This window comes from Juglans microcarpa x Juglans regia, chromosome 6D (genome assembly GCF_004785595.1).
Source record: "Juglans microcarpa x Juglans regia isolate MS1-56 chromosome 6D, Jm3101_v1.0, whole genome shotgun sequence".
In the NCBI taxonomy this organism is placed as follows: domain Eukaryota; kingdom Viridiplantae; phylum Streptophyta; class Magnoliopsida; order Fagales; family Juglandaceae; genus Juglans; species Juglans microcarpa x Juglans regia.
In genome coordinates this window covers 33,049,499-33,115,343 of record NC_054604.1, presented here as the reverse complement: position 1 = coordinate 33,115,343, position 65,845 = coordinate 33,049,499, and the positions used below count along the sequence as shown (strand labels likewise).

The window sequence follows — 65,845 nt, the reverse complement described above, 5'->3', positions numbered from 1 at the left end:
TGCCGTTTCTTCTACTCCAACGAGGTCTGCCTTTCAGTTTTACTTCATCTTACTTGCTTTTCTTTTATTCTTATTTTTCCTAAATATCTGTAAATTTTCAGTGTTTCATAACCTCTATTTGGTTGCTGGGGGAAAACTGACGAAAGAAAATGAGAAAAGTCGGGTTTTTAACTTTCGTGATGTTTATTTCGAACAGAAAAGTAGTTTTCTAAATTGCGGGCGGTTATGTTTTCGTTTCTTTATTTTGCTGCCTTTCGTGATGGGGTCGCTGTAAATGTGAGCTTGAATTGAATTGATTTGAGCTCTTCACTAGCCATGCAATTGAGCTCTTCAGGTTTGATGTTATGCATTTGCACTGGAACTTCATTGCAATGGAGTTGCCAGACTAAATGAACTTTCATGGTAGCCCAGACTAAATGAACTTTCATAGTAGCCCAATTAAAGACATAGAGTTGGAAAGGAAAGTAACAAATATTAAGAAGTCCCCATCAGAGTGAGGAAAAAAAATGCAAATATGGATAATACACTTATCCAAAGAAAAATCTGGGTCTCATGCACTTATCCAAACAAATATTTAGAAGTCTCCTTCTGAGAGTTCATCTGGGTCTCAAAAGATTATATGCACTTATCTAAAGAAAAATCTAGATATGCAAATCTGGAATGACATTACAACCATTCATCCAAAGAAATAAGCCCATGGGAACTGAATGTAGATTTTTTCCAAAAGATTTTGGTCTTGCACCCTCAGAAGCGAGAAACTAGAGAAATGAGTTTCAATCTACTTTTCTTTCTATTTTTGTATTCGTTTTTTTTTTTAATATCAGCTGACACGGCATGACGCCACATCAACCGACTGCACGACGTCTACATGGGACGACTGTGTATAGAAGAACTGAACTACAAAATCATTGAGTTGCTTAGTTAGGATTGCCAATCTGATGGATTGGTCTCCTGTCAAATATGTTTATATCTTTTAGATAAAACATAGATTTATCCATAGAAAGAACAAATAAATAATCATCATAATTCAACATTACAAACAAATAGAATTAAGGACAAGAAATTCAACAACTTTTATAGATAGAAAAAAAAAAATTAGGAGATTGTTGCAACGAGTGTCATCCACAAATTTAATGTGGTGTACTAAGAGATACTAACTTCATTTTCTTGTCTACCAGCATGAAAAACTTCAATCGTCTTGAAATAAAATAACAATGATTTAATCTCTTTTATCAACGAGCTATAGTAAGAAAATTGCTCCTGATTAGAACGGATAACTTCCACGATAAGTCAAGAATCATCTTCAATAATTAGGTCTGAAACTCTCATATGTATGATCATCTGTAACCCTCGTAACGTAGCAAGAGCCTCAATATCTTCCATTTTAGAAATTCTTCTTCTTTTCTACATATAGTCATAATCATGTCACCCTTCTCATTCGGTAAAGAAAGGAATCTACATCCCTTCTAGGTTGAGACTGTCTTGGAAGCCCATTGAGAGGCAGGATAATCGGCCCGCTAATTGCACACGGAAGAAGAAGGCCCAGAGCCAGCATGAGAAACTGGACAATGTGGAAATGAAGGACATCACCTGCCTTAACATCACCCTGCAAATGCACATCGTGATAGAACCATGCCGCATTTAAGGATCAGGTACGAGACACAAACAGAAACAGTGAGAGCTCCTGTCCTTGACAGACTGCACGGAAGGTGGCCGGACCACTCACCTCCAACGAGGTATGGCTCGGGGAGGCCACGCTACATTAAAGATAATATTGTGGTGTATTGTACGACAGGCAAGGGTCTTGACATGTGATATAGAAGGTTACCTCAATGAGAGGTATAAAAGTCGATCATCAAGTTCGAATAAAGGACTTGCACATTTTCTTATTGGTTGAAATTCTATCTAACAAATAGGAATACTGGCTAAGGCATCTAAAGTTATCCTTCAACCCCAAGCCCCATCTTTCTCACATTGCAGGTTATGAAGCCTAGTATCGATGTGCGAAACATGTCGTCAACAACTCCCATACCAGATTTATACAAATAATGGAAAACAACTCCATCAAAATTAAGTTTCCATTATATATCTTTAATTTAAAGAGAAATCCAACTACTAGTCTCATAAAAATAAACTCACAAACTAATATGAATTTAAATGATATATTAGATGAGATTTACTATGTATCAACTACTATTCACTCACACGCCCCACACCTATGACTTTTCATAGGGTGTGAGGATGTTTTCCATATGTATGATGATGTTTTTTTATAGAGTGTGGGGTGTAGGGTGTAGGATGATGAATAGTGGTTGATGAGAAGAATTTTTCATATTAGATTTACTTTATAATAAAAGTGAGTTTACAATCTAACATAGTACATCAAGTCACGTTAGTTCATTGATTTACTTTTATACGATCTCTTTATGGCTAAAATATTTAACTAATTAAAATATTTGATCTAGCCTACTTAACAAATTTTATATTTTTAGGCATAAATTACTTTTAAAAGAAATATTTATAAGCATGAGTTGTACAAATTATACAATTATGTCATGAAAAAACGTACTTGATAATCACTGTCTATAACTAAATTAAGAAACATAAACCTAGAAACAAGTAAATATAATTTATTTTGAATTTATTATTTTTAATCATAAAAATTTTATGCAATATAAGTTTATTGATTAAATATATTAAAATATGTCAAAGAAGAATAATAAAAATTAAGTCTTGTTTAGATAGTCAAAATCATATCATCTCATTATTATAATTTTTTTAAATTCTTATATAAAATATAATAAATAATTTATTTTTTAATTTTTAAAATAATAATAATATTAAAAAAATAAATTATAATAATATTTTATTTAATTTTTAATTTTTAATTTTTATCCTAATTTACTATCTAAATGCACGTAAATAAATATTCATAATTTCATATTAATCAGTCAGTCCATTAATGAAGACGCTAATCGTTCCGTTATCAAACGCTGTAGTGAGTCTTTTGCACGAACGGAACCTTCCAGAACCCTTTACACCGGAACTCTCTCGTAGCTTCTTTCTTTTTGGTTTTATAAGCAAAGCTCGCCCTTGTTACAACAACTCTCCAGTTTCTTCTACAACCTCCGGTAATCTGTTCGCACCTCTATTCCGCTTAACCCCTACTCCCCCTCTTTGCGATTTTGTATTCTTTTCTGATTCCTAACCATGGCCGATGAAGCCAAAGCGAAGGGTAACGCCGCCTTCTCTGCCGGTGATTTCTCAGGCGCCGTGCATCACTTCTCGGAAGCCATCTCGCTTGCCCCAACCAATCATGTTCTCTACTCGAACCGATCTGCCGCCTATGCCTCTATGCACCAGTACTCCGATGCCTTGACCGACGCAAAGAAAACCGTGGAGCTCAAGCCCGACTGGTCCAAGGGCTACAGCCGGCTCGGCGCGGCTTACCTCGGCTTGGGTCACCACGACGATGCCGTCTCTGCTTACAAGAAGGGCCTCGATTACGACCCCAACAACGAGGCCCTCAAGTCCGGCTTAGCTGACGCCCAGTCCGCCGCTTCCAGGTCCCGGGCGCCGCCGCCGCCGCTGAGCAACCCCTTCGGAGACGCGTTCTCTGGCCCCGAGATGTGGGCCAAGCTCACGGCCGATCCAAGCACCAGGGCCTATCTTCAACAGCCCGATTTCGTGAAGATGATGCAGGATATTCAGAAAAACCCTAGTAATCTCAACCTCTATCTCAAGGACCAGAGGGTTATGGAAGCGCTTGGGGTTTTGCTTAACATAAAATTACGGACACCTACTTCGGATGACATGGAGATGCCGGAGTCTTCTCCATCGCCGCAGCCGCCTGAGAGAAAGAGACCCGCGGAGGCCGAGCCGGAGAAGGAGCCAAAGCCGGAAACGGAGCCGATGGATCTGACGGAGGAGGAAAAGGAGGCAAAGGAGAGGAAGGCGCGGGCGCAGAAGGAAAAGGAATTGGGTAATGCTGCCTACAAGAAGAAGGATTTTGATACGGCAATTGCGCATTATACGAAGGCGATGGAGTTGGACGACGAGGATATTTCCTATATTATGAACCGGGCTGCCACTTATCTGGAAATGGGACAGGTATATAAATTTTTTCTGATAAGTAGAAAGATTTTTATTGGTAAGCTCAAAGCGCAACGTTAGTATACAAGAGACACACCAATAAAATACTGTCTGCTGTGACGTACAAGAGAGAGACCTATAAATTTTACAATTTTGATTTATAAAAGAAAAGTTATTGCTTGGATTGCTTAGATTTTATTTCAACTGAAATTCTGATTGATTGTTATACCTCGACTGAGTGCTTGCATGGTTCGAGGATGTTTACTTTGAAACGAAGCCATTAGCAGATTAGGCTAAGATCGTCAACTCATCTCAAATCATCAATGAGATCACTATTCTTTGATCGTCCCATAAAAAGTTTAAACCCGTCTCAATCTAACCTATTTCATACATTCAAACACATCTCAATTTATTTATATTCAAATGCATTTTAATAGGACTTACAAAACACTACTATTTTACGTTTTAGGTTTCGTATGACATACCTTTTCTACTATGTTTCTTCTTTGCTTTCCGTTTTCTTTATGTTTGGATGGTTTTTTTTTTTAATTAACTACCACAGGTATCGTTAAGGAATATAGTCGTGATTAGTGCTAAGTACGTTTTATAAGAGCATGACTCAGTGGATAGCTGCGGGGTTCTTTTGCTTGTCATAAAGCGTTGTGACAAATTCTTTTCTTAACATGCCAAATCTGAAGCTTCTACGTCGATTAAGTGGATGGGTCCACCATGGTCACACACTCTCTCAACCAATATCATGTATTCTCGACTTGAGAGTTGGGTTTGTTATATGTGCTCTGTTTAGATTTTATTAATCCGTCTCAATGCAGCATCTGTGTTACTAAGGCTTGAGAATGAAGAAGGTTGAGGAGACAAAACTGGTAGAAATTATGGTATTTAATTGCTAACATATTGGGTTGTATGGTATAATGAGTTGCGGTTTATGTCATGTAGATGATGGGGGTCATTAATCATTATATGATTTCCAAGTAGCTTATGCTCTTTGATCTTAGGTGTTGATTAACTGAGGATTGTTGTACCGGATATTAATTCACTTTTGACTAAATAAATATGCTGATTCTGATCTAACTCGAGCCATCTTGAAACGTTAATCTTTAAATATTACGTATTTTTTATTTCTGCACTGTGTATCATCATCAATGGCCCTAGCTTTTGCAACCACTATTGTTGTTTATGTTTGATGAACAGGTTGAGTCTAAAACTTGTACCGACAACTCCCCTTCTTCTGTTATAGTTTGACGCATACGTGCAGCAAGCATATGAGCTATTATGCTGGGTTATATTAAGCTTTCTGCTATTTGTATTTATCTAATTTTATTTAGTCTAGCATTACCGATAAAAAAAAAATGATCTAGTCTAACATAGGTTGTGCTCTTGTATATGGCCCGTGTATTTGGATTTTGTCTCTTATTATTTTCAATAAGATTTTGTTTACCAATAAAAAAACTAATTACAGTCTAATCCTTGCTGTTAATGCTGCTTCAGTATGGCGAATGTATTAAAGATTGTGAGAAGGCAATTGAAAGGGGAAGAGAGCTTAGATCAGACTTTAAGATGATAGCAAAAGCTTTAACAAGGAAGGGAACTGCCCTGATGAAAATGGCTAAATGCTCAAAGGACTATGAACCCGCTATTGAGACTTTCCAGAAAGCTCTTACAGAGCATCGCAACCCAGACACATTGAAGAAACTAAATGATGCTGAAAAAGCAAAGAAGGAACTGGAGCAACAAGAGTACTTCGATCCCAAAGTTGCTGATGAGGAGCGTGAGAAAGGTATTCCTTTCTATTATACTTAACATGATGTTGTATTTGCTTGATGCTGTGGTTTCCTTCTCTTGAGGCTTCGTTTGGTTACACAGATGGGATTAGATAAAAGTTGAAAGTTAAATAAAATATTGTTGGAATATAATTTGTTAATATTAATTTTGTTTTGAGATTTGAAAAGGTTGAATTGTTTATTATATTTTATGTGGAAATTTGAGAAAATTATAATGATTATATGAGATGAGATGATATGAGATAGTTTGGTATGGGGAACCAAACCAGCCTTATTTTCATTCCCACAAATAGTTTTGTCATATAATGTAGACTTGTGAACCCATTTCAATTCTATTTACTTTATGCCTTTCTATATTCATTTGACTTTAGTTGCAACCATGGGCTTGCTTTGAACGGGCAGAGCATTCATAATTTTTGAAATTCTATTCGTACCTCTATTACATGGGGCCCATGTGATTTTTGCATTCAGCTGTTATTCGATTGAAGGTTTTGGGGCTGTCTTTCTGCGATCACTGGAATATGTTCAGTGCATCCTTCACAAATATCTTGTGGTTGACTGCTTATTGATGGTACCATTGACATTGTAGGCAATGAGTATTTCAAGCAGCAAAAGTATCCGGAGGCTGTGAAGCATTACACCGAATCCCTGAGAAGGAATCCCAAAGATCCAAAGGTAAGAGGCACTTAGACTAAGTTACTAGTGGTCCTTGGATTCCCTGCTATGCCATGGATGTCCATAGTTTATTTCAAATTTTTTTAGAGCTAATGCTGTGGATCCCTTGAAACACTTGCTGCCTTGCAGGCATATAGTAATAGAGCTGCATGCTACACAAAACTTGGGGCTTTGCCTGAGGGATTGAAAGATGCCGAGAAGTGTATTGAGCTTGATCCAACCTTTTCCAAGGGATATACTAGAAAAGGTGCCGTCCAGTTCTTCATGAAAGAATACGACAAAGCTTTAGAAACCTATCAGGAGGGGCTGAAACATGATCCTAGCAACCCTGAATTGCTTGATGGTGTGAGGAGGTATGGAATATGAGCACATCTTTGGTTCTTAATTGGACTGTCCCCGTTCACGCATGCATGAATTAAAAAAGCTTTGATTAATTGCCATTCGAAAATCTGGTGCAGATGCGTAGAACAAATTAATAAGGCCAGTCGTGGGGATTTGAGCACTGAGGAATTGGAGGAGAGACGGGTACGACATTTTCAAGCTCTTGTTAACATTGATTCGTGAAACTTGTTGAATGTGGTCCTAATAAAGTCTCCATCTTGTAGGCTAAGGCAATGCAGGACCCTGAAATTCAGAACATCCTCCAAGACCCCGTTATGAGACAGGTATGCGGACTTTTGTTTTTTTTGTCTTTTTTTATTTGCCTTAAGAATGAATTTGTATTCTTTGCTGATTTCTCTGCAATATTGATTGAATAATTTGGGTGATAAATGCAGGTGTTGATAGATTTCCAGGAAAATCCCAAGTCTGCTCAGGAACACACAAAGAACCCAATGGTGATGAGCAAGATACAGAAGCTGATTAGTGCTGGAATTGTTCAGATGAGATGAAACTGAGGAAATATTTCACAAGAAAAAGCTTTTGCGTCACTCAAAATGTACTTGTGTGAATTGAGTGAATTATTTCATTATAAAAAAAATTTAAAACTACTTGGAAAAACTTTTGAGATTTTTCTCACTTTCAAGTTGATCAATGAAGGTATTTCTTGTGTTTTTGGCCACCTCTCTCGCTCTCTCTCTCTCCAGATGCACATTCGAGCTATAGATAGGCATGTTGTATCAAGGCACATTCTTAACGGCCGGCAGTGCATGTGAATATATTCTTGGTTCAATAACACAACGAGGATGCCCGTTCACTACCCCCATGTTTTGAAATATCAGTGAGAGCAGTCCCTCGGTGGAAGTACGTAGCTTGAGGGAGAAAACCAACGAGAAATCTTGACATGCTTTCGGTCCCCCGTCAGTTTCGTAGTCGGAGCGTGTGAATGACAAAAAAGGAACCAAAAAAGAAGAAATAAAAAAAAAGAAAAGAAAAAGAAAGAAACAACGGTACCATTGACATGTTAACACTCCCTTGCGATATGTAACTGTCACGGGTTGGGAATTATAGAAGATGGACGAGATCATAGATCGAGAAGAGTATGGAGAAGAATTGAAGTCTGCATTGACTAGGGCTGAAGTCTTCCAATAAGCATAAAAGAAAGATCAAGATGTAGCGTTTTGTTTAAGTTTTGGTTATTTTTAACATAATTGTTTGTAATTGTGTGTTTAGTGACAAGAGAATAAATAGAACGGCGTCGTTTCTTGGTTGTTGTTTAAGTCATCAAATGTTATAAGTTGTGTAGTTTTCATAATTGTTTCATGTAATTGATTCATTCTTTTATAAATAATAGTCGTAAGTTGGGAAGGAGGCCAACTTTGATATTCAAGTGTTAATCAATTCTCTCTATCTCTTTCTCTCTCTAATTCTTGGAAATTTCTGGAGGGTGATGTCTTCGAACTACATCAGTTCTCTACAGTTGTAAAAAAGGTCCATTACAATTAGTATCAGTTGTCAGAAATGATAGAAGGAACGAGATCATATGCATAGATCTTTGATTTTGTGAATCAGTTGCGACAACAGCAAGAAGCAGCAAGGTTAGAAAGGGAGACTCAAGATAGGAAGTCTGTTGAATTATTGTAGCATATTTCGAAACCTTCTTACAATCCTCAGTTGGAAGGTAATGCTCAGAATGCAAGAAATGGACAAGGTTTTCATCAATCGAAAGACGGTGAAACAGATGATGGTACGGGGAAAGTTTATTGTAGAAACATGGGGGATAGATCTAATATGAGACAAATAAAGCTGGATTTTCTAAGATTTGGTGGAAAAGATCCTACGGCTTGGATTTATCAAGTCAATCAGTATTTTCTGTATCATCAAGTGCCTCCTGGTCAGAGGATTTTTTTGGCTTCATTCCACATGGACGATGATGCTTTGGTGTGGTTCCAGGATGCAAGTGAGTCTAGAATCTTTCATTCTTGGGAAAAATTCATTCAGGCAGTCCAGGTTCGATTTGGTTCATCTGCTTATGATGATCCTATAGAGACATTGACACGCTTAAAACAGGTCATTATGTTACTGCTTATAAGACTAAGTTTGAATTGCTTTCCAATCGTATTAAAGGCATCTCTGAAAGAAACAAATTAAGCTTTTTTTAAATGGCTTAAAAGATGATGTTAGATTGCTAATAAGAATGTTGAATCCCTCTTCCTTGAATGATGCATTTGGATTAGCAAAAATTCAATAGCAATATGTTTGGAGTACAAAGAGGACATGGAGAGGTAGCTCTAGTGATTCTCAATAGTCGAATGTGGGGGCTTCTGTTTTGAAAAACCCTAAGGTGCCTACTGTTAAGTTGCCTTATCAAAAAAATAAATGAGTCTCAGATGCAAGAGAGAAGAAAGAAAGGTTTATGTTATTTTTGTGATGAGAAATGGCAACCAGGCCATAAGTGCAGTAGGCCAAAAGTTTATGTGTTAGATGGAATGGAGATGGGTGAAAGTAGTGTTAATACAAATGAGAAAGAATTAATTGTGGAAGAGATACATGAGGAATCTGAATTTGCAGACATAGCTTCCATTTTCTTGCAAGCTATGGTTGGATCTCCAAGTACTAAAACTATGAGAGTAGTTGGGCATATTAATAAAAAGAAGGTAGTGATATTAATTGACTCTGGCAGCACCCACAATTTTGTGGATACTGTACTGATGAGCAGATGTGGGTTAGAGGTACAACAAGGGCAGGCTATGCAGGTTAAGGTGGCTAATGGTGAGATTTTGAATAGTAGTGGTAAAGCTACTAGGGTTGGCATTCAAATACATGGCACCAGATTTGTTGTTGATTTTTTTTCATTGACTCTCGGGGAGGGGGGGGGTGTGATGTAGTGTTGGGAGTTAGTTGGCTCTCATCACTTAGGCCAATACTTTGGGATTTCTCATATTTAAAAATGCAGTTTGATTATCATGGAAGGAAAATTTGTCTTAAAGGACTCACATCCTCTGCTGGTACCTTAGTAGATGATAAAGAAATTTCTATGATTTCTAAAGTGGGCTCCAAGGGAGTGTGGTTGCAGCTTATGATTGTGGAAGACATGAAGAATCAGAATGATTCTTGCCTAGAAATACAGTAGTTATTGCAGAAGTTTGAAAAGGTTTTTGATGAACCTACTACTTTACCTCCTCATAGAGCTCGAGATCACCAAATTAATCTTAAGAAGGATGCTGTACTGGTAAGTGTTAGGCCTTACAGGTATCCTTACTTTCAAAAAACAGAAATAGAGAAGATTGTGTCTGAGTTACTCAAGTCTGGTGTGGTTAGACCAAGTCAATCCCCAATTTCATCTCCTGTATTATTAGTGAGGAAATCTGATGGGTCTTAGAGAATGTGCATCGATTATAGAGTGCTAAATGAGATTATTGTTAAGGATAAATATCTAATACCAGTTGTTGATGAGTTATTGGATGAGCTCTTTGGCTCAACAGTTTTTTCTAAATTAGATTTGAGATATGGTTATCACCAGATTCGAATGAGGGTTGAGGATGTACCAAAAACTGCATTTATGACTCATGAGGGACATTATGAGTTCCTTGTCATGCCATCTGGCCTTACAAATGCTCCCTTAACATTTCAAGCATTGATGAATGAGGTTTTTAAGCCTTTTCTTAGGTAGTTTTTCATAGTATTTTTTTATGACATTCTTGTCTATAGTAAGGACATGGTATCCCATTTAATTCATTTGGCTACTGTTTTGAAGACATTGGAGGCTAATCAATTGTTTGCAAAAAGATCAAAATGTCACTTTGCTTGTTCAGAAATTGAGTACCTCGGCCATTTAATCTCTAAAGATGGTGTAAGAGCTGATCCAAGGAAGCTGGATTCATTGGTGTCATGGCCGATTCCAAAAACTCTTAAAGCGTTGAGGGGTTTCTTAGGATTAATAGGATATTACAGAAAGTTTATTCGTGGGTATGGTCAAATTGAGCACCTTTAACTCTTTTGTTAAAAAAAGATGCTTTTAAATAGTCTGAGGCAGCAACTCATGCCTTTGAAGAATTAAAGAAGGCAGTCACAAGCAATGTTTTGAATACCGTACCGGACAGCGTACCGGTCAAGGCACTGAAACGAAATATTTCGGTACCGGTACCGTTTCGGGATAGTCGATCTATAAATAAATTATATATATAAATATATATAAAAATTATATTCTAAAATAATAGTCTATATATAAATAAATTATATACAAATACATATATATATAAATTATAAATAGTCTAGTCTGAATTGAGGGTTAAAAAATAAGTTTGTAGTTTGAAAAAACGAAAAAATGAAAAAAAAAAAAAAAAAAACACAGGTCGAAATATCGTCCAGTACCGGCCGAAATATAGGCCGGTACAGGCCGAAATTGAGGCCGATATGACCGGTACCGGCCGGTATTTTGGCCGGTACGGAACAGGTATAGTACCTGTACCGGCCGGACGGCCGAAACGAAAAATTTCGGCCGTACCGGCCGGTACGGTACGAAATTTAAAACTTTGGTCACAAGTCCTTCTGTTTTATGTTTACCTGATTTTAATAAGCAGTTTGTGGTGGAATATGATCCATGTGGAGTGGGAGTAGGAGCTGTCTTGATGCAAGGTCAAAGGCCACTGGCTTTTATAAGTCAAGCTCTCAAGGGTAAGAATTTGATGCTTTCCACATATGAGAATGAGCTATTGGCACTTGTCATTGCTGTAAAAAAATGGAGGCCTTATTTGTTAGGGGTTGCTTTTGTTGTTAGAACTAATCATCACAGTTTAAAGTACTTCCTAGAACAGAAGGTGGGAACAGATGCTCAACAGAGGTGGATTTCTAAGCTCTTAGGCTATGAATTCACAATTGAGAATAGGAAGGGAGTTGAAAACAAAGTAGCAGATGCTTTTTCCAGGAAGGCAGCCTCAAATGACACAACATTAATGACTGCTATTTCATTCCTACTCCAATCTGGTTGGAGGAATTGAAGCAAGCTTATGCTTTATATCAGAAGGCACAAGACCACTTGGCAGCATTACAAGGAGGTTCTCCTCCTTCATCTTCTGCATTTTCTATCAAGCATGGGTTGTTATTTAGGAAAGACAGAATTTATATACCTGATAATCCTAAGTTGAAACTAAAAATTTTGCATTTTGTCTATGCTTGTCCATCTGCTGGACACTCTAGTCCATCTGCTAGACACTCTGGTTTCCATAGTCATTGCATTGAGCTAAGCAAGACTTTTATTGGCCTGGCCTTAAATGTGAAGTGAAACAGTATATAAGGGAGTGTGATTTGTGTCAGAGGAATAAGGTGGAACATGTCTACCCTTCTGGTCTTTTACAGCCTCTTCCTGTACCTGCAAATACATGGACAGATTTGTCCATGGATTTCATCGAGGGAGGGCTTGCCAATCTCTAGAGGGTTTTCTGTCATCATGGTTGTTGTTGACAGATTATCTAAATATGCACACTTTATGGCCTTGAAGCACCCATTTACAGCATCTAAAGTGGCAACATTATTTTTTGATAATGTGTTTAACTTGCATGGCATGCCTCAGAATATTGTTTTTGATAGAGGAGCAACTTTTACTAGTTTCTTTTGGAAGGAACTCTTTAAACTCCAAAGAGTGACACTTTCCTACTCATCTGCCTACCATCCTCAGAGTGATGGCCAAACTAAGGCAGTCAATAAATGCATTGAGCATTTTTTGAGGAGTTTTTCTGGGGATAGGCCTAGGTTGTGGTTTGATTGGTTGACGTTGGCTTAATGGTGGTATAATTCCACTCCTCACACTTCAACTAAGTTGACTCCCTTTGAGGTGGTGTATGGTAGACCTCCAACAAAGTTGCAAGCTTATATACTTGGTTTAACTGCTAACCAAACAGTTGATGAAGTTTTGAAGAATCGAGATCAGATTCTTTCTATTCTTAAGAGTAACTTGGCTACTGCTCAGGAGATAATGAAGTTTCAAGCTGACAAGAAGATAACTGAAAGAGAGTTTGCTGTTGGGGATTGGGTTTATTTGAGATTGCAGCCTTATAGGCAACAATCCTTGGTGGCTAGAAGAAATTTCAAGCTTCCTCCTCATTTTTTTGGACCTTTTCAGATTGTTCAAAGAGTGGGATAGGTTGCTTACAAACTGGAATTGCCACCAACTAGCTCTATTCACCCAGTTTTTCATATTTCTTGCCTTAAGAAAAAATTGGGTCAACATCACTATCCATTATCTTCTTTACCTCCAGTAGATTTGCAAGGTGAATTAACTCATGAGCCCGAGGCTATTTTGCAGTGTAGAATGAGGCAGGTTCATAACAGGGTAGTAGTAGATGTCTTGGTTCAATGGAAGGGGGCTAGTGTTGATGACGCAACGTGGGAGCCATATTGGTCATTGCGTGACAGGTTTCATCACCTTGTGGGCAAGGTGCTTTGATGAGGGAGAGTATGTCACGGGTTGAGAATTATGGAAGATGGACGGGATCATAGATCGAGGACAGTATGAAAAAGAACTGAAGTCTGCATCGATAAGGGCTGAAGTCTTCCAATAAGCATAAAAGAAAGATCGAGACGCAGCGTTTTGTTTAAGTTTTGGTTGTTTTGAACATAACTGTTTGTAATTGTGTCGTTTAGTGGTAAGAGATAATAAATAGAACGGTTTCGTTTTTTGGTTGTCGTTTAAGTCATCAAATGTTATAAGTTGTGTAGTTTTCATAATTGTTTCATGTAATTGATTCATTTTAGACCAACTTCGGTATTCAAGTGTTAATCAATTCTCTCTCTATCTCTTTCTCTCTCTAATTCTTGGAAACTTCTGGAGGGTGATGTACTCGAACTACATCAATTCTTTACAATTGTGAAAAGGTCCATTACAGTAACACGCCTGATAGTCGGTGTTTGGATAACTAGAAAATATAAAAGAAAATACAAGAAAATTGGTCAGATTCGAGGTTGGCCGCCTCCAAGAGAAAAGGGATAAAAATCAGAAATAGGAAAATATTGTATTAAGATTCTGGATAGTTCATTTCGGTCGCTACAATGAGCATATATGCTAGAGTCTTGCCAAACATCTGAAAAATGACTAGCCTGGATAAAACATGACCCAAGACTAATAACTAATGAATTGGATAAAAGAAAATAACAAGCTAATGGCTCAACTACTCTATGGCCCACTTCCTTACATATAAAGGAAAACGACCAATAAAGTAACAGGCCCAAACTGGCCCATGGCCCATGTATTCCATTCATGAACTATGACAAACCATCCCCCATAGAAGCACCTTGTCCACAAAGTACGGTATCCTTGCCTGCAATCGTCCAACCACCAGGATAAAAAATGAAGATTTTCTATAAAGCAAGCAAACCAACTTCAGTGTAAATTGCCTTTATACCAACTCCAGAAAATTCATCATTATTCATAACAAATTCCTCTAAGTTGACATCATCAACCGATGTCATTCTTGATGTGTGTATCTGAAAAATGCGCCTCCTTATCTTGATATCATGAAGAAGAAGCTCAATCTTTCTATCTATTAGGCCAGGCTAAAGCAAAGCTGGGTCAAGACTTTCAATCCGTGTTGTAGCGAGAATCGCTTTGACAACTCCTTTTGAAGCAAAACCATCCAACTGGTTCAACAATTCCCGCATAGTCCTTTGAATTTCACGTTCTCCAACTGAGTAGGCATCATACCTCTTTGTATTGATAGGTTTTAACACTATGTCAAGCATTTATCGAATACCTTGCCAGCAGTGTAATTTACCAGCAGTAATTACACTCCTGTCTTTAGGAAAATAAAATCCCATTGACTACAAAGGGTCTCTAGCCTTTTGGACCCGAGCAGTCAACCTTGTCATTGCACTCTTCAATTTACGAACCCTGTTCAAGTTATGACTACTAATCTTAAAGGTAAGATCATCAAGTGCAGGATAAGCATCACTCTCCAATTCCGTTGTACGTGCAGCAAGGAAATTACAAATAGCCTCCAAAGCTACCTCCAGGGCTTGAAATTCAAAAGGGGACTCATCTTCTTCACTGGCTTCCATGTCATCTTCTTCACTGCTCCACCGTCGCCATTCATCCCTTGAAAAATAGCCCTTTCCAAGCATTTCCGCAACCTCAGGATCATGTCACTGACTTAGTTCATTTTCATTTTCATGACCCTCTAAATCGAAGCTCGCAGTGGTCCTTGTATGAGTATCTTCCAGAACTATCTTGCAAGTCCAAGTTGCAGATGGAGTGCCCAGCGATGATGGAGGTTGAGAATGGATTGTGTTGAAGATGGACTGTGATATGCGACTGTGATATCGGTGTTGTCGTGATATCGGTGTTGGAATGTAGCGTATAACCAGGAAGGCCTGCAGGAGACGAAGCACGGTGGAAGGGCTAGCAAGGCGATTCAGGGTCCACGCCAGCGCACACATGCTCGAGCTCGACTCTGTGTCGCCGACTGCCTCAAAGACCCCGTCGTTCCAGGTCTAAAAATAAAAAAATATAAAAAAAACTTACTTCATAGTCATACTCTTGATCTCCAAAGAGTAATCCAAGGTTTATCTCGAAGAAGTCACTCGAACTCTCACTATCCATTGTTGACTTTAGGCGAAAAGGGAGGGAGGAGAGAGGATGTTTTGCTGAGTGAAAACGACATTGATAGAGATAGACATATGTAGGGTTTTCAGATTTAAAGCGATATTGAAAGAGATAGATGTTAACGAAGAAGAAACGTGAGAGTAGTAATCGGAGACCACCAGGATCAAATTTCCATCTAGTATCTAGATCCATCCTGATGGTTTTTCCTTCTCTGATAATTGTATGGGCATTGCTTGGAACGTCTGACGGAAGGGAATGAAAGATGAAATCATTTTTGGAAAGTGATGGAAGCGAAAATTGGAGAGGGAAATTTAAGTGTTAGGAAAGTTAATTTCGAATGTGCAAGAGAATATCTGGGAAAAGATATTTCGATGGGATGACCCTGGTTTGATGTTCATCTTCCTGCAACGCACGGAGCTCTTGTTTTAGATTGGTGAACTCTTCATTGAAGTTGTTTCTGAAGCCTACATCGTTGTTCTCGACATCTTTGAATGTATGCAAATAAATTTAAAATGTTGTTGCGACTGCTCGACTATCTCTTTAATTTTGAGTAATAATGAGATCATTTCTTCCATTTTCATGGATTGATGAAGTAGCTGCTAAGAAAAGTCTATCTCTAGATACCACTTATAACACCTGATAGTTGGTGTTTAGATGATTATAAAATATAAGAGAAAATATAAGGAAATTGGTCAGATTTGAGATTGACCTAGCCTCCAAGAGAAAAGGGATATAGATCAGAAATAGAAAAATATTGTATTAAGATTCTAGATAGTTCATTTCAATCGCTATAGTTTGCATTAAGGGTGTAATCGGTTCGGTTTGGTTAGGTTTTAGACAAAATTTGTGACCAAACCGGTATACACTGATTTTACATTTTCAAAAATCGATTCCGCACCGATTACTCTCCTAAACTGGTACTTTTAGTTTTACCGGTTCCGGTCCGGTTTGGTCTGATTTTTTAGTTCTAATATACTATATTGTGTAATATATATAATAGTATATTATAGTATATAATACCATAGTGATAATATATTGTAGTATATTATAATATATATTATAATTGTATTATAGACTATAGTGATATAAGATTTTAAAATTTAATATTATATTAATTAGTAATTTATCATATAATACAAACTATTTTATATATAATTATATATTATATATAAAAATTATGTACAATATAAAAAATTATAATATATATATATAAATCGATCCAGTTTGGTTTTAGAAAAAGAAAAATCAGAACCAGACCGATTTTGACTGATTTTATTTTTATAAAACCGATACCGGACCGAACCAAACTCGGTACCGGACCAACCCACCAGTTCGGTCCGATCCGGTCTGGTTTGTCGATTTTTTTTTTTACACCCCTAGTTTGCATATATGTTAGTCTTGCCAAACATTTAAAAAAGGACATAGCTTTGATAAAACATGACCCAAGACTAATAACTAACGGACTGAATAAAAGAAAATAACAAGCTAACGGCCCAACTACTTTGGCCCATTTCCTTACATAATATAAAGGAAAACAAGAAGTAAAGTAATAGGCCCAAACTAGCCCATGGCCCATGTATTCCGTTCATGGATTGTTACACGATGCTTATGGCTATGAATGCAACTAACAAATCGAACTAGCCGTGCAATCCTGTTGGCTTCATGTTACCAATTCATTATCCGACTGGAGTTGGAGCATCTTCAATAAACCGGACTGCTTTACTTCACAATCTCGAATCTTGTCATCGTGCTTGCATGTGCTAATGAACCGCAATTGTGTCGAACACATTTGCCACAATGCCTCTTTATAGCTACAAACCTAAGCATATCCATCCAATCACAGCATTACCAAAGATTGTTTTCATCACAATTTTTGTTTTCTGTTTCTTTTTTGGGCGAAGTTGAATGAGATTGATTTTTGAAATGGCACAGGACAGGTATATACAAAGGGTAAAAAGAAATGTAAAGGAGAATTGAACATTCTAAATACTAAAATGCCAAAAATATATGCCGCTCCCCTGTTCTTGAATAGGAGTACCAATTTATGCAGCAACCAGTTGCTCCTTGGCAGCGAGCTGATCCTGGATGTATTGAGGTACAACATCAAACTTGGCTAATTGCATGATGTAGGATGCACGACCTTTTGTCATCCCTCGGAGTGTGCTAACATACTGGAACATCTCTGCCAGAGGGACCAGCGCATCAACCACCTGCAATAACATTCCGAAACCACCAGCAAAAGGGATATCAAAACCTCAAAAGAATGGATCAGAAGAAAATAACGAAGCTTATGATCAAGTGCCGATCAGCTTTCTATTTCTTGTTTGAAGGCATTCATTTGTGAGGGGAAAAAGTCGAGACTATGGTAAGAAGGGCCCATGAAGAGTGATCGTTACAATTGGCAATTCCCTCATGTCAAATTTCTTTTTATTCGTTTTCTTTCTTCCATTTGCTTTTCCAGGGGTGGGGGTAGGGTAAGGGGATACTGGCTTCCAAAAATTTGGAAACTGGTATTGAAATCCCAAGATAAAAGTGTACAAGCACAGATTTACAATCATGAAATGAATAGATCATGATGATCATGCATTAAACTTGGTCTTTGTTGACATAAATGGTGGCATGAAATTACAAATGCAGCCAGATTGACTCAAAAATAAGTGATACCATGCAGTTGTAAGAGTTCTTTAAGATATAGGACCAAGAAGTTAAGCAAGATGTAAGAGGTCATTAGGCATACCTTCAGACCACCAGGCTTGTCACCGAAGCTGTTGATTTGACCTCTCCTTGAGTTTAGATCACCAATTACATCTCCTAAATGTTCTTCAGGCGTGACAACTTCAACTTTCATTATAGGTTCAAGCATCTTTGGGGCAGCCTTCCTCATCCCTTCACGAAAAGCTCCTCTGGCTGCCAGCTGGAATGCCAGGACACTTGAATCAACATCATGGTAAGAACCATCTACTAGCACTGCACGTACATCAACAACAGGATATCCTGCAAGCACACCATTACTCATGCATTCCTCCAATCCTTTCATCACCCCTGGAATGTATTCTTTGGGCACTGCACCTCCCTTGATTTCGCTCTTGAATTCATAACCGCTACCTGCTTCCATGGGTTCAAATCGTACGGTGATGTCAGCAAACTGACCTTGTCCACCGGACTGTTTCTTGTGAACGTATTTCACCTCTGAGACTCTAGAAATGCTTTCTCGGTAATTTACTTGAGGAGCACCGACATTAGCTTCCACCTATGTGCAACAAGCAACCAAGTTATGGCAATTCAAATTACCTTAAAAGCCAAGAGTAGTGTTCTTTTTATATTCTCCAACACTAATTAATATCTCTAATAGAAAAGCTTGATGAAATGTATTGATTCTATCAAGGAGCTTGGTAATATAGAGGTGGTTGACATGTTTGTTCACGCGCATGGTGGTTAAAGTAATATCCCAAAGAAACATCTTACGAGGTGTCCAAGACTACATTATGAGCCTGAGAAGCTAATATATGTACTGAAAACCAAATATATGGAGTTTTGCATATAAACCTTAAACTCCCTCTTGAGCCGATCAACAATAATCTCAAGGTGCAATTCCCCCATCCCTTCAATCACTGTCTGGTTGATCTCTTCATCTCGTGAGAAGTGGAAAGAAGGGTCTTCTTGAGCAAGTTTGACCAACCCGGCTGCCATCTTATCAATATCAGCTTTAGTCTTGGGTTCAATTGCAACCTTAATCACAGGTTCAGGGAAATCCATGCATTCGAGCACAACAGGATTCTCAGGATCACACAATGTTTCTCCTGTAATGGTATCTTTTAGACCACCAAGAGCAACGATGTCACCTGTTAAAGCAACCTTAACGTCCTCTCTACTGTTTGCATGCATTTCTAGAAGTCTACCGATCCTCTCTTTTTTTCCTTTGTTTGCATTCAGTACATAAGATCCTGCAGCTAGCTTCCCTGAATACACTCTCACAAATGTAAGGGATCCCACGAATGGATCACTCATGATCTTGAAAGCAAGTCCGGAAAATGGTTCGTCATCACTTGCAGCCCTTTCAATCGTCACTTCTGGGTTTTCGGGGTCAGTTCCCTTCATTGCTGGCAAGTCAATTGGAGAAGGCAAATAATCCACAACAGCATCAAGCAATGGTTGAACCCCCTTATTTTTAAAAGCCGAGCCACATAATACTGGGACAAAACTGCTTCCAATAGTTCCCTTTCTTATTAATTTCTTAATGGTTTCCTCATCAAATTCAACTCCTTCGAGGTAGCTCTCAATAGCCTGATCATCTAACTCAACTATGGTTTCTATCATCTGTGACCGATACTCTAGTGACAGCTCCTGAAGATCTGCTGGAATATCCTCATACACAAACTTAGCACCCAACTCTTCTCCTGACCAAAGTATAGCTTTCATCTTCACAAGATCAATGACTCCCTGAAAATTATCTTCTGAACCAACTGGTATTTGAATCACCAGTGGTTTAGCTCCCAAATTTGTCACTATCATGTCTCTTGTTCGGAAAAAGTTTGCTCCAAGACGATCCATCTTATTGACAAAGCAAATTCTGGGTACCCCATATTTATCAGCTTGCCTCCACACAGTTTCAGATTGTGGTTCCACACCAGCAACACTATCAAACAAGCATATAGCACCATCCAATACCCTAAGAGCTCGCTCCACTTCAAGAGTGAAGTCGACATGGCCAGGAGTATCAATGATGTTAATCCGATGTTTGTTCCAAAATGTAGTAGTAGCAGCAGATGTTATGGTAATCCCTCTTTCTTGTTCTTGCTCCATCCAGTCCATTGTAGCTGTACCTTCATGTACCTCACCTATTTTATAGTTTCTTCCTGTATAATAAAGAATCCTTTCAGTTGTAGTAGTTTTCCCCGCATCTATGTGAGCCATAATTCCAATATTGCGATAATCCTTCAATGGTACTTCACGCTTTGACTCTGCCAAAAAGACAAAAGAAATTCAACTCTACTATGTTAGCTCATAGCCTCATATACAGAAGCTTGCCCAAACTACAAACAGCTTTCTAAGTTACATAAATCCATTTACAGGTCAAATCAAAACTTTTTGTCTCCATTTTAAAGAATTGAGCTGAATTTTCTGATGATAAAATGAAAGTAAAATTGACTTTTGCCACAGTAATCTTATAGCCACTACCATATATAGAACATATTTCCAATACATGGCAAAAGGAACTGTTATTTTTTTCTTGAAACTTATAAAATGGGAATTTTTGGTGTGGAATATCAACACCAGAAATCGTAATAGCCAAGCTTCCTTGAACATTTTTCACTTAACCCTACCTCGATATGATGAACTTTCGAAAGATATAAGAGAAGGGTTACTATTATTTGTATTTAATGCCAATATGCACGGGAACACTAAATTGTATTTTTGTAGCATGATAATTGGTCAAAGAATATATATTACATTCCACAAGATACATTTTTTTTTTTTTTTTTTTTTCACAAAATGTGATATTTAATTGACAACGCTTTATACTGTGTTCGTATCTAGCTATTTGAAGGAGCCAAATGGTACTATTTCAGATGATGTAGAGGCTAACTTATTTTTATATCATTTGACATGCATTCCAAAAATTCTATTGTTTGTTGAGCAATACAATGGACGCAGAAATGGATACATTTCATCTCCACATAACATCCTAACGCCTTCCTTTAAGAAACCCAAAACAAGAAAATATAACCAATTACCAATTTCGCCCACTAAAATTGGAAATTGACAGTCAGCGTCCGTTGAACTCGAAAGAAACTACAAATTACATAAACAAATCAGAAAAGAACTTGTACACAAAAGAGGGGACGAGGTAGTCCAAAATGAAAACTTTCTTCTGAAATGAGAATTTGATTTGATTCATTTTAAGCGGGGAAGCAAAAGAAACCAAACATGAACTGAACTATACAAGTAATTCAACAATTCATTGACTATTAATTAAAAAAATTGCCTACATAAATTAACAACTTAAATAAAAGGGTAGACGAAAATCATTTCAAGAAAATTAAACTTCAAACTACACTAGTCAGAGAAACTAAGACTAAGAGATAGAGAGAGACCGTCAGCTGCCATGGCGAAGACAGAAAAGCTTCTGCTGCTCCGCCAAGTGGAGGGCGTCGAAGATAATGAGCTGAATAGCAAAACGTTAAAGAAATGGGAAGAAGAAGAAGAAGATAATGAAGCGAAAGACGAAGAGGGTGGTCGTCGAGGAGGACGAAGACCCAGAAACCGAGCCCGAGTGAGCGGAATTGTAGACCTTCTTTGTGACCCATTTACCCTGAAATTGCACACCGACGAAGCTGATACTCTCACTGACTCTGCCGCCATTTTTGCCTGCGCGCGTGACAGCGTGAGTGAGACTACGTTAGTTATTTTGGCTGGCTCTCTCTCTCTGTCACCTCTGGGACAAAGGAAAACTTGATGGTTTGGCTTCCCTTTCCTTTTTGGTCGTTCTGAACATGATGAGTTTTTTCCCCCCTCAGATTCTTAGCTAAATGACAAATGCCACATTCTACATAGTTCCAGAAAAATTATCAATATAGATGAGGGTATTCTTGGATTATGGATAATAAAATAGTATCATTCTATGTAATTAAGATTATATATATAAATATTAATTTTAATTGATGTAAATATTAACTAAGATTAATATATATTTAATATAAATATTAATCTTAATTAATACATAGTACGTTTTCATACTCTGACAATGTAAATTAGTGTATACCTTCTATGTCCAAAGATGAAAATTAAGTTGTTTGAATAAGATACAAAACTATGACCCCAAAAAATAAAAAATAAAACTAAACTTGAAGTCGAATTCTGAAGAGGGTGTAAAGCTCAGCCCAGAAATTGAACTTTATATTATGGGCCGGGTCCCATTCAAAATTCAGCCTCAGCTATTAAAAGGAGAAGCTGTCCTAGCCCACCACTTTCCTCCAATTTTGTTTGAAGTCTGGCCCATTAACGAGCTGCTTTTAATTATCCATTGAAGCACAAGCTCTGTTTCCATCCTTTTGGGGGCCCTGGAATTTTAATCTGTACTCTAATATTTGTTTTGCATTTCAATATAATCGAAAGATCCATAGAGAGAATTGAGAGATTCGAACAACAAAATATCATTAATTTGTGCCCCAAAGCTCCAGATATGCACAAAAGAAAGGGGTGTGTGTAATTTCAGCGAACGTTGGGGGTGTAATAAGAATAAATAATGGTTGTGGGCCTCAATTATTTGAAATGACTATACACATCCATATAAACCTTATCTAAAATCTTATGATTCTTATCTCTAAATAACTTATTGCCAAGTACAGTAGTATCCTCGTAGAGGCTAAAACAAGGGCAAGATAATATATATGTGTCACACACACACATACCTGAAGAAGTGTCAACTTGCATAGAAGCATCCCAAGAAGTTTAAAGGCTTTTTATCGTACTTCTTATGATCACGTTTTCCCGTTCACAAATTAAGCTCTGCATGTTGAATATAGGCGTTTCTGCCAAGCGGTTGTGGTGGCCGTGGCATGCAAACGATGAGAAAGGCGAACTTCCTGGAGCAACTCTTACTGCTTTACTCTCTGTATTTGCGGTGTTTTGGTTCCTGTGGGCAGCCAATAAATCAAGGAAGGTGATACCTCCATTGCCGCCAGGCCCCCGAGGTTTCCCACTGGTCGGGTACCTTCCTTTTCTGGGTACAAATCTTCATAGGAAATTTGAGGAACTCGCAGGGGTCTATGGCCCTATCTACAAGGTTTGGCTTGGAAATAAATTGTGGGTAGTTGTCAGCTCACCATTACTTGTGAAAGAAGTGGTTCGTGACCAGGACACAATATTTGCAAACCATGACAATTATATAGCTGCTCTAGCTGTAACGTATGGAGGAGCTGATGTTACACTTTTACCTTATGGTCCTGACTGGAGGAAGTTGCGCAAGATATTCACACGAGACCTGCTAAGTAATGCAAATCTGGATGGTTCTTTTACTCTTCGGAGAGAAGAGGTTAAGAAGTCCATAAGAAAGATGTATGACAAAATTGGCACTCCCGTAGATGTTGGGGAATTGGCGCTCGTGACGGTGATGAACACCATCGTGAGCATGGTGTGGGGTGGCACGCTGCAAGGAGATCAGGAAGGGACAGATATTGGGTCTGAGTTTAAGAGTATGTTGTGGGAGCTAATGGTGCTAGTTGGAAAACCAAATGTTTCTGACTTTTTCTCTGTGCTTGCAAGGTTTGATTTACAAGGGATTGAAAGGGAAGCAAAGAAGATTTTCCAATGGTGTGATCGCATTTTTGATTGTGCCATTGATAAACGGATGAACTTGGCCAAGGCCAAATTAGAAGAGGGGCCAGGAATGACTGAACAAAGGAAAGACTTTTTGCAAATTCTCTTGGAGCTAACGGAGCGTGAGGATGCTGCAACATCACTTAGCATGACCCAAGTGAAGGCCTTGCTTTTGGTATGTCCCATTTTTTTCTTTGTGCTTGATCTATTAAGATTAGTCCCATCTTGGGAGCAAAACCAGCGTTTGATTTTAGTTGAATTTCTAGTATAAATTTTATCAGACACATGCAAAATCTTAGCTTTGAGGTAATTTATTATTATTATTTGTCCGTTCTATGGAATATCTCACTAGAGTGTTAATTTATAGGATATAGTGATAGGTGCATCGGACACTACAACAACGACACTGGAATGGCTGGCAGCGGAGCTGATGCAGCATCAAGAGGTAATGAGAAAAGTCAATGAAGAATTGACACAAGTTGTTGGTTTGGACAACTTAGTGGAAGAGTCCCATTTGTCCAAATTGCATTATTTAGATGTTGTCATTAAAGAGACCTTACGTTTGCACCCAGCACTTCCTCTCATAGTACCTCGTTGTCCAAGCCAATCTAGCACTCTTGGTGGGTACTGGATACCCAAAGGTACTAGGGTTTTGTTAAATGTTTGGGCTATACAAAGGAATCCAGAGTTTTGGGACAATCCCTTGGAATTTCAACCGGAGAGGTTCCTAAATGATTCTATCAAGGTGGACTATTCTGGCCACAATTTTAACTATTTTCCATTTGGATCCGGAAGAAGAATATGCGCGGGGCTTCCACTTGCAGAGAGGATGCTAAAATATATAATAGCTTCGTTTTTGCATGCATACGAGTGGAAATTGCCAGAGGATACAAAGCAGGATTTTTCAGACAGATTTGGTTTGGTTACTAAGAAAGTGCAGCCGACGGTTTTAATTCCAACACCAAGGCTGTCTAAATCTAAGCTCTACACAGAATAAACTACTCTATATCCATAAATATCATGCATGTATATAGCGTAGTTAATTTCTCGTGTCACAGATTGTACGTACGTACTCATGTGTGGCTCCCCGAGCATTACTTGTCAGCCTGTAAATTATTATGAAGCATGCATTATATAATGTACTTCAATGTTATATCCTTTCTTTAATTACTTCTTCTTGGCTAAATAATAATGCTTGAGATCATGCTTTAATTTTACATAATTCTGATTTACATTTGACTAGAAAGGTTAATAATTAACATGTTGAACGCACTACTACTGATCATGTAGTAATTAGTATGCCACATCATGATCAACAACTAGCAATATTAAAAACTATTCATTTAATAAGTAATTAACAAAACTCATTTATAGGCTGCATACAACTTTGGGCTGGGGATCGATCCCAGTTATTTTGATGAGTAATGCTTACTCATCAATATCTCAACTTCCATCATTCTATGACGTGTCATTAGATGATTAAAGATTATTTATTATATTTCACTTATAAACCTATCATCTAATATCACATCATGAAATGATGAAAATTAGGATGATGAATAGATTTTTTCTATTTCGATACACCAGCACCAGTTCAATTGGGGGGTGAATACATGATGAATTAAGTTTATTTTTCCAACCTGATTTTCTTTGATAACCACTATACTAAGTTCAGTACTTGATAAGACTCCAGAAACTACAACGCGTATTTAACAATTTAGCATTTTCTTTGAGAATTCTTTACTATGACTCCTGTGTATCGGATAGGTTTAAAATTTGGATATATAGTGGGATGAGATTTTTTTTGTTTTAGATGAAAGTTAAAAATATTATTTTTTAATATTATTATTGTTTAGAGATTTGAAAAAATTGAATTATTTATTATATTTTATATGAAAATTTAAAAAATTTGAAGTGATGAGATGAGAATTTTGTATATCATTCCACTTTTCAAAATAGTACTGGTCAAGAGTCTGATCAAGGGGAACTATTTTGGCCACAATTTTAACTATTTTCCATTTGGATAAGAAAGAATAATATGCATGGGGCTTCCGCACTATAGGAAATGCTGTTTTTTCTCGGGAGGGATTGTGATAGCAAAAAGCCTCCAATTCATGGGAAAAACTTTTTTCTGACAAATTTGGAAAATAATAGTTTCCAAGAAAGTATTTTATCAAAAATATTTTTTTATGAAAAAATCTTATCGCGGGAAATAATCACTTTGGCAAAAAAAAAATATATATTAGCCACGAGTTGCATTCACGGCAAATACTAAGAGATTTCAGAAAAAAAAAATTGTAAAATAAAAAAATGAGACTGAGCAAAAAATAATCATAACAAATAGTCTAATATAGGCTAAAATAAATATATCTGAACCTTGGAGATCCAAATTCATGCTTATAATAATTTAAAAAAATATATGTAAAATTGTGCTAACATTCACAAGAAAAACTTCTAATGAGAACCCAAGAGAAAATTGCCCATACAATTTATACACATACACTGTACAACCACAAAATTTTATAAGTTACAATTTATGACTCCATAAAACCACAACCATACAATCCATTCAAACTTTATAAGACCAACATGCAATCCATTCAAATCACTCATTTGTTTTTACAAGTTTCATCCATATCTAATACATTTAATATATACAAATTTATCTATTAAACCAACATCATCATCATAATTTACAAACTCACTATAACTCCATCACTTAATCCCAACACTTAAAACAATTCATTTTCATCCCAACTCTATTTCATACTCAAACATCAATGCAAGTAAAGCACTCCATTTCATCTACTCTATTGCAATTCAAATAGATTATCGCCCAACCAACAAAAAAAAAAAAAAAAATCCACTTTAAAACTATAAAATAATGTATAGATATGATTGCTTCTAATCAGTATAGCCAAATTAAACCTTCGTAAAAATAAAAATATAAAAGAGAAGTGCAATACATAATCCATGTATTTCCATTGTTCATGTCTGCCATGCATTTATTTATCAGAGAATTGGACTTACATTATCCAAGCCCATAAGCCTGCCAGTTTTGGGGCCATTGAAATTCCCATGGTTGTCAAGGTCAATTTCATAAGGTTCTTCATCCACGGGGTGCATTACTTCCATTAAAGCCTTTATCCCTGCAAAGCCAGCATTTCAAGTTACATCAGTCAACACTTTCAACAACTATTTATCACTTTGAAACATTGAAAAGTGATTCCGTTAATTACTAAAGCATTAAAAAATTTAAGAAAATGGAGTTGTACGGTACCAAATTATTCTTAAAAAACATGTTTTCCAAATTGAGATTTCTCATGTAGAAACTTGATTGAAGTATGAGTAGGATAGAGCATGAGGAAGTTTTCTTGCAAGAAATAAAATAAAAACCTAGTCAAGCTATAAACTCTTACAAGTGCATGTAGTAGATACATATTCATAACTTCTACTACTCTTTCTTGCAACCAAATAAGAAGGTACCAAAATAAAACCTTATCAACCAACACTTGAAAAGAAATAGATCAAAAACCTTCAAGACTAATCCAATTAAGATGGCACAAATATATGCAATAGTAGTTAGTTAGTTAAAAAACCTTTAACAGATCAACTGAGATTTCAGCATAACTCCAAAAATTGGTAATTTCTCACCAGTGTAAATCAACTAAAAAGTAGCTCTTTCGTTTATTCTACAAAATAATTGAACCAAACAACTCTAAAAATCAATAAATCAAACATCGAAGACAATCGTGACTTGATAGAAACAAAGCTAGAGAGAGACAAAGAGATCAGCTTACCATACATGGATGGTTGGGTTTGGTGATGCACTGTGCACTGGGCCATAGATGGATGGTTGAGTTTGTTCTAATACTTAACAAGTTTAATGATAGTAGTTAGTAATTAATTAATGAGAATAAACATAAATGAAAATAGACATGGCATATAAAGAAAGGTCGCAAAAAACAAAGCCCTCGAGAGATTTGGTCTAGTTACTAAGAAAGTGAAGCCAACGGTTGTAGTTCCAACACCAAGGCTGTCTAAATCTGAGCTCTACACAGAATAGCTCTATATGAGATGAATAGTACATGTATTTATATTTTTACTTATAAATTTATTTATAAGATTTATTTTATTAATTTTATTTTAAAATTAAAATTTTATAATTTTTAACCTATCAATAAAAGATATACGAAGAAGTTCAAAATTTTTTTATAAATTTTTTTTTAAGTATATTTAATATTTTAGACATTGTTCATCTTTCTTATACGTGTGAGGTTTGAACCCGGAACGAGGTTTGTCAAGCTTGTATGACTTGGCAGTCAACAGCTAGCTCAAACCTCCCTCTTGACCATTTCTATTCAAAGTTTTTTGGGTTACGTTTTGTTTGGTTACTAAATTCAGTCTAATTTTAAGGTGAATCTAATATCTAAATATTTAATTATTAAATTATTAAATTTATTTTAATTTAAAATTTTTTTATACGTGAGATCCATAATATTTTTTAACTTAAAACATCTTTATAGGTGAGACTTATAATCTTTTTTATTTTTTTATAAAAAATATTAAACTCATCTTAATATCTAAATATATTTTAAATTTAATTTAAATGTGTTCTATATAATCTTCTTTATTACTCAATTTATTACTATTTATAAATTCTTAATTCAACATTTAACATTCAAACACAAACTCAATCATGATGTAAGAAACATTCATGCTCCTGATCAACTGAAATCTGTCCACATGAACATGAGAACTTGGTGGCTGGCATAGACGTATTGGAGGCACTTACGTAAGAGTTTTCCCACTGAGAGAAAAGTTTGGCTGATTACGACAAACATATATGGCTAAAAGTCCGCAGTAGAGTTGGTGGCGATTGTTGAATTCTACCAGTACTCTTTCGTTTTCCCGTGTTGACCACTCATCTGGTCATGTGTTGTCCTTGCTTAGTTTCTTGTACCCAAATTCGTTTGTCCTTGCTTTTACGCAGAAAGTGAAAATAATTTACCAAAAAAAAAAAAAAAAAAAAAGTCCAATATCATGTTCAAAAGCAATGAAGGGACCATAAAAAAAACATAGATTTGTTATAAGCTAACGAATGAATGAGCCAGAAGATTATTACAGTGCAACTGTTTCGACGTCTAGTTCGTTTGAAACTGCTTCAATGCATACACCATTTGAATGGATCTATTATGCATCAATTATTATTTATTTTCATATTTTATACCTATAATTTTATTATAAATTATATAAATATCTTTTATAAGATAAATAATATTATTTATAAGATATGAAATAATAAACAGAGATAAATATTTTTCATTTAAAATAGAAAACTTTGAAGCAGGCGTGCCGCATTAGCTAGCTTACCGCGTGCAGTGCGTGTTGAATGAGTAGTGCTTTTTAGGAAAGGCTGGGAAGGTGTTTGTCATGCATTCACATTTCACACCTTTTAGGTGATGGGTGGATCTGTCTAGACTTATCAATCCCAAAAGCAATATATATGGATCCTAATTAGCGTATGAAATCAACAGTACTGGCAACCAATGACCGGATCATAAGGCATTGCCCTCATGATCTTGACAATCATCAAATTATAGAGTTTATTTAATCTTTCACAATCTAATGATATCTATATATTCCAGACACTGCCACTTTGTTTTCGCATGCACCTTCTCGTTATCAAAAACACTTTTTTTTTAATCCTTGAAAAAATTAAAAAATCAGAAAGAAGTTTAATTCAGACCGTCATTAGGGACGATTGAGAATTATATGGACGACGACTCTACTACATTTAATTTTGCATCAATAAAAAAACACGGGAACAAACAAACAACATTGATCAAGAAAAATGATACTTTTAATTTTGCCGCGTAGCTAATTAATTTCATGCCTAGCCTTAAATTAACTCGTCCCCATATATCTTTTCATATAATATCTGTTTTATCACCGATAACCTCATTAATATAAATATCAGTTTGTTTATTTTGATGTACCTTTTTTTTAATTATATTTCAAAAGGATAATGCTAGGGATCTGTTCTTTTTTTTTTTTATTAATTTTTTTTTTCTTAGTGATTACGAAAGTATTGTTTAATAATATTGTGAATTTTCTTTTTTTTAAAAAAAATATTTAAAAGTGTTAAAATAATATGTGAAAAAAACTTAAATATTTTAAAAAAGAAGAAGAAAATTTACAATATTATTAAACATTAACACTTTCTTAATAAAAAAAACTAAAAAAAAAAAAAAAATTTGGAGCAAGAGTTCCAGCGATATCCCTGTCATTTTCCATTTCAAAAATATTTATTCATGAGTATAATACAATCCACTCATGAGGATCCGCTGCAGTGCTTGCATTATTAATGTAGAAATAAACCCTATAGTATTATTTATTACATTACTTTAATTATTCATAGAAATAGCACGATCTCCATTAGTTTAAAATATAGTAATGGGTCATGATTAGGGGCAATAATTTGAATTATAACCGATCGGGGTCTTAATTTCTTTACTTATAATTAATCTAATATATTTTTGGTCAATATGTTTACCATAGTCATCACATGCCTCGATCGAGGCCAATTGCTCTCGCATCCGCTTGCAGAAGATTTCCACATATTTATTTGAAAAAAAAAAAAGAATGACATGAGACAATTAGTCAAAGTTTTTAATCTTACATTACGACCATCCACCATCAAATTAGTGTTCCAAAGCATATTGAATAATCACAACGATTGATTAATTTGAATATTTTACGAAACTTGAAACTTCTAATGTGGTTGTTGGGTTATGAGAACCAAGTATATTTTTGTCATTTTCTCTTTTAAGTATCAAAATGTCGACTTAATTAAGGAATAATTACTCCCAGCGGCGTGCCCCTTTTTATTTTTTTCCTTTTTATTTTCCACATTTTTTAAAATATTTTTAAAAAATAAAAATATATTAATAATCCATTTTTAATTATTAAATAAAAATAATAAATAAATAAATAGTCAAAATAAAAAAATAAAATGATGAAAAATACTATCATTTTCCTTCATGTATAATATCCATTTCCCTTTAAATGGTTGAGACTCTTTCAGCTTAATTGAAAATAACTACCATTTATAAAATAATTTCGAATAAATCATTCTAGAACTGTATAAAATTCATTCAAATGAGAAATTACAAATAAGTTTATTCTCTTACGATTCTTTTGGGACGACTCGTCAAGATTTATTTATTTATTTTTGACTGCACCCCCTTTAAGACCAGAAACGGGAAAGCAAAAGCTGCACGATTCCCCTGTCGATATATAAGACCAGAAACAAGAGAAACACGGGTGCGAAACCGAGGAAGATACAGAGGACACGAAAAGAAAAGCAGGCAAGACCTATATACCCATTGATCAGGAACAGAAACCCACTCAACATCAGAAAGAGAAGAAAGAAAGAAAGAAAGGAAAAGAAGAAAATGGGTGGCGGGAAATTGTCCGTGTCGATGACCATGATGTTGGTTTTCATGGTGGGTATGACAACCTTGACAGAGGCACAGGACAGTGCCAACACATCTTGCGCTCAGAAACTGATCCCATGCTCTAGCTCCATCAATTCCAACAGTACCCCAGCAGCCAACTGCTGCAGCTCCATCCAAGACGCCGTGACCAACCAGCTTACCTGCCTCTGCAACCTTTACAACGCCCCCGGCGTGCTTCAGTCTTTTGGCATCACCGTTGCGGAGGCTCTTCGTATCTCCCGTGCCTGTAATGTCACCACCGACCTCAGTAAATGCAATGGTAATATTTTTGCTTCTTTTCCTCTACTCATTTTGGGTTCTTGAATTGGTTCAGGTTTCACAAGTTTTTGGTATTTGGTGCACCCGTTTCGTAGTTCTTGCAATGAAATCGAGAAAATAGATTGCATCAGCCCCTCACAATTTTTATGATGTGAAGGGAACTAAATTTCACTGAAATTTAGTATCAAATCAATGGAAGCTAAAGATAATAGAACGGCTGGATCTGAAATTTGTCTCTCAAAATTTCTCAATTTCTACGTTTCTTCTCATATTGTCTAGTTTAATTATGGTCATTTTCCCCTCTCTCAGCTCGATCATCACCCTATTGTCATCATAACTTCAATTGGAATATTCACATTTCCCCTTTTCACTTACAAATGTAACTCCTTTCGCATCTACATATTCTTATTCTCAAATTGCTTTTCAACTAATTTCACGTTTATTTGTTTTCAATATTTTTCCTTCCACAGGCACAGCTCAGTCGCCTACATCGCAGCCTCCCCCAGGTAACGATCTCTTTTCCTGCTTATGTTGCTTTAAAAGAAACTGAACAATAAACGTAGTTCTTCTCACCATTAAGCACAAGCGGATATCATGATCCTTGAGTATGGTCGTTGCACGTATTGATCAATCATGTCCGTAGAACTGATAAAGAGTGATGGAGAGTCTGGAAGTTAGGTTGCATCCATCCGCTACCTCTGTCCTACAATTCTTTTTGGGTGTTTTCAAGTTTGCTGATGGGCCTGCCCAATTGTTAAATAATGTGCCAAAAATAGTTTAAGCCTTAAATATGTATCAGTGGAATAGGTGGTGATGCCAGCTCAAAATTCTTTTTTCTTTTGTTTTTATAAAATTTAGAATGATATAAAATATTATCTATGGTCTGATTACAGCTAATTGAGGGAAACAGGGTCGGATTTTATTTTTCTGTGCTTTCTTGATGACGAGAGTCAGACATAATCGAGTTAAAACATCTCTCTCTCTCTCTCAGTTTAAGATGCGGTTTGGATATTAAGTTGAATTGAGTTGAGTTGAGATAAAAATTAAATAAAATATTGCTAGTATATTATTTTTTAATATTATTATTGTTTTGAGATTTGAAAAAGTTGAATTGTTTATTATATTTTATATGAGAATTTGAAAAAATTATAATAATAAGATGAAATGAGATGCTTATTGTATCCAATCCGGACCATTTTAGCAACTAAAGGGACCATTTTAGAACTCTAGTCTTCTCCATTTTGCAAGATAAATTATAGGTACCCAGTGATAGATTGACCCTCTGGATTTGCTTCAGAATAAAATGAGATAGGGGTGCTACCCGCCCCCTACCCGCATGGGCGGGGGTTGGGATTTTTCCCTTGGGCTCCACCCCCATCCATGCGAGGGTGGGGTACCCCGTCCGTTGACGGGGGTGCAGGGTGGACCTCCAACCGTTCGCCCCTTGCCCCTCTAATCTCCACAACAATTCAGTGATTCACAGCACATTGAGCACAATCAAGCAATTCACAAAACCACATGCCCAATCAAATCCTCTACAATTCACAATTCCATCCTCCTTTAATCTCATCCTCCAATCTTCATCCACAAATAATAAAAATAAAATAAAAAATATAGGGCGATTCACGAAGAGATTCGAGAGTGAGCCATTGAACCCTACTTATTTGCTTCGCATTGAGGCTGAGACGGCGATGGAAATTTACGATGGCAACGGCGACTCGAGATGATGATGGTGATTGGTGAGGCAAACAGCAAATTAGAGAGAACCGAGAATCGCACAAAGAGAGAGGAGAAGAGGAATCACAAAGAAGAAGAGAAAAATGGGCTAGGGGGCTCTTCGACTCGGAGTTAACTTATAATCAAAACGCCATCATTTTGATGGGCAGGGGTATTAAAAAAAATACCCAGGCACAAAATGTGACATGGGTATTCCTTTTTATATAATATGTATTATATATAATATATATATATATATAGTTAATATATATATATATATATATATATATTACAAATGGCGGAGCGGGGCGGGGTTCCACCCCATCCCGCCCCCACCTCCACTTGAAGCCCCAGATGCGGGCAGGGTCCCCCAACACCCTGCAGCGGTGGACAAGGTAATCTGCCCCGCCTTACTGGGGCGGGGGCGGTCGGGGGACGGGGCGCTACCCCGCTGCCCACCCCTAATATGAGATGGCCTTTTCCCTTTCTGGTGCTGCTTTTACCATCTAAGTAGTAAAAACTTGTTAGTGCTTAAGCACAAAGTGAATTAAAAACAGCAGAAAAGTTAAGGGATTTTGGTGCACTCTAGTCAGACCTGGTTATTTCTATTAGAATATGTGGCATATACATGAAAGGGAAGAGAAAGTATTGAGTACACATGCAAAATTATAAGCAAATTGCTCCTAGTCTATGTTGACACATTTGGCTTCTAATTTTACACATTGTTTTCTTTGCTGGGTTCTTAATTGTCATGTTCTTAATTGCTGGGTTCTTTCACTCTCTAAATTCAGAGAGGTGGGGGTGAACGCGCCGCTTACCTCTTCTTATTTAGTCACAACCAGTCCTTTGCTTCTCCTATAAGCCTTTGATAGCACTCACTCTTGCCACCCTGGGCACTGACTGATAGAATGCTGGCCTTCAAGTGTCTAGGTTTTTTGTCAGCAAGTACAGAAGCTCTCGAGGCGTTCCCTTGACTCATTCACAAAAGCAAAGCAGACTTTAGAGTCTTGTAGATCATACTGCTAATGTTTCTTAGATAGATCGTTTTTCAATGAAACACAAACACAAAAAAACATTCAATTCCCTTGTGGCTTGGTAGTATCCTGATCCTCATGGGCATCTAATCTTTGATTACACAAGATTGCGGTATCAAGTTCTATTGCATATGTTTGCATCTGAAGTCTCGAGTACAGGAAAAAATTACGTATTCCACATAGATATGTAGCAAATTATACACTCAATTTTGTCCTCCTAATAACTGTGACTAACATTGCAGGAGTACCTGGAAATGATGCAGCAGGCAGGATAGGGTGGACTGGCTTTTCTGCTCTATTCTTCTTCCTGGCTTCTATGATGTTTTATTAGGCTGCCTAGCTACATATAGGAACAGAGACACTTATCAGAGTGAAAATAATGCTGCGATCATATCGGTATCGATCGAGCACCAGCCTTCCGATATCTTGGTTACAATTCTTTTACGTGTTTAGCTTCTACTGTTATTTGATTGATTATTCCAGTGTTATTACCCTTAATGATCTACTGTGTTATTCTTAAAGATATCGACGTTTGGACGTGATTGCATTTTGTTTCGCATGTCATTTGAAACAAAGTTCATATTCCTTTCCAAAAACATCCACGTTGAATACGTTTGAAAAGGACAATAACTCAATTTTACTAATATCCTCGTTTTAAAATATTGGGAGTGCAAAATTGTAGCGCACAAGTAAAATCAAAGAAGTGGATTAATGTCTCTTCAAAGTTCGTTCTTTTCTACTCTTAAAATTAAGTCTTATAATATTTATTATTATCTGTATAAATATTTTTAATAATATTAAATGAATAATAAATATGGTATGACTTATGTGTATCCATAAACTCTTAAAGAGAATTTTTTCACTACTAAAAAAGATCTCTTCGGCCGCTTTTTGGTATTTATTTTTTAGCCAATTATCATTATATTTTTCGAGTTTCTAATGCATTATATTTTGCGAATAGTGTTACTTATCCTGAGGATCCCTAATAATAGATCACGATATAATTATTTTCAATGATTAAAAAATTATTTTTTAATGATGCTGTAAATATTTTTTAATATTTAAAAATTTATAAAAAAAAATTAAAAAGGCCAAATGACCTATATCGAACTACACCCACCATACGTGTAGCACGACTCATATTTTGCGAGTGATCTGTCCCTTATGAAGAGGAAATGATTGACAGAAAGACATAATCCATCCCAGAAATCACTCACCCCAATGTCACGTTTGATACTGTTGAGGTAATTTTTTATTATTTATATATTTATTTGTTCCCATCTCAACTGGTCCTAAAGCACCATCACTCCATCTAGAAGAGCATTAGTGCCGCATTAAAAGTGCCTCAAACATCCATGGTTAATTTCATTTTGATGTCTTTCTTCCGCAAAAATCTAAGACCTTCAATCCCCGTGTCCAAAATTAGCAGCAAAAAAAAAAAAAAAAAAAAAAAAAAAAAAAAAAAAAAAAAAGGGAAAAAGCCAAAGCCAGAATACTTGCACAAGTCCAGGACTGTTTCAAAGAATTTTACTATTTATCATCTTTACATATTGAATATATCACACTGACACACTTATTTTTATTTATTTTTAATTTTTTTATTATTTTTAAACTAATTGAATTTTTCTATTTATTATTCCTATATCATATATTTGATAAGAAAAAATAAATTATATATAACATATGATGTGAGGATGATGAATATAATTTTTTATGTTTCAAAATAAGTAAAAAATAAATGGTCCTCGTAGACATATATAATGCAACCCGCAAAATGGAAGCCAAGAAAATTTAAATGTTTTAACTCCAAATTTGAAGCACGCTCAAATTTTATATGAATTATAATATTTTTAAATTAATTAAACAAAATTTTAAATAATCTTAAATATTTTAATAAATACTATAATACTAAAATTCGGGTCAAACTATCCATCCGTGTTTGTCCAATAGAAGCTGCTAGAAGGGGCTTGGGCCAGTCGGGAAACTTGAGTCTTGGGTCTTGCTACTTTCCTTCTACATTAGAAAAAGGCAAAACGAAAAGGAAACCGAAAGAAAAAGCTCAGAAACACTCAAATCAAATACACAGAATCAAGAGCCTCTTAATCCAACCTAATTCAGCTGAGAGAATGGACGCTTCGAAGCTGAACCAATTCAAGCAATTCATCGAGCAGTGCAAGTCCAATCCCTACGTTCTCAGCGACCCTTCCCTCTCCTTCTTCCGCGACTATCTCGAGAGGTAATACATAATTTTTAACTCCAATTCTAATTTCGCATTTTCTTCGCATAAACAACAATCCAAAGCTTGCTATTTCAATCCATGTTTATCTGTTTGATGGTGTTAAAACGATTCGTTTCAGCCTCGGTGCCCAGCTCCCACCCTCCGCGTACAAGCATGACGACTCCAAATCCGTACTCTCTGATTGCTCTTTATAATTTATGGGGTTTATCACTTTATTTATTTATTTCTATGCAACCATATCTATGTAAATATATATACTTGGAAGTGCAGAAGAGCTTTGTCGTGGAGGAGAGCGACGAGGACATGGCGGACACGGATGGCGGGAAAGGGAATGCTTACGATGAAGGAGAAGAGGACGAGATAATCGAGTCCGACCTCGAGCTCGAGGGCGAGACGGTGGAACCTGATAATGATCCCCCGCAGAAGGTTTTTTTCTCTTCGAGTCTAACTTGCATTTTTAATTTCATCGTGCTTTTTTAGGGGTGTTTCTGTATCGTATTGACGGAGGATTCAATATACTTGCAGATGGGAGATTCCTCAATCGAGGTCTCTGAGGAGAGCCGCGATGCTGCGCAGACTGCTAAGGCCAAAGCCATGGAAGCCATTTCTGAAGGTATATAATAAGTATATGTTTGAACTTAGACATTTTACATTTATGTCTAACAAACAATTATGTTGCGCGGCAGTTTATGAATGTTGTGGTTTTGTGGAATGTAGGAAACTTGGAGGAAGCGATCGAGAATCTCACGGAGGCGATTTTACTCAATCCAACGTCAGCCATCATGTATGCGACCAGAGGTGCGATTTGGGTTGAGTATGCGGAGTGTTGCATGCCATTTTTTTCCCTGAGGTAATTTTTGGCTTTATAAAATGTTAATTTAATTTTTGTATGATCTTCTCTATAGCTAGTGTCTATGTCAAGATGAAGAAACCAAATGCGGCTATCCGTGACGCCAGTGCAGCTTTGGAGGTTGGTATTGCTTTCGTTGTACGCTATGAAAAATGTTTTTTTCTCTTCTCTCTATGGTTCACACACTATGTACTTGGTTGTATATATGCTGTTTGCCAAAGTTTTTAATTCAGAACCAGTGTTGTTTTTAATCTAAAATGTAGCATATTTGTAAGTATGCCCATATGTAATTCTTATTCTGTTGGATGAATAGACTTTTGTAAATAGTAGCAAAATTATGATAAGGCATTTGTATGTATCATGTTGTATCAATGACATTGAACTGTGTTTGCTCTTGGTACTAGTATTCTGATCAATGCATCTGGTGGCGTGCATTGTTTTTTTTCTGAGAAAAAAATAAAGAAAACCTATGCTAATTTTGCACAACGTGCATTGTTAGATGCTAATTATACACAATGTTATCTATTTGGATTTATGGTGATTTGTCTGGAAGTATGTTTAATTTAGTCATGCTTTTAAGCCCAGAGAAGCCATGCATTCAACTCTGTGTTCCAGTCTTTATAGCTCGTTGCAATGTGCGGTGCAATATTCTGAGAAGGTTAGTTTTAAATTGTACAGATTAATCCAGATTCTGCTAAAGGTTACAAGACTCGTGGCATGGCGCAAGCAATCCTCGGTCAGTGGGAAGAGGCTGCAAAGGATCTTCATCTGGCATCAAAGTTAGACTATGATGAGGAAATCAATTCCGTACTTAAGAAGGTTTCCTCTCTCTCTGATTCAAATTAGTATCATCTGAGTAGCTGACTTTAGTTTTAGAATGTGCATTTTACCATTATGTTGATATCAGTTTGTGTGGTGTTTACCGAGAGGGAAAAAAAAACTGAAAAAATCAGTTTGTGTGGTTCTTTTCCCGTGTAGTTGTATCATGTCGTGGTAATCACACTTCGATGTCCATTATAAATTAGAAGAATTAGGACTGCATGTGCTAAATAATTATTTATGTATATGCAAGATGTTAATATTTTCTTTTGATAAGAAGTTAGAATAAAGATTTAAATAGGACTATATTATCGCAAATGTTCTTGGATGCTCTTCAACAGACATATGCAATATTTTTCGTAAGATGTAATTTGCATACCCTCATCTATTGCTCACATATCTTATGTCCTCTTGGATCTATCTGTCAATGGACCCAACCTACTACCCTACACGAGTTTGATGAAAGTCTAGGCTTACTTTTTCTAATTTTTTGATGGAGTGGTTTCTTGCTTTGTAAACCTTAAAAGTTGTCATTCTTAGAGAAGGATTGAACTGTCTGCTTATCTGTAGCTGACTGGGTTTTGGGTTTGAGAAGCTATATGTTGCCTATTGAACGATGAACTAAGATTATGTACATCAAGAAGGTGCAAATTTCTTTGCATACGAAGCATATTGTATTTTATGTACTTTGAGATGCTGATCGCTATTTGTCAATGCATGTACATTGGCATATTAGACATGGCATATTGTTGTGTTAGTCTTTTGACTTATTTAGGCATCTCTCTCTCTCTCTCTCTCTCTGTGCCATCTTATGTCCAGGTTGAACCAAATGCACATAGGATCGAGGAACATCGTCGGAAGTATGAAAGGTTGCACAAGGAAAGAGAGGAGAGAAAGAATGAACGTGAAAGACAACGTCGCCGTGCTGAAGCTCAGGTAACCTATTTTACATTTGGCTCCTAACAAAATTATCCAGCCATCTTTTTGCTATAAGATCTAATAATTTATTTGTGCATTCTGTTCAAGGCTGCATATGAGAAGGCCAAGAAGCAAGAAGAGTCATCCTCCAGTCAGAAACCTGGAGGCATGCCAGGGTTTTCAGGGGGGATGCCTGGAGGGTTTCCAGGAGGTATGCCTGGAGGGTTTGCAGGAGGTATGCCTGGAGGTTTCCCTGGTAGCATGCCAGGAGGGATGCCTGGAAATGTTGATTTTAGTAAAATAATGAATGTAAGTTGATGGGATTTTGTAGGATTCTTTTAAAAAATATTTTTTCATGACTATTGGTGATATACTCTAGCTAACCCCTATATGTGGAACATTTGACAAGGTATTACTAAGTTTTGCTATTTTGTTTTCGGCTTAAATACAGAAAAATATATAATGCAATGAAATTTCCTGCATATATTGTCTCTTCTTCCATAGGATTATATCGCACAGTTCAGCATTTAAAAAAGGATGCGTTTTATAGAATGGTTTGATGTGTGTTTGCTAACTATTTTTTAGGACCCTGAACTGATGGCGGCATTTAGTGATCCAGAAGTCATGGCTGCTCTTCAAGATGGTACTTTTCCTATTCTCATGTTCTTTGATTTCTGCTATGATTATTTCATTTTTTCTTAGTTATTTATTTATTTATCTCATCTGCTAGATTTTTTCATCTTGAATCAAATAGATTTTAGTATTAAGAAGAAGATTGGATTAAATAGATTTAAATTCTCGTCTATCTAAGTTTCAATGGGACTGCATCATCTCTATTCCATTGCTTGATATTAGGCCTTTTACTGTAAAGGGTTAGTGCTTGCTAGCTTTTCAGGAGCCTTTTTTTTTTTTTTTTTTTTTTTTTTTTTATTTTATTTTATTTTTTTATGGAACAAGATGAGGTTAGGTTTACCATTGCAATTTGTAAGGTAGATGCTAGCTGATGGTAGGTGCGCATGATAACACTACCTTGTTGGTAGGATGGTAGTTGGTAGGATGGTAGTTTTCTATCGTCAATGGCATTTCGTGGAGATTGAGAAAATTGGACTTCTCTTGCTTTGGGCTTATGCCATCATTCGTTGTTGTATATTTATTTATTTTCTTTCTTTCTTTCTTTTTAGTTTTTTTTTTAATTTTTGGGGGTGGGGGTTGTTTAATTGCCACACCGTTAGTATGTATATATCTATCTATCTTTTCTTTAGGGCAGTAAAATTTAAGAATTAGGTATTAATTTATTACATGGGATAAAAGAAGTAGATAAGAGAAGATTGGCTTTGGTGGGTTGGATGTTGCCATAAAGATGTCATTAAGTTGGAGCATTTGTGGGAAGTTTCTCCTCCCAAAAGCAATAAGGAGAGAAGATGGAAGAAATGTGAAGGCGAGAGGATGCCCTGATCCGTGTTGTTGAATGATCTGATCAAATTAATGGCCAATGCAAGTGTGGAATTTCAGTCAAAATAGGATTCCTTGAGATAACAATGCAGTATTTTTGTTTGTTTGACATTACTATACATGTTTGCAATCCTTTCCTATTGTAATTGCTGTGTCATTGCTGTCCTGAATATTGAGTGGGTAAACATGTTATGACCTTAACTTAGAACTCGGAAACGTGTGATTATTTTCATTTTGTACTTTGTGTGAATGTAATGTAAGGTTAGCATACGCCCATCGAAGGCAAATTGTTTTTTTCTGCGTGCTTGAAAACTTTGAGTAGAAGAGAGGGGAGTACATGGTGTGGGAAAAAAAGGTTTTGTTGTTTCGGTCAGAGTAGTATTTAGAACCCCCTCCATTCTTTCAGAACGTAATTGCATGTGCGAATGGGTACAACGCTTTATAGCTTGTTTGACCGTCATTTCCTGTGTTCTTGGCTGATGTTTTTGCAGTAATGAAAAACCCTGCGAATCTTGCGAAGCATCAATCAAATCCCAAGGTGGCTCCTGTAATTGCAAAGATGATGGGCAAATTTGGAGGACCCAAGTAAACTGTTTTATTATTGAAATCGTTATTGTGGAAGATCAACTTTCAGCAAGTTCAGGCAGGCAAGATCTTTTTATGATACATTTGAGGTTGTATTATCATTCCAACATCCAAAACGTTGGTGGCTGCTTGCCTATTTCTGATTTTAGAATTTGTTCGAGAGAGTGTTGGTTTTGATGATCTATCTTGCCGATGTGTTAATTTAGGCAGTTTGCGTGCGTTTGTTGGACATACTTGTAGCTTTCCATTGGACCCCTTTTATGGTCACCGTTTTCTGTTTTAGATGGAAATGAGATACTTCACAAGGGATGAGGCAATGTCGACCTGAGAGGTGAAGAGAAAACTCAATCTATTTTGCTTAATTATTCAGTTAAATTAATTATTCGTTATTGTAATAATATATAGCAACAATAATATCAGCCGACATGCGAATGCAATGATTTATAGATTGGTTTGTACAGGCCCTGTCCAGTGCTTTGGGCTTTAGGTCGCAGAATAAGAATATTTAATAGGCCCAAACCTGGTCATGCTGGTGTGTGTCACTGGCGCCAATAGGCTGCCTGGCCCATGGCCCCCCCTAACTAACGTTGATGAACCTGCCACGGAAATATTGTGTCTAGACTCTACATGTATATTATATTTTACAAACATATATACTGAGGGAGAGAGAGAGAGAGAAGATTCGGGTATTCGACATGAATATTAATTCTGTGATCAAATTCTATGACTAATTTAATTGTAGACCTGTCATTGTATACCATTCTTCCGCGAATGTGCTGTCGTTCTTCTACGTCTGGTTTGCCTGTTTAATTAAATCCATGCGGTCTCCCGGCACGGTGTCTGCCTATATCCATCATCTTGTTGCCGATGGCTACGGCAGTGGGGACTTTACAAACTTGTATTTTCTGTCTCATTTAGGCAGCTACTGTTTTCTACATCTTCATCTTCAAAGTTTCTATTGTCATGCGCTGTCCGTGAATGTTAATTCTGTTGTGTATGCAATCGAGCGTCATTTCCTTCTAATTAAAGTGGTACGTACAGTCTTTGCCCATAAGTCCCACTTGATGAAAGTCTTGACACCATTTTAAGCTAAGCAATGAAGCTTAATGATGATTAGCCTTGAGAGAAGGGGAAATTAATCCTAACCTGTTTTAATTGTCAAGAAAGTGCTTCCGGATGGATGTCATATGTCGGCAACGAAAATTTTACCTTGCGCACAACTCTACAGTCGACCCACTTTTTTGAAAATTTTCTTTTCATCTAGAGAAAAAAAGTAATTAACGAACTTAATTAACCCCCCCTTTGTTTTGTTTGTCAGCCCATAATTCATTCGGTAGAAAGAAATTAATATGCCTACTGATCTCTCCTTCGTTCGTCAATTGCATCTAGTCATCATGTAAAGCTGTAAAAAGAGCTTCCCCTTACTAGTGTCTGGTAGCCAACTCGTTTTCAGACGGCCTCAAGTTTAAGCTTGAGTACTATGATAGTTGGTAATATTCTCTGCTTTTACCCATCATGGAATTGGATCAGTTGCCCACAGAATATATGTTATCTTTGAATCGGAACTGAGAACCGCTAATTTTACGCAAACTAGTGCTTTGTTGATGAATGATTTGTGTTTGCGATGATCAGCCCCCATAGGTGAGCTATCTTACTCAAGACAGCTAACTATGGGTTTTGCGCTCACTCTTTTGGGAGAAAATTAAGAGTACGTACTGAAACTCGTAAATTAATGATTATCAAGATAAAATATAAATAAACGTGAGATCAAATTTTGCTTTCGTGGGGTTATTATGTTTCTGACCAATTAATTAGCCTGTCAACAGATGAAGACATATGGATCGAAGTATAGACAATTGGATGATCTAGTACTACTACTGCTGATCAGGATTTAAAGTTCATTCAAAGATCAGTTCTTCTTCACGAGTCCATATCAATATGCCTCTGCTATATATGGCTGCTTGTCCTGTTGATCGTATTTGATTGGCCGGCATATATATATGGATGGCATTATCAGGTGATCATCGATCTACAATTCAACAAATACACAACAAACTTACTTTTCCGCTTTCCTCCTACCAACCTTTATCTGCAAATATTAGACATTTATGCGACCTGATCTGATGTGTCTTGTAGGGTTAAAAGCAATAGATCAATCTGGGTTTTATTCAATATTAGATCAAGATCATATTCCACCCTTCCGATCGATATTGTCTTACTCTTAGACCACTAATTACGATATTGATTTTTATCCGACCTAATTTCAATTTCTGAAAAATGGTCTCTCTTCTATAATTGAATGAATGTTTCAACTTTTCAGTGGATTGATTAATTCGGATAATTAAACTTCTCTACAATTAATTATACGTCCCAAATAATATATATAATCCCTAGCTACAAAACAGCATGTATATCTCTTTCTTAATTACAGAAAATGTTTGGGGGCAAACATATAATTATATATATAAATATATTTATTATCCCATGTCTGAAAACTGAAGTTTTGGCATAGACAGACCCTCCATGCCTGCCTTGTCAGCCCGGCCTCCGCAAACATCCATCTACTTTGTTTGGTGCTTTTATGTTGTTAATTAAATTGCATGCCTTAATGACGACTGCATTACTCTATAGCTACGCAACTAGCTAGGCAGATGCTTTTCATGAGGAATTTATTATTATTATTATAATCTACTATGCATTAATACTATATTGATAACATTTTATCTCAACGTTTCGCAAATTTCAATTTGGTAGATAGGAAGTCACTTTTGGATGTGCTTTGATGTTGCGTGATGCATGAATACGATATGATTCAGGCTTTAATTAATTGGTTTCTCATCGATATTGGTCATCAACAAAAAGTGGGATAGATCATCCGTTCAAGTATTACTGTGTAATTAAACTAATTGGTTTAAAATACCAAAAAAAAATAATAATAATAATAATAATTATTATTTTTCATGTGTCACAATCTAGCTAGCTAGGCGCGATCCATTGATAAAATTTTAGAAACGGATCTACATACCAACCCAATTAATCATGTAGACAGAGTGAAGCTAGCTAGCTAGCTAGCTTGGCTTATAAAAAATAACTGATCATGTCATTATTGTACGTGTGGCCTGAAATATTTTTTGCCTTAAACATGTAGTATATTCATGCTTTTATTAATGTGCATCTGAAATAATTATTTGTATACATATACATATTATATATATATATATATATATATATATATATATATAATCATGCATCGATCACAGACGTCCTTGTAAATTAATTTGTACGCAAATGATATATAACATGAGCTTTTCTATGGACGAGAGAGAAGAGGACAATTGGCAGGATCAATCGAGCGGAATCCCCGTTCATATGGTTGACTATAATTTTCCCGTACAAAGAAAATCAGGAGGTGTACGTACATGCAGGCCGGGTGGTGGGAAAATAAATTAATGGCACCTAACACCCCGGCCAGCCGCCTACATCAATTTTGTAATTTCCAGTACCTTCTTTTTTATTTTTTATTTTTTATTTTTGGGGGTAAACTATTTTTACTCTATTTTGCGTTTTGCATCCCACACTATTAAATGAACACATGGCATCCTTTAGCTACAAAAAACGAATTGCAATATTCATCCTGATCTAGTTATATATTAAGGGCTAATTAACTATCAATATTGTATGATATATGTCACCTATATTTTTTTCATTCTTCTAGATCTTGATGGTCAGGATTGACAAGATCAGTGTTATTTATCAGTTATTTATTTATTTATTTATTTTTTACAATTATGTCACCTATATTTTTTTCATTCTTCTAGATCTTGATGGTCAGGATTGACAAGATCAGTGTTATTTATCAGTTATTTATTTTTTTATTATTTATTTATTACAATTAGATAGTGCAATGTGCTAATTTTGATAGTTTAAGTACTAGGTCATGTAAAGTGTAAAACTTACATTTGTTAATTGGAGATAAGTGGAAAGTGTATTATTTCCCCTTTGTAATGGCAGCTGTACTTAAACCAATCAGTTCGACCCTTACAAGCAATACATGCCACACTTTGTTTCCTTGCGACAAGACTTACAACATTTTGATATAAAACCTATTATAAATAACTCCAGTTTCTCACATTTAAAAAAAAAACCTTTAGATCTAATAATATATAAATGCCTACTATATATCAAAAAAGAAGAATTTAAAAAAAAAAAAAATCTTCAAATTAGGTCATGATGATGATCTGTCAACGTGAGATGTTGGGATCTTAGAGTTTCTACGATCAACGTGGATGTGTTTGCATTAATAGAATTGTTGGGAGATCATGAGAACCCAGCAAGTGTGACTTTTATTGGTGAACATGCATGTAAAATATTGAAGATCGAGCATGATACGTAAAATATTATTGAAAAACATGAATGGTATTCCTCTTCCTTATGCATGGGGAAACTACGTGTTTCCCATATACACGTACAGAAACCTAGATGTTTGGATAGGTGAAGAGAATTTGCATACAATATTCAATATAATTGTCTGTTGTAGTGTCTTGCAAGTCATATATATAATACTTTTCCATTTGATTTTCACCACCTGGCACTGCAAACTACGTTAAGGCAAAGAAAACTTGGATGAGATAATTCGTTATCATGATCGACAACCTTTTACCAAGTAAGCTTATAAACATGATTGGTTTATATGTAGATAGACACCTAATGCCATAATAATCGCGAAACTCAGCTATATATTGAGTTTGGAGGGAAAACGGTCCACATTGAACTATATATTCCCACCTACATACAGAGATACAAGTCAATGACCAACAAATGTGGATGATCAACTGCCCCCATTCTAGCAATACTATATATATAGTAAAGTCTAACAACTTGATGAGAATATTGAAGAAAATAAATTGTAGTACGACTTGAACTATGACGTTCCGAGGTGTATGTGCTTTTTGGCACGACACGTACGTGGTACTAAAAGCTGAGAGTTTACGTACGTACTATATCAAGTCTAAGGGATGCTTAGGCATGAGGAATGAGATGATATGAAAATTTTGTAAATAGTAGTAAGATAGTTTGTGAATAATAATAAGATAGTTTGAGTTAAGTATGTATTGAATTTTAAAAAATGAGAGAGAAAAAATTGAATAAAAAATAGTATAAATTTAAAATATTGTTAAAATAATTTTTTAATATAATTTTTGTTTTAGAATTTGAAAAAGTTGAATTATCTTTTATTTTTTATTTGAAAATTTGGAAAAATTGTAATGATTAGATTGAAAAGATTGTAATAATTAGTTTGAAAGTATTTGTATTTAAATGATGTTTGGAAAGTAAATGATCAGATGAGATGAGATCGATGTGATGGGATGAAAAACTTTTCCAAACATCCCCTGAATTAGCATGCAATATTAGGTTTATCTGCAGAACTTTTATTTGATGTCGGGGACCTCATCGATCAAATATTATAAAAATTGCATGAATCAATGCTTTGCATGCAATCGGATTCTAATTATGAAACCAATCAGTTAACCTAGAATTATGTGTTCGTGGAAGACGACCTCATGTAATGTTGCGTACCAGAATCAACATACGCATATGTACTGGTCCGTGTCCAAGATAGTACTAAAACCATTTTTGGGGTCTGTTTAATTTTAGTAAGATTTGCACGCATGTGTATGTGATCGAGTGGGCGTGGTTAAAGTCTTGATTTACTTAGGCAAAGAGGAAAAAATTTCTAAAAAACAAGTGTAAGATCTCATCTGGTGGTTGACAGCACATATTTGCGATCCTATTTCTTATACCCCATAACTTTCATGCAGACTACATGAGTTCACTTAACAGAAAGAATATATGTTCTGATTGGTTTGTGGAGCCAGGTCCTCTTGGTGTATCAGCCCGAATTGATGACTCGATCTGACAAGAATGTGTTATGATTTTTTGGTAGATTTTCAATTAGGCTTGTGCCATGTTCAATTCGGTTTGGCCGAAATTTTTTGCATTGTTTGCGATCAGAAAAATTTTTGGTAGAGAGTTCACTTGACTTGCGTTTGACACTTTGCTCGAGTGAAGCTCAGAAAGAGAGTTCGTTTAATGCGCGCTCTACACGTTGCTTGAACGAATAATGCAGAAAAGTAAAAATTAAGGTTTCCACTGTGTGACATTATAAATATATACTTAATGAGAGTTTTGAGTGTTCTGAACAGTGAAATTTTACATCAAAGTGTATTTTGTAACTCTTCAGCATAATAAAATCTTCTACAACTCTGTGGACATAGATATGTTGCCATACCACGTTAATTTTATGTCATGTGATTAATTACTTGTTTATTTACTTGTGTTTATTTTTATTTTATTTGTCATTGTTGGTTTCACAACATATTCTTCTAAAATGCATTGCAAAAAATATTATAAAACTATATATTGGAGCTAGCGAATTATAAACTTATTCTTTAATATTTAGCAAACTTGAGATGTAATTTTTGATTCGTAGACTTAATTTTATTTGTACGTAGACTTAACACTTCTTTTATTTGTTGGTCAGTCGAGCCCGTATGTCTTTACAGCGACGTCATAGATGGCATTAATCCAACTCTTCCATTATTATTGGTGACTTGATGTAATGGTTTTTCCTTATTATTATGCATGCAAGTACTACTAGAAAATGCTAGAAACTACGTGTACAAATATTCCACTTTATTAATATGTGTACACTCGGATAAATTATTGTTAAAGAAATAAAAATTCAAAGATTATTAATACAGCAGAGTGGAATAATATTCGTGTGAAAAAGTTGTATAGTTTCTATCCGTACTAGTATATATACACTATGCATTTTAATCTGATCAAAGCCCTTGAAAGAGAAGGGAAATTAAAGTCTTCTTGTTTCGGATCTTATAATGAAGCACAGTACGTACAGTATTACTTGATTATGAAGAAATCATGGAGAAAATACATTTATGTAGGTTATGTAGGTTGGCGAGTATTACGTAGCGTTTATTTTCATAACTCTTCTTAATTCATTTTATCTAATTATTAAAATTTTTTTAAATTCTTGTAAAAAATAAAATAAAAAAATTAATTTTTTCAAATTTTAAAATAAAAATAATATTAAAAAAATATATTCTAACAATATTTTATTTAACTTTTAATTTTAGGCTGTGTTTAAATATTGAACTGAGTTGAGTTGAGATGATAAAATATTGATAGAATATTATTTTTTAATATTATTATTATTTTGAGATTTGAAAAAGTTGAATTGTTTATTATATTTTGTGTTGGAATTTAAAAAATTATAATAATAAGTTGAGATGAATTTATTAACTAAACATACTCTAATATATCTTATTTTATCTAAGAAAAACAGTAAGGGATTTGGAATTTTTCCCCCCAAGATTTTCTCGTATTGACTTCAAATTTATTTAGTCAAACTTAGATGCCTCATCTATTTGATCAATTATGTAATTTATATTGTGAGAGATAGTACTAGAAGAAAAAACATGTGGCTGGAATTTAAGGTGATTCTTGAAACTGTAGAGAAGTCATTAATAATTGTTGTCACAATAAGCTGTAGCTAGGCTTGCTGTGAGCAGTACCGCAGAGATTGGTCTGAACACAGCACAGCCTACACAATATTCAAAAAGATGATAAAATGATTAAGCGGGTTAGAAAGATCTCTTCATTATGAATAAAAAAACACATCAAAGACTTAAGTCCTTTAAACAAACGGTTCAGGTTGCATGTAGATACCGAGACTTACGGGAATCTGCAGCACTAAATCACATTCCACAATAACAAGGACACGTAAACGTGATGATGACGAAATGGGTGATGGAACGGTTGAGTAAGAGTGCAATCTGGGGGAGTGGGTTTGTGTAGGAAAATGGGAAGTACAACATTTCTTTTTGGATGATTACATGTAGCTCTGCCCTTGACTCTCCCATCTTTCATCATGATCACCCGTTTGTGTAGCAGGTCCATAGGAGAATCCCCATTTTAGTTCCCATGTCCCTTTCACTACACAATGGTGGTACCCGCAATCTCTCTCTCTCTCTCCATAATATATTTGGGTTTGGAGTTTGTGTTCATATTATATGCACCAATTTTGTCAGGGGAAAGGTGAGGGTTTTATATAAAGGTGGGTGTGGGGCTTTTGGGTCATTGCAAGTAGCAGACGTGAGACTTGTATTAGACTTGCGAGCCTAGGCTAGTGATATGGGGAGGCAACCTTGCTGTGACAAACTTGGGGTAAAGAAAGGCCCATGGACGGCTGAGGAAGACAAGAAACTCATCAACTTCATCCTCACCAATGGCCAGTGCTGTTGGCGTGCTGTCCCGAAGCTCGCCGGGCTCCGACGCTGCGGCAAGAGTTGCCGTCTTCGTTGGACAAATTATCTTCGCCCTGACCTGAAGAGGGGCCTTCTCAGTGAAGCTGAAGAACAATTGGTTATTGATCTTCATGCACGTCTTGGCAACAGGTGACTGATCATATTTCTTTGTTATTGACATATGTTTCATCATTCTGCATTATGTTGTGCTTGGAGCTTTTACTAGCTTCCACGATTTGATTAATGGTGTTTGTTGTAGTGATAGTCCATGCACATATTCTTTTGCCTTAATGATATATCAAAATCATGCAGTCTTACTGTAAGGTGCAAGCTTATTACAACCTTTTTTGGTCGTCAATCATGGCGTTGAGAAAGATATATAATAAATTCATTTGAATTTATTTACTTAACGAGGAAACTTGAAGTTGACGCGTTTGAAAAGAGTTATGCACACCCTTTGATAATTAATAAGTTTGATTCTTTTGGCACTTCACTTGAATCGAGCAAGGAAGGATTTGTGGTTCAAATCATAGTCCTAGGACAGATATATATTTATCTCTGTGCAAGTCATGGTTTTGAAGTCGGAGAAACCCTCTAGATAGGTTAGCAGCCTTTTTCTTGTTCATGATGCAGTATCTTCGTGTCGAATTCGCTTTCAGATAATGCATCGTCTACTGTCTTAGAGGAACTCTGAGCAGTTTGTTGCTTAAGATTCAAGATCAGCATTAATGTTTTAATATTCAAGAAATCCATATTGATTGTTACCATTAAATTCATTGCTATATATAATCTTAATTACTTGTGCTTATTGTTTTTAATAAACTTTATTCTTAGGTGGTCCAAGATTGCAGCCAGATTGCCAGGAAGAACTGATAATGAGATTAAGAACCACTGGAACACCCATATCAAGAAAAAGCTTCTTAAGATGGGAATTGATCCTGTCACTCATGAACCACTTCATGAAAAACAACCTTTTTCCGAGGAAACACCATCAAATGCTATTCACTTACAAGAATCATCTGGCAACCAATCTGTGCAGGAAAATGATAGCATCATTAACTCCGATGACAACTCTTCAAGCTCCCCAACCGAAAATTGTTCAAGCGACGAGTCCCTTTTGTTAGACAACATTTGCAACAATGAATCTTTAGTGAACAGCTTGTGGCTAGACGAAGCTCCCCTAGTTGATGCTGCAACGTGGGAAAACCAACCTATTGGAGAAAATATGATCTGTAACATGGGCTTGCCATCCTTGGAGGAGAATTGTGCCTGGTTATTGGATTGTCAGGACTTCGGGATTCATGATTTTGGTTTCGACTGTTTCAACGATATTGATCAACTAAACGTGTTAAACACATTAGACATGGGAGAAAAGCAGTACTAGGACGTCGTAGTACCAAACTGGAGTCTGGAGGACTTTGTCGCCAAGAAGACAAGAAAAAAAATGTTTAAAAGCTGCAAATATGCACGTGTACGTACGTGACAGAACACCATATATGTCCGTCTGCAGGCTGAATTTGGGGTCATTGGTGTACGTTGAACTTTTATGTATTTTGTTCCAGAATATTCTTGGAAGGTGGAAGGTGAACCTTGCATCTTATGAGGTCCCTCACCAACCAAAGTAAAAACAATAGTACAGAAGCAGAGAGTTGATGATCACTAAAAATGTGACATTATTAATTTGGTTCCTGATTAATGTTGTACTGCTCAAACTTATGTCGAAGGTGGGGACAAGTACAGTGCTGAGCAGCAATGTTACAAAGTGTACGTACGTTAGTGGGATATTTCTATATGAATCCACCTTTTGTACATAGTACTGTATATATGTTTAAATTAAAAATAAAGGGAAAAGTTCGTTTTGTTTTGTTTATCATAACCTATATATTGTCTTGCTCTAGTACTAGAGTAGTGCTACTAATAAAGCTATATATGATAATAGTTTGTGCTGGATAGAGTGGCCTTTAATCTGAAATAAATTATAAATTACTTTCTGCCTCATTATTTTAATTTTTAACAAACCTCAATAGGATTACGGAACCATTATCATTTGGTACGTACTCTTCTTCCCGGACCACGAAACTGTAAAATGGGAGTGTTTTCTCATTACTTCCTTTACAATACAACAAAGAGAGAGTTTAGGAAGCTATTCTAGGTTGTATACTTTCTAAGGCTAATATCACGGTTGACCCTTGAAAGAAGAGATTTTAAATTCAAACTGATCCTACAATTTCTCCAATCGGTTCTTCATTGACAATTCACGCCAACAATCCCCCTCAAGTTGGTGCATACATATCTATAATACAAAACTTAGCAAGTGAGTTGCAGAAAATTTTGCTGGAAATGACCTTTGTAAGTATGTCTGGCAGTTGGTCTTTAGATTTAACAAATGGAAATTGAATGATCTTGGCTTTGAGGTTGATTTGTTTGATGAAATGTCAATCCACCTCAATGTGTTTAGTATGATCATGTTGGACTGAATTATGAAAAATATCAATGGTTGCCTTGTTGTCACAAAACAACTTCATTTCAGAGCTAGGAGCAAATCCAATCTCAGTTAGCAACCTTTTAAGCCAAAGAAGTTCACAAAAACCTTTGGCCATTCCTCGAAACTCGGCTTTAGCACTGGACAAAGCCACTACCTTTTGCTTCTTGCTCTTCCATGTAACCAGATTGCCTCCTACGAAGGTAAAGTAGCATGATAGGGATTTCCTCTTAGAATTATTTCCTGCCCAATCTGCATTTGTATAGCCATCAATGTTTAGAATTATTCTTGGAGAACATAAGCCATTTTCCTAGAGAGGACTTTAAATAGCGAAGAATTTGAATTACTACATCCACATGATCTTCGATCATTAGGATAATGCATAAATTAACTTATTATGCTTACAACATAAGTAATATCTGGGCGAGTATATGATAAGTAAATTAGCTTACGAACTAATCTTTGATACCCCTCTTTATTAGTTGGCACCTGATTTGAACGCTCTCCAAGTTAATGATTCTGAACAATTGGAGTATCAACGGGCTTATAGTCCAGTAATCCCACTTTTGACAGCAAATCTAGCACATGTTTCCTTTGAAAAAGAAATATACCTTGTCTTAATCTAGCTACTTCAATTCCCAAAAAATATTTGAGTCCTCCAAGATTCTTCATTTCAAATTCAATTGCCAATTGCTCCTGGAGCCTAGAGATCTCTTCTAAGTCATCCCTGGTAATTAATAGTCATGTCATCTACATAGATTATTAGAGGTGTTACTTTTTCTAGTCGGTGTTTTAGGAATAAAGTATGATCTGAGTTGCTTTGTTGGAAGTCATATTTTCTCATAGCTAAGCTAAATCGACCGAATCATGCACCAAGTGATTGTTTTAGCCCGTAGAATGCTCGTTGTAACTTACACACAACCTTAGTCTTTGAAGATGAAGTGTACCATGGTGGAATATCCATGTAATCCTCCTTCTCGATATTGCCATGAAGAAAGACATTCTTTACGTCAAATTGATGCAAAGACCAGTCTAAATTTGCTGCAAGAGACAACAAGACTGAAAATATTTAGTTTTGCCACTAGGGAGAAAGTTTCTTGGTAATCTATGTTATACATCTGTGTATATCCCTTTGCCACAAGCCTCACCTTGTATTGTTTGATGGATCCATCTACCTTGTGTTTAATCGAGAAAACCCGTTTGCACCCTATTGTCTTCTTTCCTTTCAGTTCTTCATGGCAAAACGCAATGTAATACTAGTTGCAGGAGGGAGCTAAAACCAGCTCAACGAAAATTATTCTAGAAAGAGAGCAGCTCGACGGAAACCGTTCTTTGATTCTTCACCCCCATCTTTGAGCGTTGGATGGAAACCAATTTAATTGTTTGTTCAGGGTCTGCTCCCTTTCTGTTTTAATTATTTTTAGTCTTTAGGCAATTCTTTGATTTCATGAGCATGCAGATGGTTTTAGAATTCTTATTCGTTTTTCCAATTTTTCAAAAGTCATCTTTTTTTGTGAAGTGTTTCTTGTAGTTTGTTGAACCGTGTCCATCTAACATTTTTGGTTTTGAAATGGTTTTGTTAATCTGATGAGTGATTCCATACTACAGTTTATGTTCTACCAAACATTTTAGACATCATATTTAATGGGATTGAGTATTTTGCTATAATTCTGAATATAAATCAAGATAAAATATAAAATGGAGAGAGAGAGAGAGAGAGAAGGGTAGCACGAATGGGTGATAGGCAACTGTAGCACAAATGGGTGATGGGCAACTTCCTTTGGGCGATTGATTTCTTAAGAAAAGCAAGAGATTCATTAGGGAGGGGGGGTAGAGGGAATGCATAGAGCTTTTGTGTTTTACAGTTTTAATTTTTTGTTTAATCCCATTTATCCACGTATGCATTTTATGTGCCTCATAGGGCTTCCTTGTAGCACTGTTCTATATATATATCACTATACTATCATGGCCAAAGGAAAAAAAATCGCCATCTCTAAATAAAAATCTTCCAGTATCCAATACCAATTCTTTAAAATAAAAGAAAAGGATCAGCGAACTTTTTGTAAGTTTTATATATTAATCATTAAAGAAAATCCTGAAACTTCTTTAAATCAATAGAGAATATATAATATAATAGTCCTACTTCTACACTATATAAAAAAAACGACAAATATACTATTGAATTATTGATCCAGTAGTGGTAATTGTCTTGAAATTATGATTTCATTCCAAATAAAAAGTATAGTATGATCAAATATAGCCAAAATCTTGATTAATTAGTTGTATAGAAATTTCTGATAGATTGATTTACTCAAAATTTCTTCTCTTTCATCTTCCATGATTTGTGATACCAACCATAATGAAATAAAGTTGTAAACGATGTACTAGAGAAATCAATTTGCAGCGACATATTCATCGGGCTTTTAGTGACATTTACCTTGTCAATTTGTGATTAGACAGAACAATCCTCTAATTAATGATCAATATTGGAACTTTTAATTTCTCGAGTAAACTTTTCTGACAATCTTTCATCTTTCGTGTTAGAAATATGAGTGGCTTATGTATAATCTGGAAGTGTACATAGTCTGAGAGCATTTTGTACAGCTGGCACATCACATCACTTGTATTTTAATTAGTTAGTTAGATAATTATGATAGTATAAATACAATGTAAAGATAAAACAGAGAAATTCTCTCAAATACATAAAGAAGAATATTTTTCTACTCTCCTTAACTTTCTCTCTATTTTCCTGCATTTTTCCTTTTTCTCTATATTTCTTTACATAGTATCAGAGAGTTTTTTATTTTATTTTTCTACTACTGCATCTCTTTCTGATGGTGTCTTCAACATCCTCTTCTCTATTCAACCCATCTGAGGATCCTACCAGCCCCTACTTCTTGCATGGCAACAATCCTGGTACGATTCTTGTTTCTCAAATTCTCTGTGGAGAAAACTATAATACTTGGAGCCGTTCCATGTTGATGGCCTTTAGTACGAAAAATAAAACTGGATTTGTTGGTGGAAGTCTTGCAATGCCAAAAAATTTATCAAATCCATTGTATTTTTCATGGATTTGATGTAGTAACCTAGTTCTCTCTTGGTTGCTTAATTTGGTCTTCAAAGAAATAACTACTAGTATCATTTTCCTTGATACTACCAAATAAGTTTGGAGTGATCTTAAGGAACGTTTTTCTCAAAGGAATGAACCTTGAATTTTTCAATTAAAGAAGGTCATAATTTTGTTGGCTCAAGATCAAATGTTAGTGAGCAACTATTTTACTCACCTCAAAGGTTTATGGAATGAATTGACTAATTACCGACCTTTACCAAGCTGTTCTTGTGGTGCCTTAAGCACATTAGTCGATTATCAACAGCAAGAATATGTGATGAAGTTTTTAATGGGCTTGAAAGAGTCATATTCTCATATTCATGGTCAAATCTCGTTAATGAATCCTCTACCCCCATTAACAAGGTTTTTTTTCTTGATCCTTTAAGAAGAACATCAATGAGGCATTACCCCTTTTGTTTTCATACCTGATGTTGCTGCTTTAGTCAGTCATTCTATTGATGTTAAACCATCTAGTAAAACGAGAGAGAAACCAATATGTAGTTATTGTAAAAATATTGGTCATACAAAAGACAAATGATATCTTCTTCATAGATTTCCACATGGTATTAAATTCACAAAGCCAAAGTTAGACTTTGCATCAGCCAATGAAGCCTCTGCAATTTCATCATAGGAGGAGATCAGTGAAGTTCCTAAAACTCCTATTATACAAGAGTAGTACCAACAATTGATTTCCTTACTCAATTCCCAGTCTTCTAAAGACAAACTCGAAGGCAACACTTCTCATTCTACTGTTGACACCCGTTTGTTCCTTAAGTTTGTTTTGCTCTCGTTCATACTCAATTTAAGGCCAATATCAAAATCTTAAGATCAAACAATGGCCTAGAATTTAACATGCCTGATTTTTATAGTTCTCATGGTGTTATTCATTAACATAGTTGTGCTTATACACCACAACAAAATGGTATTGTTGATCATAAACACAAGCATTTGTTACAAGTTGCTAGAGCTCTTCGTTTCCAAGTACATTTACCTTAACCTTTTGGGGTGATTGTATTCTTACAGCTGCCCATTTAATTAATAGGACCCCAACTCCACTTCTTTCCAACAAAAGTCTATACCAAGTTTTTTTTTTCCATAATGCCATGTTACAATCATTTGTGTGTCTTTAGTTGTCTTTGTTATGCAACCATTACTTCCCTAAAACATAAATTTGATTCAAGAGCTTGTAAGTGTCTTTTTCTTGGTTATCCACATGAAGTAAAAGGCTATAAGCTTCTTGACCTTCAATCTCATATCACTTTCATTTCTCGTGATGCCATCTTTTATGAATCACTTTTTCCATTCAAATCTTCATTTCCTTCATCTTCTTCTCATCACACCAATGATAATTGTCCTGTTCTCTCTATTTATTTTTTGAAACTACTCCAAACTCTTTTCCACATCCTTTTTCTTCATCTCATATAATTATTGTACTACTTAGATACTTTCTCTCCTAATGCTAAACTCACTACCATTCGTTGCCTTCTTGCTCTTGCATCTATTCATCACTGGCATTTACATCAACTTGATGTAAATAATGCATTCTTGCATGGAGATCTTTTTAAGGAGGTTTACATCGTGCTGCCTCCTGGTTAATTGCAACAAGGGGGATACACATGTTTGAAAGTTACAAAAATTACTTTATGGTTTGAAGCAAGCTTCAAGGCAATGGTTTAATAAGTTGTCCAATTTTCTCCTTGAAATTGGTTGTACTCAGTCCAAGAATGATTATTCTCTCTTCATTAGACAAACTGGCAATGTATTCTTGGCACTATTGGTGCATGTTGATGATATTATAGTGGCCACCAATAACCCGCAACAAGTGATAGAAATAAAGGAGTTACTACATACCAAATTTAGAATTAAAGACCTCTGCTTACTCAAGTATTTTCTTGGACTTGAAGTGGCTAGATCAGCCAAATGGATCTCTACTTGTCAAAGGAATTATGCCTTAGATATTCTAAATGATACTGGATATCTTGGTGCAAAACCAGTCAAGCTTCCAATGATTTCTTACTTGAAGTTTAGACAATCGAATGCAATTTTTCTTGATGATCCAACAAGCTACGGAAGATTGTTGTACCTTACCATGACTATACTAGATTTGTCTTACTTGATCAAAGTTTTAAGTTAGTTTATGGATAAACCTACACAAAGTCATATGGATGCAGCTTATCAAGTGTTGAAGTACTACATCAAAGGAACACCATGTTAAGGGATTTTCTTCCCTACTTCTTCATCATTGCATTTAAAAGCATATAGTGATTCAGATTAGGCATCTTACCTTAACACACGACGTTTAATCACTGGATATTGTGTTTTTACCGGTGACTCCTTCGTTTCATGGAAGTCAAAGAAGCAAACCATCGTATCAAGGTCATCAACCGAGGCAGGGTATAGGGCACTTACATCTACAAGTTGTGAACTTGTTGGTTGATATCTTTATTGAGAGATTTTGGTGTTAATCATAAGCAACTAGCCTTATTTGTGATAGGCAGGCTGCCCTACATATAATAGCCAATCCATAATTCTATGAGAGAACAAACTAAATACATAGAAATAGATTGTCATTTGGTGAGAGAAAAAATTCAGCTGGGCATCCTTTGAACACTGCATGTCTCATCCAAACATCAAGTGGCAGATATCTTAACTAAAACTCTTGGAGTTGATCAATTTACTTATCTCCTTTTCAATATGGGAGTGTATAACATACACTCTCCATCTTGAGGAGAAGTGTTAAAAATATGAGTGGCTATGTGTAATCTGGAAGTGTACATAGTTTAAGAGCATTTTGTATAGTTGGCACATCACATCATTTGTATTTTAATTAGTTAGTTAGATAATTTTGATTGTATAAATACAATGTAAAGATAAAACAGAGTAACTATCTCGAATACATCAAGAAGAATATTTTTCTACTCTCCTCAACTTTCTCTCTATTTTCCTGCATATTTCCTTGTTCTATTTGTTTCTTTACATTTCACTCCAACGAATTTTTATGACGAGTTATCTTTATGATATTATATCAACAAATTTTGATAAAAAAAAAAGCATTTTATGGCAATAATTTAATTCTTTATTATAAAAATTAATCACCGTAAAAAGTCCTATTTGTTGTCATGTGCATGTAATAGCAATATCCTTGGCTCGCATCGAGTTTGTGAGAAGAATCAAACTATGTTAAAAACAATAGTAAAATTTGACTTGTTGGAAACAATATTTCACCATATCAGTGGAAGAAAAATACTACTCTTACCGCTAGTTTCTACTGCTAGTTTTTACCGTTATGAGTTTTTTATTTATTTTTATTATTATTTTTACTTAATGATTAAGTAATTATTTTTTAATAATATTATAAATTTTTTTATGTTTTAAAATATATTTAAATGTGTTAAAAAAATACATCTAAAAAAGTACAAAAAAAAAAAAACTCAAACTAAAACCATTAGCGGGAGCCTCAACGAGAGCTCCCAGTGGTGGAAGTCGCTGAGGCTCCCAGTGGTGGAAGTAGCACCGCTCATCAGTGGAAAGAAGTGATTTATCAACATCACTTTCATGTTTATGCCTGTCAAACTCGATGATAAGAGTAGGTCATGTATCCCACCAACTCTATGTTTTACATGTTTTTCATTTCAAGGTATAATTATAAAAACAATATTTCTTCATGATTACCCAACCAACCAATGAAATCATCCAAATATATATATATATATATATATATACCATGAGGAATAAAATATCTCGCAAACTATATAATATATGTACTACTTGCAGTCACACACGCACACATATTGGGTCCAATATATTTGTTATCAAGCACCTATTTCTGTGATTACTAGTCAGTTCGAACTTGATTAATTACGTACCCATGACGTTCGCCCTTTCCTGATATATATGATCTGGTAAGCTGTACGTACCATCTATTCGCAGTAATGGTTTGTTCTTAGGTAGCATGCCTACACTCCCTTTGAAAAAATTGAGTACTAAATATAATGAGTCTTACTAGATCCAAATGGTTTGGCTTACCAAATCACGTATCGATGTTGACATAATTTTTTTTTATTGAAAATAAAAAAAAGAAAAATTTTGAGAGAAGAAGAAGGTCCTTTGTCTCATGAAAATTATTTTCATCTTTAATTCGTACATTTTCATTAAACGGATACTTTACATTTTAGCATCGGTGTACAATTTGGTGTGCGAACTCGCTTGCAAGAAGACTTTTTCATATAAGATCCACATAAAAAAATTAATTTTTTAATAGTGAATCTCACTCTTTTTCAGAAAAGAGTGCGCGATGCTTGTATAATCCATGATTGTATCTAATATTACTCTTAAATAATACAAACATGCTGGCCTAGGATCCTATATATGTACTTACTCGGATCCTACACACTTATCTTTGGATAAGGTAATATATATAAGTGGGTAACAAGACTAAAGTGATCAGAATATATTCCGTAATGTTGGGGCTTCTTTGCTGAACTTTTGTCACCTGTGTCATCATTCAACTTTCAAGGGACATTCGTGACGAATAGTTATAAAAGGGAAGAGAAAAAAAAAAAAAAAAAAAAAAAAAAAAAAAAAAAAAAAAAAAAAAAACAAAACAAAACTGAAGATGCATGCTATCGGCACTAAACTAATTGCACTTTAAACAATAATCACGATCGATCGTGGAATCTGATCTCCAACACGAAGTGCCCATTAGCTAGCTTGAGTTCTTTAATTAAGTGGTGCATAATATATATAAGATTCAAAAGCACCATATATAGCCCAACTCATATTCTAATTCCTATTTAATAATTTGTACTTTTTACAACCTATATATATTATTTTTTCTTGAATGAACATTTCTCGAGTTTTCTTAACCTAACCCCACTAACAATAGATAGTTTTGCTATTATTAAAGTTGGACGGGGAAAGGTGGGGTATGGCTGATCAGACTGATCTGGGAGAAAATGAGGGACTTGACTTGGAGTCCGGTTCCAATATGAATTAATTGAAATTGAACTTACCAAAAAGAGAAAAAGAGGTGCATGATTGGAATTAGCTTATGAAACTTATTATTTTTTTCAATTTTCCCCCTCCGTTTTTGTGTTCCATTAATTTTGTGGGTTATGATAACTATGGTTAATTTTAAAAGTGTATACATCTAAAAAAAGCTTTCTATTTTGTTTCAAGGTAAGAATATTCTCAAACCTAATAACTAAAAATTTTGAGGTGCTCCATCCTTTGTACTAATAAGACTACCCTCACTGCGTACGTACCTTAATTGGCTGGCCTTGCAGTGAAAGGAACAATGGGACCGAATTCTTTAAGAAAATTGTTACAGATATAAAGAGATTACATAAAATAAAACTACAAACTAATGTGGTTTTATGAAATTTGTTAGATCTACTTTATAATAAAAGTAACTTTATAATCTGACGTACTACATCAAGCTGCCACATCAATTTATGGATTTACTTTTGTGTAATTCATTTGTGGTTAAAATATTTTTCATTCTTAATTGGCTGGCCTTAAGGCTGATCATGTGACCATTCAATGTATAAATATTTAAAATAAAGTCACATAAAAGCTGCGATGATATTACAATTAGGGCTTGTTTGGATATTTAGAGTATTTCATAATTCTGTGAATAATATTAATGAATTTGTTTGAGTTAAGATATTTTATTAGATTTCGAGAAATGAAAAAAATAAAGTTGAATAAAAATATTATAAAGTTAAATAATTTTTTTGAATGTAATTTTCTAATATGATTTTTGTTTTGAAGTTTGTATAAGTTGTATTAATTTTTACATTTTTGTGTTAAAGTTTGTAAAAGTTGTATTAGTTTTTGTGTTTGGATAATGATTAGGTAATGACTACATGAAAAAAACCAAAGATTTGAATTTGTAAAGTACTTTGTATTTGAGTGATATTTAGGAATAAAATTATGAAAAGTTTTTAGAATTTTCAGAACTTTGTATCTCAATATCTTTGTGTCCAAACATCTTCTTAACTTCTATGTTAAATTAAAACCAAAGTAATTACTCAATGTAAACCATGGGAGAGAGTCTTATAATAATAGTTTGCATGCATTCCAAGAAATGAATAGAAGAATTTGGAATGAGAACATACTTTGTTTTGTCAAATATAAGGATTAGTGGGATGAGGGAGACACTGCACCAAAGATGCATGCTCACAGCTCCCAAGTTGCTCATGGGTGTTACCTCAGAAAAGGATATTTGCCGATCGAGTAGTGGAATGTTGCATCATATGATTCTTGTGGTCTTTAATTCAAACGGGTCGTCTTCTGTGAGCATTAATTATTACATGTTCAACTTTCAAGTTGTTGCAATGGGTGCAGCATTCAAGTGTGTTGAGGAAAAACACTAGCTAGCTAGAGACCATGTTCTTCTTTCGCCCCCTTCCTCGATCGGCTCAAGAGGGGACCATAAATATATAGTGAATGATCAATAAAGGTCATGCATGCCCATCTCCCGGGACCCTGCATGATGTGTATACATCATACATGCAAATTATTAAGGGGAAAATGCTGGTGTGTATACATACATATACATACATACATATATTTATAGTCTCGTGATCTTACGTTGAGTCAATGGATGTGGACAAAATCACATGCTGCATATAATATAGTAATTATTCGTTTGTTTCAAAGGATAAATACGTGATATTCTTATTTATGGTTTGAATGTCAAAAACTTAATGCTTATATAAGTAATTTTAATAAAATAATATTTAATGATTTGATGAGAGTATTTACAAAACTTTTCCAAACTCTCAAACCAAATATAATATTAAGGAATATAAATTTTTTCAAATTTTAAAACAAAAATTATATTCAAACAATTTTTAAATTTTATAAAATTTTTATTCAATTTTGTTCTCTCATTTATCAAAAATCAATAAAATATCTTTAAAAAAATCATTTTAATACTATTCACATATATACGAAAATATTTCCAAACGGAGCTAGAAGATTTTTACTATAATCGGTCGCATGCCTTGTGATTCAGAGTGAGTACTTCTCTTCCCTGTAAAGGTGGCGGAGTCAGATTTCAACCTGCTGTGAGTCCGATCGCGAGTTTCATAGGATTTATTGTTTTTTTTTCAAAAAATAAATTTAACAAAATTTTGTAGAAAGCAATAATTAGGTCTCGTTTTCTTTAAGCAATAAATAAGCATTATTTCTTTTGGAAAATCAATGCCGTCTATAAGTGATTTTCAACAAGTTTAGGAATGAATGACTCATTACGATCGAAGACTTTGAGACCACAGATTTGAAAGAAATTTCAACAGCCGTCTAGTACTTCAATTCACATAAAATATTTTGGGTGAGTTCCATTAATGATAAAATGCCCTGCATCCCATTTGATTGTTAAATTTATCTGAGTTTAACTCAATTCAGGCTAATTTTAAACTAAGTCTAATATCCAAATACTCAACTCTCGAATTATTAAACTCATATCAATTCAAAAACTCTTTATACGTAGGACTCACAATCTTTTTCAACTCAACACTTCTTTACACGTAGGATTTATAATCTTTTTCAACTTTCCATAAATACATTTTAACATCCAGACACATTTAAACTCATTTTAGGTGGATCCCATAAAACTCATTCTACCATCTCAATTCATTACTATTCATAAATAACTTAACTCAGTTCAACTCAACATCCAAATACAACTTAAAAGTTAAGCCCAAAAATGTGATCTCTTGTCCTTGAAAACTTTTGTTACAATTTACTTGTAAATTGATGCATAATAGTCTCTAACATATGATACTTCATGATTTTATTATGTTTTGTATTATATATATATATATATATATAATTTTATTTATAAACTGGTGTGCATGAGACACATTTCATACGTGGTATCATTTGATTTATAAGAAAAAGCGATGAAAATCTACTGAGTGTGAACGCTGAAAACCGTACGGCATTGATCTCATTTCTCGGATTAGGGAACTTCAATGGAGTTCTAAACTTCTATGTGCTTAGTATGCTTGGGATCATCGACTAAACTGGGCCTTGTAATTAAGATTAGATGGATCCAATAAACCCGCCGCTTGAATCTCCGACTCCGAATAAAGAGTCGAAATCCATATCGAATTGGGCTTTATTCCATATCGAGTAAAAAGCTTTTGCACTTACATAGCCCAAGCGAAGCTTCTTATCCAGCTACCGAAAACTCAGCCCCCCCTTCCCCCCAACTTTTTCGATTTATCTGCAGCCAGAGACGGTTCCGACCGCCGCCGAATACTCCTGCAACTCCTGGTTAGATTCATTTCTCTCTGTTCGAGAACTGAGGCACTCTTCGACCAAAACTTTAAGCATTATTAATCGGATTCTGAGATTTTATATTATAATGTTTATCATGTCTCTACAATTCTGAATTTCTTATAGTTCCCAGAAAGCTTGGGCCTTGGTTGGTTCAGGAGCTGTACTTTCTTCTTGTGTGCACCTTTAATTTGGGAAAACCTAATATATCTGTGAATCTGCATAAACTTTTTGTTTAATTGCTTTATATATTCTTTTAAAGAATGGGAATGGGAATGAGAGGTAGAGTTAAATGACTCATTTATACCACGGGGAGGAGGTATAAAATAAAGTTAATAGGTTATATGGAAGTGATTTATTTTATTAGATTTCATTGAAGAAGGATGTAGTTATCGGTGAGTTATCGGTCTGTACATCTTTTTTTTCTTTTTTTTTTTTTTTTTTAAAGTATCGGTTTGTACATCTGATACATATTATGTCGGATTCTGTGGGGAATACCAATTGTTTCAACTACGGAATAGAGCATGTTATGTGATCTTCCAAGAAATCATGGGAGGTGGATTCAACATGCATAGTTGGCTAATGTTGCTATTAAGCTCATATTGCTAGTTTTTGGTGAGGTAACCACTTAAGCTTCGGCTAGACTTAGGACCATAATGCGCTTCCTTTGATTTTCATAGGATACTACAAGCCATACATCAAGAGTCCATATGGTTTGTTAAACGGGAGATGCCTAGTCCATGTCTCACAATGTTAGAACGGGATTTATTATATATATATATATATATATATTATTTTGCTGACTAAACTTCGCACCTTAGCCTCCCCTGTCTATCTATTGGCAGTTCAGCATTGCATCATTTGAGCATAATGACGGTTTAAGTTCAATTGTGGTAATTCTTAATGTCTTTTGACCTGTCAATTACAAGTATAGGCCATTCATTCCATCTGTAGCTCATATGTTTTATCCAAGTGGGACTTACCAAATAAAAAAATTTTATCCAAGTGGGAATTTCCCAGTTCATTGGTCTTGGAGTGGTAGCATGTGTCTTTGTAAACAGAAAGTTTTCTTTGTCCTTTTGTGTTCTCCAATTCCTCTTCTTCTCCCCTCTCTATATTTCTCTCGCCTCTCCCCTCTCCCTTTTCGTTCCACGTTTGTGGAGGTTGAGCCATGGCAACCTCCATGGCCATGGCAGTGGAGGTTGCCATGCCATGGAGATTGAGCCACCACAGCAACGTCCCTGTACATTTTCATGGAGGAAGAGTGGAGAGATTGGGGGGAATAAATGGGAAGTAATTTCTTTTCCATTTAAAAGTGTACATAATATCTAATTGGGAGCCTTGGATTGGAATGGACCATATACTTGGGTCCTAATGCTAAAAAACTTTTGGAGTCTTAAAATCCAACTGACTCAAACCATGGGGGGTGCTGGTCTTCTTTTCCCCTTTTTTACAACTTCAGGTTTGATGGTAGCTGGAGCTCTCATCTCTCAGTATTTACCTAACTACTGGCAATTTACCGTCATTGGTTTTTACAAAGAAACCTGTATTATTTGACCAATGACAATATTGATCAAAATGTAAATTGAGCATAGGAAGTCAGCAATCCAGTCCTTCCTTTGCTGATTTTCATTCTCTCATGATCAAGACTTTTTCTTTCCCTACTATTAAGAGCCTTTTTTAAAAAGTAACCCACTCATTGTGAAGCCAATGACCTGTGGCCCGACTGGCATCTACCCTGGTCCTTAGGCATAATGGGACTCTAAGCTGGAGGGTTCCAATGCCCCTCAAGATTGCCTAACAAAAAAACCCATTCATTGTGAATGCATTTTGGGTGCTAGACCATGCCTTTTAAGCAATCATTTGTAATCTATTTGGTAGAACGGATATTGCTTGGGATATGCCTAAGTAGGGATGACAATATGTGATGCAACCTGTTAACTCAACACGAACACGATATGAAATTAGCGGGTTTTGGGTTTGATGTTAACAGGTTCAGGTCAAAATGAGTGGACCCATTAAGACACGATTTATTAACGGGTCACCAACGGGTCAACCCGCTTAATCCGTAGTCCGTTAAAATTTTTTACTCAAAATTACAATTATATTCTTTTTAACCTACAAACAAAAATACCCTAACCCTATTTCGTATTTCCTAACTCTCTCTCAGACCCTCACTCTCTCAGTTCTTAGCTGAGTCAGTTCTCACGAGTCACAACCGCCTCCCACACTTACTCTGGATTGTAATTTTGGTATTTTTAGGAGATATTGTGATTTTAACTTTTATATGAAATTATGTTAATTAGGTCAAATGGATTATTTGGGTCTATTCAACCCATGTACATAAATGGGTCGGGTATGGTCGGGTCGATATATTTTTAATTAATTCAT

At 35.5% G+C, this 65,845-nt stretch overlaps 7 protein-coding genes across 8 annotated transcripts in view; 6 read left to right on the top strand and 1 right to left on the bottom strand.

Annotated features, from left to right (window-relative positions):
- Window positions 1-2,983: 2,983 nt before the first annotated feature.
- Window positions 2,984-7,626, top strand: LOC121235079 (hsp70-Hsp90 organizing protein 3-like). Its single transcript, XM_041131306.1, has 7 exons — window positions 2,984-4,110; window positions 5,599-5,887; window positions 6,481-6,566; window positions 6,696-6,919; window positions 7,025-7,091; window positions 7,172-7,231; window positions 7,343-7,626. The coding sequence occupies exons 1-7, from the start codon at window positions 3,211-3,213 to the stop codon at window positions 7,454-7,456; spliced, it is 1,740 nt and encodes a 579-aa protein (XP_040987240.1). The 5' UTR covers window positions 2,984-3,210; the 3' UTR covers window positions 7,457-7,626.
- A 9,898-nt stretch (window positions 7,627-17,524) lies between these two features.
- On the bottom strand, window positions 17,525-22,066 carry LOC121235078 (elongation factor G-2, chloroplastic-like). The gene is made up of 4 exons (XM_041131305.1): window positions 21,636-22,066; window positions 19,087-20,501; window positions 18,278-18,790; window positions 17,525-17,750 (listed from the first exon to the last, which is right to left on the bottom strand). The coding sequence occupies exons 1-4, from the start codon at window positions 21,901-21,903 to the stop codon at window positions 17,583-17,585; spliced, it is 2,364 nt and encodes a 787-aa protein (XP_040987239.1). The 5' UTR covers window positions 21,904-22,066; the 3' UTR covers window positions 17,525-17,582.
- An 821-nt stretch (window positions 22,067-22,887) lies between these two features.
- On the top strand, window positions 22,888-25,026 carry LOC121235080 (labd-13Z-ene-9,15,16-triol synthase, chloroplastic-like). The gene is made up of 2 exons (XM_041131307.1): window positions 22,888-24,034; window positions 24,227-25,026. Exons 1-2 carry the CDS (start codon window positions 23,018-23,020, stop codon window positions 24,854-24,856), a joined length of 1,647 nt encoding a protein of 548 aa, XP_040987241.1. The 5' UTR covers window positions 22,888-23,017; the 3' UTR covers window positions 24,857-25,026.
- A 6,005-nt stretch (window positions 25,027-31,031) lies between these two features.
- LOC121235802 (non-specific lipid transfer protein GPI-anchored 7-like) lies at window positions 31,032-34,885 on the top strand. The gene is made up of 3 exons (XM_041132220.1): window positions 31,032-31,638; window positions 32,108-32,143; window positions 34,630-34,885. Exons 1-3 carry the CDS (start codon window positions 31,317-31,319, stop codon window positions 34,716-34,718), a joined length of 447 nt encoding a protein of 148 aa, XP_040988154.1. The 5' UTR covers window positions 31,032-31,316; the 3' UTR covers window positions 34,719-34,885.
- Window positions 34,886-36,314: 1,429 nt separating this feature from the next.
- Window positions 36,315-41,467, top strand: LOC121235097 (FAM10 family protein At4g22670-like). Of its 2 annotated transcripts, XM_041131331.1 has the most exons (12): window positions 36,363-36,623; window positions 36,745-36,796; window positions 36,897-37,052; window positions 37,152-37,239; window positions 37,344-37,424; window positions 37,532-37,596; window positions 38,155-38,295; window positions 39,115-39,231; window positions 39,322-39,413; window positions 39,474-39,522; window positions 39,799-39,856; window positions 41,157-41,467. In XM_041131331.1, the coding sequence occupies exons 1-12, from the start codon at window positions 36,514-36,516 to the stop codon at window positions 41,252-41,254; spliced, it is 1,107 nt and encodes a 368-aa protein (XP_040987265.1). In that variant the 5' UTR covers window positions 36,363-36,513; the 3' UTR covers window positions 41,255-41,467. The 2 variants fall into 2 exon arrangements, with proteins under 2 accessions (XP_040987264.1, XP_040987265.1); XM_041131330.1 differs by having other exon boundaries at window positions 36,315-36,623; window positions 39,322-39,522.
- Window positions 41,468-49,327: 7,860 nt separating this feature from the next.
- On the top strand, window positions 49,328-51,444 carry LOC121268802 (MYB-like transcription factor ODO1). The gene is made up of 2 exons (XM_041173064.1): window positions 49,328-49,724; window positions 50,409-51,444. The coding sequence occupies exons 1-2, from the start codon at window positions 49,462-49,464 to the stop codon at window positions 50,956-50,958; spliced, it is 813 nt and encodes a 270-aa protein (XP_041028998.1). The 5' UTR covers window positions 49,328-49,461; the 3' UTR covers window positions 50,959-51,444.
- Window positions 51,445-63,198: 11,754 nt separating this feature from the next.
- Window positions 63,199-65,845, top strand: part of LOC121235895 — a 4,172-nt gene continuing 1,525 nt past the window's right edge. The window contains exon 1 of the mRNA XM_041132324.1: window positions 63,199-63,451. The gene's annotated coding sequence lies outside the window, so the exon portion shown is untranslated. The remainder of the gene's footprint in view (window positions 63,452-65,845) is intronic.

Coding starts and splice junctions, on each gene's coding strand:
- LOC121235079 (XM_041131306.1), top strand. CDS start 3,211: ATGGCCGATGAAGCCAAAGCGAAGGGTAACGCCGCCTTCTCTGCCGGT. Junction 6,567..6,695: donor GGAATCCCAAAGATCCAAAG/GTAAGAGGCACT, acceptor GCTGCCTTGCAG/GCATATAGTAATAGAGCTGC. Junction 7,232..7,342: donor AAGACCCCGTTATGAGACAG/GTATGCGGACTT, acceptor TGATAAATGCAG/GTGTTGATAGATTTCCAGGA.
- LOC121235078 (XM_041131305.1), bottom strand. CDS start 21,903: ATGGCGGCAGAGTCAGTGAGAGTATCAGCTTCGTCGGTGTGCAATTTC. Junction 18,791..19,086: donor GGCTCAAGAGGGAGTTTAAG/GTTTATATGCAA, acceptor TGTTGCACATAG/GTGGAAGCTAATGTCGGTGC. Junction 17,751..18,277: donor ACAAGCCTGGTGGTCTGAAG/GTATGCCTAATG, acceptor ATGTTATTGCAG/GTGGTTGATGCGCTGGTCCC.
- LOC121235080 (XM_041131307.1), top strand. CDS start 23,018: ATGATCACGTTTTCCCGTTCACAAATTAAGCTCTGCATGTTGAATATA. Junction 24,035..24,226: donor AAGTGAAGGCCTTGCTTTTG/GTATGTCCCATT, acceptor GTTAATTTATAG/GATATAGTGATAGGTGCATC.
- LOC121235802 (XM_041132220.1), top strand. CDS start 31,317: ATGGGTGGCGGGAAATTGTCCGTGTCGATGACCATGATGTTGGTTTTC. Junction 31,639..32,107: donor CGACCTCAGTAAATGCAATG/GTAATATTTTTG, acceptor TTCCTTCCACAG/GCACAGCTCAGTCGCCTACA. Junction 32,144..34,629: donor TACATCGCAGCCTCCCCCAG/GTAACGATCTCT, acceptor CTAACATTGCAG/GAGTACCTGGAAATGATGCA.
- LOC121235097 (XM_041131330.1), top strand. CDS start 36,514: ATGGACGCTTCGAAGCTGAACCAATTCAAGCAATTCATCGAGCAGTGC. Junction 37,425..37,531: donor CATCATGTATGCGACCAGAG/GTGCGATTTGGG, acceptor TCTTCTCTATAG/CTAGTGTCTATGTCAAGATG. Junction 37,597..38,154: donor ACGCCAGTGCAGCTTTGGAG/GTTGGTATTGCT, acceptor TAAATTGTACAG/ATTAATCCAGATTCTGCTAA.
- LOC121268802 (XM_041173064.1), top strand. CDS start 49,462: ATGGGGAGGCAACCTTGCTGTGACAAACTTGGGGTAAAGAAAGGCCCA. Junction 49,725..50,408: donor CATGCACGTCTTGGCAACAG/GTGACTGATCAT, acceptor CTTTATTCTTAG/GTGGTCCAAGATTGCAGCCA.